The sequence below is a fragment of the Cibotium barometz genome, chromosome 12 (assembly GCF_041138505.1).
Source record: "Cibotium barometz isolate CiBa-2024 chromosome 12, ASM4113850v1, whole genome shotgun sequence".
Lineage (NCBI taxonomy): Eukaryota > Viridiplantae > Streptophyta > Polypodiopsida > Cyatheales > Cibotiaceae > Cibotium > Cibotium barometz.
This window is the reverse complement of record NC_141057.1, coordinates 2,316,514-2,388,602: the sequence shown is the minus strand read 5'-3', so window position 1 is coordinate 2,388,602 and position 72,089 is coordinate 2,316,514. Positions and strand designations below refer to the sequence as shown.

The window sequence follows — 72,089 nt, the reverse complement described above, 5'->3', positions numbered from 1 at the left end:
ACTTTAGTCAAGGTCGCGGGCACTTATAGTAGCCTTGGACACATAGAGAGAGAGAGTGTCAAGGACTATGGAGTTTAGGGACTTGAGGCACTGGTCACGGGCTATCAAGTAAGAGGGAAACTTGATACAGGGTCCAGGTGTGTTAGGATTATTCACTTGAGGGGAGGTGTTGAAATATACAAGTGAAAAGGGTGTGTGTGGGAACAAGCTCTTGGATAGAGGCTGTAAAAGAGGAGATGTAATTGTGAAAGAACCTGTGAAAAGGTTAGAGGAATCTACTGGGAGAGAATAATGGGTAGCATGAGGGAATTTAGGAGTGTGGAGATATTCTGGGAGATATTCAGGGAAAAGAGAAGAGGTGGAGAGAATCAAGCAAAAGGTGGAGATATTCTGGGAGTGAATCATGGAGAAATCAATGGGATTTGATGCTTGATGTAAACACTATAAATTGAGGCATAGCCCTAATGAGAATTTGCTGGTTTTTGAGTATCCATGCCTACATTAATCTATGTGCTAATTATTCACTAATTACGTCTTAATCACTTGCTAATCACTTTGTTAATTATGTTGATTCTAGTGTTTGATCCACCATAGCTCATCATTATGCTCAAATTTCAACAAAAGCTAGGCTGGAGAGGGAAAGAAAAGAAAAGGAACAGCAGAGAGGCAACCTAGAAGCAGAGAGAAAGGAAAAAGCAGAGGAAAAGGAGAAAGCAGAGAAAAAGGAGGGAGCAAAAAAGCCCGGTCACTACACAAACGCCCTCTGAGGAGGCCTAAAGATTTTTGGCGGGTGTGACTCATTGTAAAATTAAACCCTATGTAATGTTATTTGATGCTGGAAGTTAATGATGAGATAATCTTTTCAACAGTTGCCTCCTACTATTCCATTTTTATGTGTTACAGAATTATGTATTGGGTTTTTTGTTAGGTAGCACACACTATAAAGTAGCAAGTATACAGTTAGCATATACTGTGGTAGTTAGCATACACTATATGCTAGTTAGCATAATCCTATATGCTAGTTAGCACACTATATAGCAGCTAGTTAGTATACAGTTAGCATATACTGTGCTTGTTAGCATACACTATATGCTAGTTAGTATACAGTTAGCATATACTGTGCTTGTTAGCATACACTATATGCTAGTTAGCATATACTGTATATGCTAGTCAGCATATACTGTTTGCTAGTTAGCATACAGTATATGTTAACTAGCATATACTGTATGCTAGTTAGCATACGCTTTATGCTAGTTAGCACACACTATGTAGAAGCTTGTTAGTAAACAATTATCATATACTGTGGTAGTTAGCATACAGTATATGCTAGTTAGCATATACTGTATGCTAGTAAGCACACGCTATATAGTAGCTAGTGAGTATACAGTTAGCATATACTGTGCTAGTTAGCATACCCTATATGCTAGTTAGCATACACTATATGCTAGTTGGCATACGCATATACTATATGCTAGTTAGCATACGCCATATACTGTATACTAGTTAGCATACGCTATATGCTAGTAAGCACACAATATAAATTAGGTAGTTAGTATATAGTTAACATGTACTGTGCGAGTTAGCATACAGTATATGCTAGTTAGCCTATACTATATACTAGTTAACATACTATATATGCTAGTTAGCATACACTGTATGGATGCTAGTTAGCATACGCTTTATGCTAGCTAGCACACACTTTGTAGAAGCTTGTTAGTCAGCATATACTGTATATGCTAGTCAGCATATTAGCATATAGTATGTGCTAACTAGCATAATGCTAACTAGCATATACTGTATGCTAGTTAGCATATGCTTTATGCTAGTTAGCACACACTATGTAGAAGCTTGTTAGTAAACAATTATCATATACTGCAGTAGTTAGCATACACTATAGGCTAGCATATACTATATGCTAGTAAGCACATGCTATATAGTAGCTAGTGTGCATACAATTAGCATATATTGTGCTAGTTAGCATACACTATATGCTAGTTAGCATACACTATATGCTAGTTGGCATATACTGTATGCTAGTTAGCATACGCTATATGCTAGTAAGCACACAATATAAATTAGGTAGTTAGTATACAATTAACATATACTGTGCGAGTTAGCATACAGTATATGCTAGTTAGCCTATACTATATACTAGTTAGCATACTTTATATGCTAGTTAGGATACACTATATGCTAGTTAGCATACGCTTTATGCTAGCTAGCACACACTTTGTAGAAGCTTGTTAGTACACAATTAGCATATACTGTGGTAGTAGTAAGCATACACAAGATACAAAATAGAATAAAAGACCATGATGCTCATGTCAAAAACCGAATGGCATGCTGTTATAGATTGCTTCATAATCTTCGGGGGTGATTGTGTACATTTGCCTTCTCTTTTGCATGTGTTTCATGGGTATCTTGATACAACGTACAAGATTTGAAAGTATGTGAACAACAGGTTGATTGTAGTCTAGTTTGAAGGTGTATGTATCCACTTGCTTGTAATACAGTCCTTGCACGACATAAGAGCCTTTGTCAATTACATTGTTCCACTCATCAATGTAACCCTGTTTTACCTTTTCTTTTACTGCAATGCACTTTACCAAGTAAAAGTCTACATTCTCATCATTGGTTGTAGCATCCGAATTCACTGCAAAAGTGTCACCAACACACAAAGCACTACTTAATGCATCATGGTGGCCTTCATACACGAATTTTTCATATCCAATGATCTGTCCTTCAAGGGCATCATCAGTCGGAGTGTCTTCTTCATCCTCAACTTCATCAGACAATGGCATCAGAATGTGATAATCCCAAGGTTGCACATGAGATTTGTTAGTGCAGCGATTCCAACTATGGTTCATGCATGCATCACAAAAGCATGCCAATGGTCTTGTGGCAATGGCAGTTGCATCCTGTCGGTTGTGACCGCGAAAAGCATGCAAGGTGCGAGACTTCTCAACCGTGGCACAATTCCATTTAACCTCCCTGTTTACATCACCTACTTTGATCTCCCTAGAGCTGCTCCCTTTGATAGGTTGGCTTGGCAATAGGCAACCACATCTACAGCACACTTTAAAGTGGCCCCATTAGGCTTCAGCTGTTCATGTGTCAACGATCTTTTAACAACTGCGCCTGCACCATCATGCTCTCCCTTGCCATGTCCTGATCCAAAGAAGAACCAGCTCATCTCCATTCCTGTCAGTCCAACATACCTTGCAACAAAATAGAAAGGCCTAACAGCCTTAAACTGTGAGGCAGCACCATCTGACCAGACCCAGTGAGGTTTTGGAGTGACACCTTCTCTCTGTAACCAGCCACAATGCAGCATAAAACAATGTTGGACAAACAATGTGTCATGCACTTTGTCATCATCTGATATGAAGAAGTGAATTTTCTTGACTACTTCCCCTTCCCTGCGGTAGTATGTTATGTGCACAAAAATAGTTACTTGACTTGAGTGCCAATGCATGGATTGAATCTCATTTTTCTCCTTGAATGCATAGTTTTTTGCAAAGTCTACAATCGACACAACCACATCGTCAAGAAATCTAAGAATACAATCACTGTTGTGCTTGCCATCGAGCGATATAGTTATGTTTGATAAAAACCTTCAGCTTGGTCTGTAAGAGTTGAAGAAACTCCGAGCACTGCATTTCTTTAGTCACAAGATCTTTTCTCTTTTTTTTTGTCTCCGTGCTTATCTGTTGCCTCCACATATGCAAACAATTTTACAAAGATATTCTTACCTGGGCTTTGTGTCTCTAAGCAGCATGTTTCTAGCTTTTTCACACCACATTTCTTACATTCGCCCATCGAACACTCACTATTGTGGTAACCAGCATCTATCTGCTTCGGGCAGAGAACTGACTCCCATAGATGTGTGACACCTTTGAAAGTTTGACATAAAGCCATGCAACCCCTGCTAGTTTCATCACCTCTGACGCAAACGCTGCATGTACATCTGCATTGGGCTCCATGGAGCCCGAATGATTGAGACCGCATATGGTTAAGTGTGTCTTTTAAAAAGGACATCTCCACATGATATTTACAGTAGCATGTGTATCTATCTTTCAGCTGCCGTACAAAAAATGGCTTCATCATCTCAAACATTCTCATACCTATTTTGCAATCTGGATGCTTTTCTTTGAATCTGTAGAAGAGCTCAACCTACAATTATGAGAGTTAGAAGGCGGTTATTATGCTAGTTATGCTCATTAGTATACAGGCCATGCACGAAAGCATACTGTATGTAACCAGCACTTACAGTATGCTAACTGGCACTTACAGTATGCTTCCATGCATGTGCAGTATGTTAACTAGCACTCACAGTATGCTAACTAGCACTTGCAGAATGCTAACTAGCATTGACAGTATGTTAACTAACACATTCAATAGGCTAATTGGTACATTCAGTTAGCTAATTGGTACATTCAGTGTGCTAACTAGCACAAACAGTGCTAACTAGCACAAACAGTATGCTAACAAGCACATTCATTATACTAACTAGCACATTCAGTATGCTAAAAGTAGCACTTACAGTATGCTAACCAGCACTTAAAGTATGCTAATTAGCACTCACAGTATGCTAATAAGCACATACAGAGTGCTAACTATCACTAATCATATACTAACTAGCACTTACAGTATGCTAAGATGCACCTACATTATGCTAACTAGCACCTTGAGTATGCTAACTAGCACTTAGAATATGCTACCTAGCACTTAGAGTATGCTAACTAGCACTTACAGTATGCTAATTAGCACATAGAGTATGCTAACTAGCATACACAGTCTGCTAACTAACTAGCATTTACAGTGTGCCTCCAGGTATGGCTTGTATACTAACTAGCATGTAGAGTGTGCTAATTAGCACATAGAGTATGCTAACTAGCATACACAGTCTGCTAACTAGCATTTATAGTGTGCCTCCAGGTATGGCTTGTATACTAATTAGCATTACTAATATGATAAATAACGCACTCTGTAAGGTGATCAACATATTGAAGATTTGAACTAGCATATACAGTATAGCATGTTCTAGCATGTAGAGTGTGCTAATTAGCACATAGAGTATGCTAACTCGCATACACAGTCTGCTAACTAGCATTTACAGTGTATGGCTTGTATACTAATTAACATTACTAATATGATAAATAACACACTCTGTAAGGTGATCAACATATTGAAGATTTGAACTAGCATATACAGTATAGCATGTTCTAGCTAGAATAAACCATAAACAACCACAGTGTAAATAACAACCAGTATGCTAACTATAAAGTTTCACATGCTTTTTAGTGTACTCGAATAATGGTGCTTTGGTTAGATCAATTACCTGAGGTTCATAAAGGAGGTGTACAGGGTGCTTTATGTAATTTTTCTCCCCATCCTCTTTCGACAAACATCTTTTTTGTTAGGGGATACACGTGTCTCATCCCTCCAAAATGTGTAAACCAGCTCTTTCATTTCATCTGTGATTGTGCTACGACGGGCATGTTTTTGACATGCAGCCAATGAAAACATTCCACCGTCAACATTCGATGTCACCCACAATTTAGCCTTGTACACAAGGATCGACGCGGAACTTTAAGGAGTCTCGAGACTTTTGACATTTGCATGTTCTCCTTTGAATTCAACATCATGGACAATGCTGTATGCTTCAAATACAACTCCTCATTATAGCTTGGCTACTTTACAAGCGCCAAGGTGTTACGAACATTGCACATGATTGCACTTTGAATAGTAGACTCCTCTGGACACACTGCTTGCACGACAGGATGATGAGATACTAGATTCCAAATTTCTTGCTTGTCTTCTGTACTAATTCCTTCAGTCCTCCTCTTGAACAGTGCCACAATCTCAGACAAGATTGTCTTCTTCTTTTCCTCCTCAAAGGCAAGCTCTCGAACCTGAACCTGCTTAAGTTTTTTCTTCTCTCGTTGTTTCCTCTTTCTTTGTCTCTCATAATCCCTAATGGCAGTACAAGTTGGGTCCTCCAAGTTTGGATTCATTGTCTGTAAAGGATCCCTTCTGCTACCTTCATCTGCTGCCCTTGAACGCGCAAGTAAACCTACCAAATCAGATTGCAAGGTATGGTTCGCCATAACTCTATGAGATGGGGAGGAAGTGGGCTACACGGAGAGAATGCGAGGCAAAGGGAGAGGGTGAGACTGTTTGAGCAGCATCACAGAGAGAGAGAGAGAGAGAGAGAGAGAGAGAGAGAGAGAGAGAGAGAGAGAGAGCTTGGCTTACACAGATCATGGAGAACCTCGAGAGAGCGAGAGAGAGAGAGAGACACAGAGACAGAAAGATAGAGAGAGCGCTCATCCACTACACCATGACTTCAGTAACTGAAAAGATGCTACATTTGAATTTGGCACCGAGTAAATTTAACATTAATTATGGAAAGTTTATTTCAAAATGGACATATTCTTGGCTCTCGAATGTATGCTAACAAGCACTACTAACTAGCATTGTCCGAGACAACATTTTTTGTGCACGTTAACATGCTTCTACCCACTAGGGTTCTCTATAGTGTGAACCCAACTAAATGAGCTGGCGCTATAACTATGCCAGTCTCTAGAATGGCTGTCACGTAGCTTGTCATCCCACTGGCCGCATATCACCCATGATCTCACCAACCATGCCAGTGGTGTAAGTGTGGGGCCTATCCCCTAGGCAGGTCACAGTGTCCCACCGCCTCACTAGATGAGCTCGATATCTCAACACTCCCCATCGAGCTCAACTCCATCTCATGTACACCAAGCAAAGCCCTGAATCTGCGGAGCTTCTTTGTACCCAATGCTTTGGTGAAGATATCAGCGACCTGATCCTGTGTGCTGACATAAACAAGGTCAACGTCTCTTGCCAAAACCTTCTCTCTGACAAAATGGTAGTGGACCTCTATATGCTTCGTGGTGCAGGCATGAAAAACTGGGTTCCTGGCCAACTGTATACTGCTAATGCTGTCATCTATCACTGATAGACCCAAATCTGCAACAAGTAGCTTTCTCAACCAAGCTACCTCACATGTTCCCATAGCAGCACCTCTGTTCTCACCTCTGTACTCAGCCTCTGTAGTACTCGATAGAGCAGCATGGTTGCTTCTTGCTGCTCCAAGTCATAGGAGCACTCCCCAAAGAAAACATGAAGCCACTAGTAGATCTTCTATCTGAGATACTACCAGCCCAATCAGCATTTGTGTACCCATGTACACATATCTCTGTCCCAGTTTCATAAAATAGTCAACAATGCAAAGTAGACCTCACATACCTCCGTATGCGTCTCAATGCATCCAAATGCAGTTTCGGAGGAACCTGCATAAACTGACTCACCAACCCAACAGCATAGCTCAAATCTGGCCTGGTGATCGTCATGTAGATCCTGCTTCCTCAAATTTATTTATCTATGAGAAATATTTAAATGGTAAAAGAGGAATTCCTATGACAATTGGAATTCAATCATTTAGATGGGAAAAGAGAAATTCCTAGCATATTGAATTAATGGGTATTTTAATTTAGATGAATTTATTTTATGAGAAATATTTGATGATAAAAAAGGAATTCCCATGACATTGGAATGCAAATAGTTAAATGCAAAAAGAGGAATTTCCATGGTATTTGAGATCCATGAAATCAAATGGGAAGAAGAGGAATTTTTAGTATGATTCAATTTATGATTATTCATCAAAGATGGAAATATGGGTAGAATTGATTTTTGTAAATCCCATGAATCCTTTTATTTAAAAGAGGAATATTGAATATAATTCAATTGAGGAATTGAGAAGGAATATGAAAATAGTCGTCGAGAAAAAGAATCTTTATCTAAGCCAAGCAATTGGCAAAATTTTAGAAAAAGTCCCATTATCGGTATCAAAGTAGAAAAAGCTACTAAATGGGAATAGGATGTGGAATGGATGTGATAAGATGTAAACAGGATGCAATAGGATGTGAATGGATATGATAAGATGTAAATGAGATGTGATAAGATGTAAATGAGATGTGATAAGATGTAAATGGGATGTGATAGGATGTGGTGTAATGAAAATGAATGTGGATGAGATGCGAAGTAAATGGATGTGGATGTGAATGATGAGATGAGAATGAGAAGAGAGGATATGTGAAAGGGTGAGATGGGAAGTAAATGTATATGTATATGTATGTGATGAAAATGGATGTGAATGAGTATGATGGATGTGGATGTGTATGTGAAGACTGGATGTGGATGTGTATGTAAAAGAATGGATGTGGATGTATGTGAAAGAATGGATGTGGATGTGTATATGTGATGAAAATGGATGTGAATGTGTATGTGAAAAATGGATGTGGATGTATGTGAAAGAATGGATGTGGATGTGTATGTGAAAGAATGGATGTGAATGTGGATGTGTATGTGAAGAATGGATGTGGATGTGTATGTGAAAGAATGGATGTGGATGTGTATGTGAAAGAATGGATGTGGATCTATGTGAAAGGATGGATGTGAATGTGTATGTGAAAGAATGGATGTGGATGTGTATGTGAAAGAATGTGATGTGATGTAAAGAGATATGATGTGACATGAATATATGTGGATGTGAAGTGATAGATATGAATGTATGGACAGATGTGGGTAGTCGTACATGTGAACGATTGGATGGATGTGGATGAATGAGATGAGATGTGTATGAATGAGACATGATGTGGATGTGATGTAATGTGGATGGGATGAATGAGATATAATGTGGATAGACGTGATGTGATGTAATGTGGATAGAATGTATGTGATGGTATGGTGATGAGAATGAATGTAATGGATATGAATGAATGTGATGTGATGGATGTGAATGGATGGAGGTGATGTGATGTGAAATGGATAGATGTGAGTGAATGAGATGTGATGTAATGTGATATATGAATCGAGATGTGAATGAATGAGATGTGATGTCATGTGAATCGGGATGTGAATGAATGATATGGGATGTGAATGGATGAGATGTCATGTGATGTGAATCGGGATGTGAATGAATGAGATGTGATGTGAAATGGATATGATGAGATGTGATGTAAATTGGGATAGATGTGAATGGATGATATGTGATGTGAATGAATGTGATGTGATGTGAAACGAGATAGATGTGAATGAATGAGATGTGATGTGCATGGATGAGATGTGATGGGATGTGAATGGATGAGATGTGATGGGATGAGATGTGATGGGATGTGAATCGGGATAGATGTGAATGAATGAGATGTGAGGTGAAATGGATGTGATGTGATGTGATTTTCATGGGGATAGATATGAATGGATGAGATGTGAATAAATGTGATGAGATGAGATGTGGATATGGGTAGATGCGAGTGGATGAGATCTGACGAGGATAAATGAGGAAAGATGTGGTGAGATGGAAAATGATGTGATTGGATGAGAATGGGAATACATATGATGTGGATGTGGATTTATGTGAAACAATGTGAAAAGATGAGAGTTCGTTATAGAAACTGTATTTATGACCTGTTTTTAAATGATTGTTTTATGTCAAGAATGCTGGGGAAGCATTTTGACCGTCTTGTGAATGAGGTCGTGGAGACCTAACTGATAAAATTGCAATAGCTGACGGAGAGTCAATAGAGGACGTCTCGCGTAGCAAGGTCGGCCGAGGTTTGACCAGCCTCGATTCGATTTAAATGCTGAGCTTCCGGTACGGTGGATGAGGGACCAAGGAAGCGGCCTATGAGTGAAGTTCTAGGTGATCTCCGAAGGATCCTAGAGGGTGCTGACCATATAGTACTCGGGTCACCAAAGATACCCACACATGCGTCGAGGAAGATATTGGAACAAGGAGTAAGAGTTGTTTTCTGAATTCGGGCTTGGATCTGGTTGATTGACCTTGCTGGTCCTCAACGGATGAGTCCATGGCTCTTTTATATGGATCTCTTGGTTGAGCTTGCTGATCTTCAATGGAGATTCCATTTTGATTTTTATAAGTGAATGTATTGCCGGGTACTATGAGCCAGGAACTATCAAAAAGGCCCCTGAGTGGATAGGTATTAAGCGTTCTGGTTACCAATGATGCCATAGGTACACAGATGAAGGAATGATTGGAAATTAGGATTCAACCGGATATTTTGGAGGATTATGATCAGTGATACTATGGTTTCATTATAAGATTGTTTTAAAGTCAGCTGAATCTCTGAAACATGCAATTTTATATTGGGTGTGTAAGTGGTGTGACTAGTTTTAAGTTTGCATGAATATCCGGCTAGGGGGCCTGGAAACTCTTTTCCCTAGTACCCGGGACAAAACCTAACCGAATTCCTAATTGGATCCCATCACTACAGTGGTTGGGTGATTGGCTAACCCATGAGACTGGATGGGGTTAGGCTGGACTGATGGATTCCTAAAATGAGACTCAATTCTGTTATGGTACGATAGATGAAGTAAATCTTAGATAAAAATTGTTCTATGTAAAAGAATCAACGACTGTGCCTCTCAAAATGAGGAAAAAAACATTAGTCTCTATGATCCAAGTGCAAGTTTCTTCCTTGATCTGACCGAGTGTCTTTACAGGTTCAGTCAGATCAGTTTGTTTAGTGATGACCTTGACTACGTTAGAGTAAAAATATCCTGGAGAAATCGCCCATGCTTTCCGTGCGAGGGAAGTTTTTCCGGGTTCGGTTTTGGAAGAACCGAGGGATTAGTCTCTTGTCCGGATATCCGTGGGTGAGGCCTCGAGTGAGGGACCCTGCCCCGCACAAGAAGTGCTACTTCCGCTGCTAGCACCCCAGAATTCGTTGTGTAGAGGGAACAGGGATCTTTCAACTGAAAAGATCCCTAGGATTTTTGTTGGATTTGAAATTGCAAATAAAATCACCACAACTCAAGAACAACTTTATCCAACACGAGAACACAATCTCATGGATTGGGATTTGTTAGGTCAACCAACACTAATGGCACATCCTGAAAGGATTACCTTTACACAAGACTTGAACATGCCATGTTTGGGGTACTTTGAACATATAGTGTATATTGAAACTAACCCCCTCACTTGTAAGTTTTCTGTGGTTGAGTATGTGTTGGAAGCAAATTTGATCTTGGGGCATAAATGGACTGTTGCTACCCAAGCACCACTGTGCTTTGCTAGCGATAGAGTCATCATGATGGTCAACGACAAGATTTGATCTTGGGACATAAATGGACTGTTGCTACCCAAGCACCATTGTGCTTTGCTAGCGATAGAGTCATCTGATGGTCAATGACAAGAAGTTGACAATACCATACTGCAAGGAAGAGGATCCAACTTTAATGGATATCTATGATGCTAAATGCAAAAGGATACAAGCCTCTTCCACAAAAGCCCCTCTACACAATGACCTGCCATCTGCGCATCAACAACCAACTCCGATAAAGCCTCTACTCCTTCAACCCCATCCTTACCTACGAAGTTCGATGCCAAAACCTCGCAATCAGCAGAGCTATTCCTGAAGAATTTCCCAGAGCCCAACTATCTATCCCTAACAGGGAACTCAAAGGAAAGACCCCGGAATCTATGCATTTTCATCAACAAACCTTAACAAAGGAGACAACTACATGCTCAAAGGCCTCGTCATCGACAACCACTCAACAAGAGACTCTAACCTCATCATCAACAATGCCAATGAGTCTCAAACCTGCAGCCTCAGTGCCAACCAAAGTCAAGGAGGGCCCCAAACCTTCCACATCACCCCAAAAGAAAACTCCACCCCACGAAAACCATAATCAAGATATCTTAATAGGATCAAAATGTGAGTGGAAAAGCAGCTACTTGTAGCTCAAGGCTGCTATAAAGGTGCCAATCAAATTTGGGTGCCTCGACAATCAATACCGCTTCCTCAACAAAGCACTCAAAAGCCAAGGAAGAACAAGAGTACTCCACAACACCGTCCACAAAAGCCTATGCGAGTTCCTCCAAGAACTCCACCACAACAAGTGTGGGTACCAAAAACATTGCTGCAAGCACAAGGGTACTACCAAAGAAATACCAAAGCTTGGGTCCCCAAGCGCATCACAAAGTCCCCTAAGCTTGTACAAAGAAGGAAGCCTCAACACCAAGCACATCACCAACCAAATTACAGTGTTCATCAAAGATGTGTGCATGCACTTCAACAACAAGGATACTATGATGGTAATTCCATCATATGGTTTCCAAATCGAACAATGTGAAGAAAACCTCACCACGACTTCAACCCCAACAACTTCACCTATAGTTCGACAAGAATGAAGGCCCAAGAAATAGCAAGCAAATCCCTCAACCACTCTCGTGCATCTAGCACCAACACAAGAGCTTGTCTATTCAAGCAAACAATCAGCAGTCTTCCCTACTGCCTTGACATCATTTCAGCAACAAATTCAAGATCAAACACGGAGACTTAAGAGCACATCAAGAACAAAATAACAATGCTCTCCATCCTAAGCAAGTGCAAACACAGTTGTAAAGTCACGGCCCATGTCAGTCCCTGCACTTTCACGTCTGCTATTTCACGTCATGACTTTCACATCTGCTATTTTACGTCAAGACTTTCACGTCTGCTATTTTATGTCATGAATTTCACGTCTGCTATTTCACGTCTTGGATCTTCACGTCATGACTTTCACGTCTGCAACTTCATGTCATGACTTTCACGTCTGTAGTTTCACGTCTTGGATCTTCACATCATGACTTTCACGTCTGCAGCTTCACATCTGTAGTTTCACATCTACAGTTTCACATCTGCTCTTTCACGTCTGTAGCTTCACATCTGTAGTTTCACATCTATAGTTTCACATCTACAGTTTCACGTGTGCTCTTTCACGTCATGACATTCATGTCTCGTCTTTCACGCCTTATTGTTTCACGTCTTAGCAGTTCACATTTTTTTTTAAATGAGGCCAAAATTTGTAAAATCAAGGAGTTCCATCTCACGGCTTAAGAACTTGCACTTTCACGATTTAAGTCTCATCTGGATTAAGCCATATCACACAATAGCCACTATATATTTGTTATCTTATTGCTTACTATTCTTTTGGCTAAATTAATGTAGCAGCTACTCCATGAGTACGAATCCATACTCATGCATTGGAGAACATTTGCACCAATGCCTCACTATCAACAACTTCCAGGTACATCTCTGGATGGGGGGGACCATGGTGGGCGAAAGCTTTGTCAATGGTACAACCCATCACCTGGAATTTTTCTTCCAATTACAAACCTCTTTAAACGACACCACCATCTTCACAAATCAATGATCTTCAATCCTTAGTGAAGATATCTATATTATCCTTGCAAGTCGACGTAATTCTTTCAATCCTCACCAACAAGTGGCTACTTCAACACAGAGCAGTTCAATAAGAGTCTATATGACTCAATTCTTATACTTCATGTAAATCTACTTCTAAGAGCACTTAAATATACATTAAAACATAGAAAGCACATGGGCAGAAGAAAACATTATCAGGTCCTACTCAACAACATTTGACAAGAATCCTGCCACACAAAGGGACATCATCACAAGAAGCCAATTACTTCATCACAAGAAGCCAAATACTTCAAATGATGAATGTCGCTTCTTCAATGAATCAAATGAGGAACTGAGAATCACCATCTCATTCTGATAATAAAGTCTATGATCCTCCGGATCCTTCTCTCTCTTCTCTCCCATTATTAACACCTCTTAGTGTCCCCACTAAGAGGAAATCACATGTAACCTTGCCGAAGATTTCCAAAAACAAAGTGAACCAAGAGAGAAAAAAAAGTAGCTCACACAAATATAAAAATGCAATCATTCGCAAAAACCCCCCACCCCGTTATTACGAATTCCCAATACAGCACTAACCTCTTCATTCATTAATTAGCTTTTCTTATTCCTTCCGAGGAGGAACACAGACCATTGAACGTCATTCAACATCAAAGCCATCGACAAAGCTTGTTCATTCTCTCCACACAAAGTCTTCAACATCAAAGCCATCAACAAAGCTTGTTCATTCTCCCCACACAAATTCTTCAACACGATCACGAGAACACGATCGTCATCAGGAAGGGGAGAATGTTAATCCAATTCTAGGATTAACAAGAGCTAATGCCATTATCTTACATCAAGGAGTCACGATAGATACACCAAAGGGTCATGCATTCAAGATATCAAGCAATAGTGTCCAAAGCTACAACTTGGACGGGTGCCTGTAATGGTGTGATGGAGTATTTATGGCGATTCCCGCTTCAAGAGCGTGTGGTAGCAAGCTAGGATGAAGTCCTAAGTGATGTACTTCATGGCCATATTATGAGAGTAGTCATTGTAGTAGCATTAGGCCTCTTATGAGCCTAAAGTGATCGGCCGGCCACAGTTTAAGTGAGTGCGGACACTTATGGCCATGTATATAAGTGAATTTCTCTCATAATACAACAGACTCTCTCATTGTGCAATTGAGTCTTGATCTTGGTAATCTCTCTCCCTAATACATGCTAGTGACTATGTGTGAGTGAAGTGAGGTGAGAGGAGGAACGAGGACCAGTAGTGCAACGCGACGGTGTGACAACGCTCATGGGAGACGCGGTAGAATTACTTCTCAAGGAGTTGTAGAGTTTCAAGACCTCGAGGGTTACAAGCTCGGCCATTGGAAAGATCCTTAATAGTTGCGGCTCACCAGGGAAGCTCTTTTTAGATGTGTTTCAAGGAGGGTTAGGGTGAGCCTTAACAAAACTCCCAACAATCTTCAATAGCCAATACATTTTTGTTAATCTTATAGCTTACTATTCTTTTGGCTAAGCTAATGTAGCAGCTGCTCCATGAGTACATATCCATACTCATGCAATGGAGAACATTTGCCCACCAGAGCCTCACAATCGACAACTTTCCAAGTACATCTCTAGATGGGGGGCCATGGTGGGTGAAAGCCTGGTCAATGGTACAACCCATCGTCTGGAATTTTTCTTCAAATTTTAAACCTCTCCAAATGAAAAATCAAATCTTCACAATACATTGATCTCAAGCAACACCAAGCAAGCCACTTAACCCATCTCGTGTATTCAACACACGTACATAAGAGCTTGCGTGTTCCGTCAACTCAATGGCAACCAGCTATACCTACCGCCCTCGACAACAAGTGAGCCACAAATTCAAAAATCAATTCCCATGTCTGCAAATGAAAACTTATGAGCGCATCAAGGACAAACTCACAATGCTCTTTTCACCCCTTTGGATAAAAAGCATGAGTGCAGACGCTACACGGCAAACATAAGAACCTATTCTCTCAAAAAGGAGAGTAAACACAAGAACCTATTGCTCGCAAGGTGGTAACAAAAAAAAAAAGACAATAATACAAGGGAATCACACATATGGCCTACCTAAAAATGATAGAATATCACAATAAACTCCCAACAATCTTCAATAGCCAATACATTTTTATTAATCTTATAGCTTACTATTCTTTTGACTAAGCTAATGTAGCAGCTGCTCCATGAGTACATATCCATACTCATGCAATGGAGAACATTTGCACCAGAGCCTCACAATTGACAACTTTCCAAGTACATCCCTAGATGGGGGGGGCACAATGGACGAAAGCCTGGTCAATGGTACAACCCATCGCCTGAAAGTTTGCTTCAAATTGCAAACCTCTCCAAATGAAAACTTAAATCTTCACAACACATTGATCTCTATTCCTTAGTGAAGATGTCTAAATTAACCTCGCAAGCTGATGTGATCCTTCTAGGCCTCTCTAGATATGAGAGATAAGGGGAGATGGAACTAATTAGAAAGAACTTTAAACTGCAAGGCTATATTATCACAGCAAAGATGTCTAGTGTTGTCCCACTACATTTTGGGCAAGACTCTAGAATGGGTGAAAAATATGCAATGACAAACGTCGCCTTCTTATAGTGTGGCACTAGCACATGTAGCTTAACAACTTTACTAGAATTGCTTGTTTTGTTACACTGGGACACATGTTATTTCTTATAATAATGTTTCAAAACATGAAAAACTAGATTTCCTTACATGTCTCTTGCTATTTAATTCTAGATTGTGGAACTTGTTGAAGTTCTCCATAGGACATACGGAACACTCAATGTTGGGGTAGGGCATGGTAATGTTTGGGCTTGATTCACCAGCAAACATTCCCCTTCCCTCACGAACCTATTTGTTCATGGGGAGGGTAATGTGTTTGCAACAAGTTTAGGCCAACAAATGCAAAATTGGGTTGTTTTTTGCTGGACGATGAAGCTATCTATGACATTTTTCACCGTTCCCTGGACATTACCTCTCCAACAACAAAACCCCTAGCCATTCACCATCAGCAAGACCAAAACCTACCCACATTAGCCAATCGGGTTCAGCAACACCACCGCATGCCATCCATTGTCGGCACAATCGACTGCCTCACCAACCTGCCCCCTTTTACAAAGCAGCAGTCAGCAATGCTACAAGCCCAGTAAAGAGGCTCATCAACCTCAAGATGGCACAACCAACCACAAGCCACCACCCAACACACCAACGTTGGCCCACAGCAACACTATGGCCGATACAAAGCAATCGGCATGCGTACACTTTCATTCATTTGGCCACTATCGCCAATCCGACAAACCATGTATGTTGACTTCACCATGCTTCAAGTAAGCAAACTGTAGAGCCACCAACACTTCAAAAAGAGAGTCAAAAATCACCCAAATTCATTTAGCTATGTCCAGTATGTTGAGATATCGAGGTTATCTAGTGAGGCAGTGGACACTGACGACCCGCCTGGTGGATAGGCCCCACACTTACACCACTGGCATGGTTGGTGAGATCATGGGTGATATGCGGCCAGTGGGATGACAGGCTGTGTGACAGCCATTCTAGAGACTGGCATAGTTATAGCGCCAGCTCATTTAGTTGGGTCCACACTATAGAGAACCCTTGTATGTATTTGGTTAAGTACCTTTCACATGGTGTGTACTCTTATCTTGTATATGGAGTGTTGAGTGAAGTAAAAAGAAGATTTTCAGCCTCTCACCTTGTGTGTTCTCTATTAGGGTTCGTGAGTGTGTGTGTGCTTGCAAGAGCTCAAGCTCTCTTCCCCCTGCATCTTTTCATGGTATCAGAGCCTGGTTCGTGCTAAGGGCTGAGCTGCAAGCAAGAGAACTACAGGAAGCGGTACGAGGGTAAGAGCTCCAACTACTCTTCCCTATTTGTGTTGGTGACTACACCCTTGTCGGGAGCTCTACGGGAGGCACCGGCACACGATCTCTGATTGAGGAGATTTCTTCACGGGATTAAAGCTATAGGGCAACTATACTGTCCTATCGGACTATATTTTTTGGGCCGAAAACGCGTTTCGGACGCGTCTGGACCTCCGTTTTTCAGAAAGCAGGCGAGATTTCGAGCACTGCGAGTAAGTCATCGATTCTCTGCAAAAATCTGTTTTAAGAACTGCAAGAAGACAGATTGGCTGTGCAGACACTGTGGGTGCTGCAAAGAGGTCAACAGTTGCCATTGGGTCTATGTATGCACATTGAGGTCACTGAATGTGACATTTGAGAGTACTACAGTACCGCTGCAGAAACGTAGCAATTTGTGCAGGACAAACCAGAGTGCTGTTTCTGGTAAAATTGTGTGTCTGGTAAGATTTCAAATGATGGCATAACACAGATTGTGGCTGAGAAGCTTGATAAGAATAACTTCCATGCTTGGAGGTTCAGGTTGACGAATTTCCTGATGGGAAAGGGCTATTGGGACTACATAGAAGGTGAGCATGAAGAGGCACCAGAGATACCGGACATGAATTCGACTGTTGCACATGTGAAAGAGTTTAAAGAGTGGAACCAAGGAGCCAGGAAAGTTATGTATTGGCTCTCCATTAGTATACAGGACACCATGATTGGGCACATTCAGGATGCCAAGTCCCCCAAGGAGACGTGGGACACCTTGGTAAAACTCTATGAAACAAATACCAAGGCACGTAAGATATAGTTGAAGAATGAACTTCATACTATGGAGAAAAAGAGCATGTCTGTGAATGACTATGCATTGAAGATAAAGGGTATTGTGGAATCCCTTGCATCTATTGGTGTGTCAGTAGATGATGATGATAAGGTGGAAGTCTGTCTACATGGTCTCGGGCCACAATACAAGGCGTTCAAGATATCTATTCAGACTCGGAAAAACATTCCCAACTTTACAGATTTGGTGTCTATGCTGATTATAGAAGAGATTTGGTGTCTATGCTGATTATAGAAGAGAAAAGCTTGGATGAAGACCAACACTCTTCACAAAACAAAAACAATTCAGAGCAACAGGCCTTCTACACAAGTTCAGGTAGAGGACGAGGTAGAGGAGGCCATGGACGCGGTCAAGGAGGTGGCCGAACAGGTAATCAGAACTATGGCCAGCAGGCAGTAGCAACAACAGTCCCAGAATACACAACAACAACATCAACAACACACAGGTGGAAGAGGCAAATTCAGAGGCAGGGGGAGTCAAAGAGGACGTGGAAATTGGCAAAGGCAATATAATGATTCACGTGAATGCTTTTATTATGGTAAGCCTAGACATGTGCAGGCAGAATGTTATAAGAAGCAAACTGACATGCAAAATGGGAAAGTGCAGCAGAACAACTATGCATCCTCAAGCAGAAACAATGAGGATAATGAAAGGTTGTTTGTTATGCAGCATGTCGTGAATGCCATGTCTGAAAATGTTGAAGCAGCACAAAAAGATGATGTATGGTATGTGGATTCAGGTGCTTCGAACAACATGGCAAGTCATGGGGAGTGGTTCAAGGAGATGAAAAACCTTGAACGACCAGGTTTTGTGGAAACAGGGGATGACACTGCTCATCCAATTGCCCATGTTGGAGATGTGCCATTGTCTATGCAGGATGGCAAAGTGAAGTACCTTGCAGATGTACTTCACGTTTCGAACATAACAAAGAATCTGGTTTCAGTTAGCCAGATGATTGAGCAGGGCTTGCAGGTTCGGTTTAACCCTAATGGTTGTTATGTTGAAGACTTTAAAGACAATTGCAGGTTGGTTGCAAAAGGCAATAGAGTGGGCAGAATGTTTACGTTGAATGTAGACATGCCTGAAATGAGTGCTGCGATATTTGCAAATGGTTCAGGAATTGTTGCAGACACAGACATATGGCATAAAAGAATTAGACATGTGAATGTGCAGAGAATGAAGTCTATGCAGACTAAAGGAATTGTGACAGGGCTGGCAAAATTTAAAGTGGAAGGAATGCAGAGAATATGTGAAGCATGCCAATTTGGAAAACAAACAAAGCATGTATTTCCACGTAGCAGATATGTGAGTAGAAATGCACTAGATGTGCATTCAGATGTATGGGGTCCTACGAAGGCCATGTCTATGGGAGGCTATAGGTATTATGTGACATTCATTGATGACCACACAAGGAAAGTGTGGGTATATTTCATGAAGGAGAAGAGTGAGGTGTTCACTCACTTTCAGAATTTCAGAGTTTTGGTTGAAAAGCAAACAGAAAAATATGTGAAGTGCCTAAGGTCAGATGGAGGGGGAGAGTACTTCTCCAATGAGTTCTCTAAATTTTTCAAGAAGAATGGTATTCGGAGACAGTTTACATGCAGATACACTCCGTAGCAAAATGGAGTTGCTGAGCGAAAAAACAGACACATTACTGAGATTGCGCGAGCATTAATGGAAGAGAAGAATATGCCGCATAGCTATTGGGCTGAGGCTGTTTCTACAGCAGTATACATCATGAACACGACTCCAACTGTAGCCATACACGATGTAACTCCAGAGGAGAGGTTTATTGGCAGAAAACCTGATTTGTCTCATCTAAAAGTCTTTGGATGCATTGCATATGCGCATGTGCCAAATGAGCTGAGAACTAAGCTGGATCCAAAAGCTGAAAAATGTGTGTTTATTGGATATTCCCTTGAGCAAAAGGAATACAGGTGTTATAACCCTGCTACACGTGAGTTGAGGGGGTAAGCAGGGATGTTGTCTTTGATGAGATGAGCAGCTGGTATGTTGCTGAAAAAGAAGTTGTTGGGGCTGATGTGAGTGGAAGTGTGGTTGCACAGAATGCAGGTCAGCAATCACAGTCTTTGAGTGGACCAGGAGAGTCCTCATCTAGTGGGTCTGTTGATAGACCATGGAGTGGCAGGCTGCATCATAATACCAGTCCTGCAAATATGATTAGTACATCACGTAAAGGAAAAGAGAAAGTGGTTGAGCCCCTTGGTATGCCTGACATATCTGCAGGGCATTCTCATGTTGATGGAGAGTCTAGTGGCTCAGATATGAGCCTTGATGAGGAGCTTAGGATCCCAGTTATGAGAACACCTGGTGTTAAGAAGGCTATGGAAGCCATGAATGAAAAGCTGCGAAGATCTGGGAGAGTGAAAAACCCTGTGCAGAGGTTTACCTATGATGGTTATGTGGCACATCACTATGCATATATGGCAAAGGTTGTGCAAGTTGTAGAGCCCACATGCATTGATGAGGCTGTTGGAAGTGTGTGTTGGGAGAAAGCTATGGATGAAGAGATGAATGTACTATATGGAAATGAGACTTGGGATTTAGTGCAATTGCCTGAAGGCAAGAAAGCCATTGGATGCAAGTGGGTGTACAAAGTAAAACATAACAGTGATGGAAGCATAAACAGGTACAAGGCTAGATTGGTAGCCAAAGGATATGCGCAGACATATGGCATTGATTATGAGGAAACTTTCAGCCCAGTTGTTGCCAAGATGGCAACAGTGAGAGTTATGATAGCAGTGGCTGCGTCAAAGCAATGGTCTTTACATCAGATGGATGTAAAAAATGCATTCTTGCATGGGGATTTGCAAGAAGAGGTGTATATATTGCAGCCACCTGGTTATGAGGATGTGGGTCACCCCGAGCATGTTTGTAGGTTGAAGAAAGCCTTGTATGGCTTAAAGCAAGCACCAAGAGCATGGTCTGACAAGATTTCTGAATATCTTGTCACTATTGGCTTTCATGTAGCCAATGCAGATTTCTCGTTGTATGTGAGACACGGTGATAGAGGGGTTGTGCTTGTTGTCATCTATGTAGATGACTTGATCATTACGGGGGACCATGATGCAGAGATCTTTGATGTAAAGATCTTGCTTAGACAGAAGTTTGAGATGAAGGATCTGGGGGAGCTCAGATATTTCTTGGGCATTGAGGTGATTAGGTCATCACATGGTATTGGATTACTGCAGAGACAGTATGGCTTGGACATGTTGTCCAAATATGGTATGACAGGCTGTAAGCCTATCTCAGTGCCATTGGATCAGAATGGCAAGTTGAGTGCAGATTCAGAAGAGATTTTGGAGGATCCTACTATGTATAGGTGCATAGTAGGAAGCTTGATATACATGACGATCACCAGACCAGATTTGAGCTATGCTGTTGGGTTGGTGAGTCAGTTTATGCAGGTTCCACGAAAAGCGCATTTGGATGCATTGAGACGCATACTGAGGTATGTGAGGTCTACTTTGCATTGTGGACTGTTTTATGAAACTGGGAGAGAGATATGTGTACATGGGTACACAGATGGTGATTGGGTTGGTAGTATCTCAGATAGAAGATCTACCAGTGGCTTCATGTTTTCTTTGGGGAGTGCTGTTGTGACTTGGAGCAGCAAGAAGCAGCCTACGGTTGCTCTATCCAGTACAGAGGCCGAGTACAGAGGAGCTGCTATGGCAGCTCCTCTGTAGCCTACGGTTGCTCTATCCAGTACAGAGACCGAGTACAGAGGCCGAGTACAGAGGAGCTGCTATGGCAGCATGTGAGGTAGCTTGGCCGAGTACAGAGGAGCTGCTATGGCAGCTCCTCTGTAGCCTACGATTGCTCTATCCAGTACAGAGGCCGAGTACAGAGGAGCTGCTATGGTAGCTCCTCTATAGCCTACGGTTGCTCTATCCAGTACAGAGGCCGAGTAGCTGCTATGGCAGCATGTGAGGTAGCTTGGTTGAGAAAGCTACTTGCAGATTTGGGTCTATCAGTGGATAGACAAGTTGTCATTTTCTGTGACAACATTAGCAGTATACAGTTGGCCAGGAACCCAGTTTTTCATGCTCGCACAAAGCATATAGAGGTCCACTACCATTTCGTCACAGAGAAGGTCTTGGCAAGCGACCTTGACCTTGTTTATGTCAGCACAGAGGATCAGGTAGCTGACATCTTCACCAAAGCATTGGGTACTGAGAAGCTCCGCAGATTCAGCGCTTCGCTTGGTGTACATGAGATGGAGTTGAGCTCGAGGGGGAGTGTTGAGATATCGAGCTCCTCTAGTGAGGCAGTGGACACTGACGACCCGCCTGGGGGATAGGCCCCACACTTACACCACTGGCATGGTTGGTGAGATCATGGGTGATATGCGGCCAATGGGATGACAGGCTGTGTGACAGCCATTCTAGAGACTGGCATAGTTATAGCGCCAGCTCATTTAGTTGGGTCCACACTATAGAGAACCCTTGTATGTATTTGGTTGAGTACCTTTCATATGGTGTGTACTCTTATCTTGTATATGGAGTGTTGAGTGTTGAGTGAAGTAAAAAGAAGATTTTCAGCCTCTCACCTTGTGTGTTCTCTATTAGGGTTTGTGAGTGTGTGTGTGCTTGCAAGAGCTCAAGCTCTCTTCCCCCCTGCATCTTTTCACAGCAAGCCACCCATCATGTGCGGCAACGTGTCCTCAAATCTTCCATCCTCATGGATACCTCAACCTCAATCATACACACCCTATCGATGGCCAGCCTCGCTACATATCAACTCTACCAATTTCCGTTCTCAAACCATGTGTGAGAATCGAAGAAAGTAGAGTGTTGGAGTTTTCATTAGAAGAAGCTTCTACACAGGCCCACCTTTTGCCCAATGCCCATGCATGTCACTTGCAATATCCACAAGCTCTACATGCAATAGACACATAGGGAATCTTGTTTCACAAACCTATGCTAAGCCTCATCTCGCCAACAGCCATCCAGGTACATCTTTGGAATGGGGAACCATGATGGATGCAAGCCTGACTCATGGTGTGACCCATCGTTTAGAGAACCTTCCATGGCCTCATCTCCGACCACACCACCCATTTAACCCACCCTACCTCTATCACAAGTGCTCAACACCACTGAAACCCTCAAGCCACAAAGGTTGCCCAACTCCCTTGCAGTTGTGGACACAACCAAGCAAACTATGTTCTTGGCCGATGAAGATGCCAAGTGAGCTTATCACGTGCACGCTCGGGCCAGCACCAACATCATAATCCCAAATTAAATCCATCAGTTATAGGACAACATTTAGGTCATCCACAGTATCATCTTCATCAACATCATTAGAATCAATACCATCATTAGTATTAGCATCATCATCATGGAGAGGTTTGGATGACCAGTCGGCAGCTAGCAAGGGTTGTATTACAGTAGTCAGCAGCCTTCAAGGGAGTCCAGGCAGTAGGTAGGGCAGCATCAAGCAGTTGGCCAGTCAGTGTGGGTATTAGGGTTGGATCCTGTTCCATGCAGTATGGTATTATCAACTTTGTGTCATTGACCATCATGATGACCCTATCGCTAGCAAAGTACAGTGGTGCTTGGGCAGCAATAGTCCATTTATGCCCCAAGATTAAATCTTCTTCCAACACATACTCAACCACAAAAGACTTGCAAGTAAGGAGGTTAGTTTTAATATACATTGTGTGTTCAAAGTACCCCAAACATGGCATGTTCAAGTCTTGTGTAAGTGGAATTCTTTCAGGATGAGCCATGAGTATTGGTTGACTTAACAAATCCCATAACTCGAGGGTCATGAGATTCTTCTCTCATGTTGGATAAAGTTGTGCTTGAATTGTGGTGATTTTATTGGAAATTTCCAATCCAACCATAATTCTTGTGATATTCTTAGTAAGATAGGTTGGAAGTTCCAGCTCCCTCTTCCTCCCATCTCTTCCTCCCATAAGAGTAATTACACAATGCCTGCAAGAGTGTTCAAGGGAGGTGACTGTTTGCATGGATTCATCGAGTGAATACAACGAGTCATGTATGCAAGTTCCACCAAAGACAACATCATACTCAAGGGGATTTGGGGGGTAACATGGAATCTAAATTCTACATCTCCACTGATTGTTTAAGTAGCATAGCTAAAGTAACCTGGAACTTCAATGTTTTGTCCATTGGCTCCTCTTACAAGACCATTGTCTTTAGGGATAAGTTTAGGTTACCCCAATGACACCCAAGTGTCTATTGTCATGATGTTATGACTAGATAGAGAGCTAATCAACACGCATTTACACTTAACATCATTACCTGTAGGAAAATCTAACTATACCATGATATAACCTTCAAAAGGAACCATGGATGTTTCAGTTTTTGTTTCAACTTCAAATCCCATTTCGGTTTCATATTCCCATTCACTTCCATCCTCATTTTGGCTCTTAGCTTTTTCAAGAGTCCCCAATGTGTACAATGGTACACTCGGTCCTCTGACAATTATGATTATCTATTTGGAAACTTGCAAATTACAGTCCTGTCCTATGTAGCTCTTAATGTCTTGGTATAACTCATGTTTAGCCTTTAAAGAAGCAAGTGTTGATGCTATGCTGAAGAGCACTCCTCCAAATCAGGATTTGAGAGGCTGCTTTAATTTTGTAAGGGATTCATTGAATTCCATACGTGCTTCTTTATTTACATAATTTGTGCAATCTATCCCTAACGACTCTTCTATAGAGAGTATGTCCTCCTCTTGAAAGGGAAAGCAGTACTCCTCTGGTTCTTGTATGAGCTTGCTTTTTACATTCCACATACGCCATGTGATCATGATTTTCAATTTGGGGTGGTCGAGCAGGTTCTAGTTTCTTGATTAGTCTGTGAGGTGCACCTAGTGCTGAATAAGAACTTGTTTCATCCTCACTTAGCGACGTACTAGAACTTGTTTCATCTTCTGAATTTCTTTGGATCGTCAGGTTTTCATTATGTTTGCCCATGTGACAAGAACGAACTTTCTTTCGGGCTTTTGTATCCTGTCGCACATATGGGTCTTATGGTTTGTGTGGTAGCCCTCGAGGTGGATGCTTTTGCATCATGTGTAGTTTTTAGCTCTTTTGGGTTTAGGTCCTCCACAGGCTCCTTTTCCCTATCCTTTATTTCAACCTTGGTGTCAACAGATTGTTGCCCCTTGTTTTTCTTGGGTTTAGAAGGTTTTGTTTTCTCTTTTGGTTTTTGCTTTAAAGCATGTTCCTCTAACCATTTTGAGGTATTATCTTTTGCACTCTTTTTTACCGTTTCTCATACCTTGACTTGTAAGCGTGTAAGCACATTCAAGGGTACCATAGACAATTGCCCGTTTTGTACACTTAAGATGTTAAGAATTCCATTTTGTGAGATAGGTTGCAATGAAGCAACTCATCTTCGGCAATCTTGGAATATGTGATCGATGCCACATCGTTCACATAGGGGTTGCAATTTGTCAGTGATCGTGGGCATGGAAGTATTCCAAACTGTGCAGTCTGCCACCTTGTGGAGTCCATGACAATACAAACACTGAAGTGTTTGCTTAACTACTTCCTAAGTAGTTTCTACCCTTTCGACTATTTCTGTTTGGTGCACGGGAGATGGAGGTTTTGAGTTAATTGTTGATGAATTCGGACATAGGGTTAAGTCATGACCAAAGGTTTTACAATATATGCAGTACAAAAAAACAATTGCCTTGTATGCACAATTGGGATTGGGATGGTCATAGTGATTGCACTGAACACAAGGCATTTCACTCATCACTTGAAGAGGCATTAAGGATGTTTGGTTTTAAAGGATCTCATTCTCTCTTATAGATGTCGATTGTAAGCTATTAAGCAAGGCTGTATAGAATTCAGGGAATGGCAATTCCGCGATCAATTTTTCGTTAGCCATTGCTTCACTTGGTTTAGATGAGAAACATCACATATCATGATCATCTTTCATCATGTTGTCATCTAACCATATTTCTTCTTTACAACATCGATCAAATGTTTCCAGGTCGGATACAATGACCAAGTTGTGTAAGTTGTTATTCTTTAAGTCCATCATGAAACATCTCTTCAGTTGAGCATCATTTATTTTCTCCCATGGCTCACATCGTGAGTCCAAGAGTTTTATCTAAAGCATAAAATCCTGAATGGTTTTGTTCTGTTTCCACTCAATTGAATAGAGTTCTTTCGCTGCACTCCACTAATCACCTTGTCTTGAAAAGCCATGGGGATAAAGGATGTTTTCAAGGTTTTGAAGTTTGTCTTGATCGCCAGCATCAATGTGATGAACCATGGACTAGCCTTTTCTACTAAGCGCAGGTTCAACGCATTTACCTTGGTGGGACAGTTTGGATTTCCAAAGGCTTCACATCTCTTTTCAAACATTTGAATGAATTGAACAGGATACAGATCAAGGTGGAGAGGTGGTGTCCTCCATCCTGGAGACACTTCTCTGTGTGCATATCTTAGTTGCAGTACTCCTTTCCCCGTCTTACAGATACCTTCATTTCTTGCTCTCCTCTCCCACTCTCCTTCTCTTCCCTTCTCCCCCATGCTCTCACTCACTAAGGCATTGAGGTAGAGATTAAGTTTTGTGACTAATGGAGTTCAGAGTATGCTTACTCTTGAGCTCGGACAGAGTGGCAACACATGGAGGATAGGATCCATGCCCACTTGGCATGCCCTCATCCCAAGATTGACTGTGACTACTCCCCATCAAAACCCGTGCCCAAGCCTCTCCAAGTGGAGGGTAGTTCCGATAGTTCCACCTCCCACAGAGATTGATATGCGGATTGTCTCATGGAACATTTAGGGTTTGGGCGGCCTCAGTGCTTTCATAGGCAAGGCGTCCTAAGAAGAGAGCTCTATAGAGTTGTAGTTGGGGGACCCATCGACATTCTTTTCCTCTAGGAGCACCATCTCTCTGAGGGGTGTGCCCGTCGCGCTACAAGAAGATTTTATCAGGCAGGAGTCACATTTTTTGGTCTCCCTCTTTTGACCCCTTCAAGACGGAGTGTAGCTGGCTCAAGTGTCATAGTCACTGGGAAAGCTTAGTGGGTTACCATTAGGATTGGAGAGGATTGTGTGGGCTTCCTCAATGTTTATGCCCCAAATGTCATTGCCAGTATAGCCACCTTTCTGGAGTACGGTCCGTCAGTCCCTCCCTCAGGCTAACTTTTGGTGCATGGGTGGAGACTTTAACATGATCGAGTCAAGAGAGGACAGACTCGGAGGAGGCACGGCTACAGTCTCAAGCTCTAAGTACTGTGCTTGGGAGGAGTTGATCCTGGCAATCAAGGGACAGGACCCTTGGCACTTGCCAAAGTTTGGGCAGCACAGCCCCAGGAGTCTGTGCTTCTTGCTTGCAATCTAACATGAGCAACACAAACCCAAATCTCTCTCGACTTGATAGATTCTAAGTGGATGAGTGGGCACGTGGGGGCATGATTGGTATCTACCTTCTTTGATCATGCTCCAGTTATTTTGTCCCTAGAGGTAGGACAAGAACTTGAGCAGCACTAGGATTCCGGACAACCTCATACAAGACCTTGAGAGCACATATGGGAGGGACTGGATTTCTTATCTAAGGTTCCGCCACACGAACCTTGAATGTGGGCCTTGTTGGCGCAATCAGCAATTTTTTTGGAGGAGGCAGTACAAAGAAAATTGGAGGGATTCTGTGAGCAGGAGATGAGCATTGGGAGGGGTCTTGCCTCTCTCCACCAATGTCTCCAAGAGAGTTCCCCCGATAGCCCGTGGATTGAGAGTCAGCTTGCTGCCGCCCATACAAAGATCCCATACAAAGATTAGATCCATAGAGGACGGTAGGGCGGAGTAAATATACCATACCAGAGCTTCCTTCTAAATAGAGTCACTAGGGATTTCTTTGAGATTGTAGGCCCTCATAGACGGAGAGATGGTATTTGTAGGTTGCAAGGCCAAGATGGAGCTATCGTTTCTAACCCCCCCCCCATGTGAGAACCATTGCCACAGATTTTTTCAAATCCTGCCTCACGGGTGCCCCATTATCCTCACGTGGTGGATGCTCGAGAAAGGGTCTAGTGGCACACATGACGGAGGTGGTCCCCCCCACACTCTCTAGACCTTCTTATTGACTTCCTTCACAATAGAGGAGCTGGCAAAGGCCTTGATGACTCTTCCTAGGGGAATATGCCCAGGGGCAAACAGGCTTCCAGTTTCCTTCTTTCTTTGCCATTAGGATCTCATGGAAGGCGGCCTTCAAGCAGCCTTCAATGAGATTATGACTACATGCGCCATGCCAAAGAGGCTCTCAAAGGGTCTGATTCACTTCCTAAGGAGGGTGGTGACAAATCATAAATTTGGTAGTGGAGACCCATCACCCTCCTTGGGACCACCCACAAGATTTTGGCCAAGGCCATCATTTGGAGACTTCAACCTTTCCTCCCCGACTTGATCCATGACACTCAGACAGGTTTTGTTCAGGATCACAGCATTTTGGTTAACATCTTCACTTTCTGGGAGGTGACAGCTTCAGCTAGGATGCTGCAACAAAGGACCTCATTGTGCTCCTAGATTTTGAGAAAGTTTATGAGAGTTAACTAAGGCTGTCTGGACGACACGATGTACCGGATGGGGTTCCCAGTGGAGTGGATCCACGGTGTTTCAGGCCTCTACTCAACCTCTCATAGTCAAGTTCTCATTTAGGGAGCCCAAGGTGACAAATTCCCCCTTACTCACTCAGTCTGGCAGGGCTGTCCACAGGAACCATACCAGAGTTTGCAGATGACATAGTAGCATACTTATCCAGAGATGTGGGGAATCTCTAGAGATTCGCAAAGGCCATAGAGATCTTCTGCAGAACACCAAATGGATCTTCACAAAGATGCGGGCTTGTGGCTTTAGCCTAGCTTTTGAGTATAGATTTGCTGCCAACCTACTCCAGTCACCTCAAGTCGGCCCTCCAGCAATGCGTTTTTATGGTAGCCTCCTTGGAGGAGCGTCTTTGGCATCCCCTGATCCGGTACCCCCTGATCCATTTACCGAATGGCCACATGTTGGAGACCCGGCCTCATGTATCATAGGGAGCATTAAGTATAGGACCTGCCATATCCCTTGAAGATTTTCTCACATTCGAATAGCTTCCCCCTGAGGCTCAGGAGAGAGGCCGGGGGCTGGGATCCAGGGTACAGACAGACTCAACCTTGACATCAACTATGCTATTCCTCAAGAGTATCTCACCCCTATCCCACAGACCCGAACGCTCCACAGTGGCTAGGGGTTTTTACTAGGCATGATATTCTCTTGGCAATTCATGGCACGGATGAGAGTTGTTCTTTACTCACTTTTTTTATTAGACCCCATCTAGAGAGATCAAAGCCCCCTTTGGATGACTTCAGTGGATGTACCTTACAGAGGGTGAGGGTGAGGGTGATTGGATTTCAGGCACATGAGTGGCACATTGACCCCCTCGGCCAAGGTGGCCAGGGATGGGGACTCTGGCATTTATGGATTTGGGAGAGCTGGCTCCTCATGCGCTTCCAATGCAAGGGAGTGGACTTCGCATGATCGTGTTGACAAAGAGGAGAGATCGGGTACCCCGTTCTTTGCATGCACTGCACGGCTAGGTCGTAGAATCCAGATGCCTAAGGTTGAGATTTTCAGCCTCAAAAGATCGCCCTCTTTCTTTGGCTGCTACTAGCACACAGGAGTTTGTCCATTGGCAGTCAACCAACATCTTGTCCAAGGTGTGGCCACTCTTAGGAGTCTCAATGACATTGTCTTTGGGATTTCCCAAAGGCTCAAGAGGATTCTCCGCATTTTCATGATGGACAAAACCTTGACCCATATCCTTTCATGGAGCACTGTCGCTTGGGAAACAGAGGTTGAGGTTCTCATGGCTTATGAGTAGAAAGGTGGGGGCTAGCCATTCAGGTCTCTTACCTTCGCATTCCGGCATTACCAGTCCCATCCCCTTCTAATGAGATCAGTGGACTCTAGGATTGTGCCATAGATGGGAGATTTGTAGCAGCATTGTAGCCTAGCACATCTGGAGAGCTTGATGCAACTGCAGCTCACCACCACCCTGCTGCCAAGCCAAATGTTAGAGCCCACCAGATGTCAGCCAGCGCACTTTATCACACAAATCCGGTGCTTACTTAACACCCAGTCGGCGCACTTTATCACTGAGGAATCATAGTACCAACGGATACTGAAATGGATACTACAAGCAAGCAATATAAAAGGATGTAACCTGAACTTTACAAGACTGGCTGCTAATTGTATCATGTGTTCTCCTTGGAATAAAGCAAGATTGTATTTTTTTTCTCTCTATATGCGTCGTTTTGTGGTGTCTCTGTATATTCCTTTCTATTCATGTATTATGTCTAGTGCAGTTACCTATTAAGTCTCTAGTGTCTTCTTATTATTATTTTAGCCGATCAAAATTGCTTGCAAGAGTCGATCAGTCTTATGCACTCAAATCCTTCAAGTAGTTATCCGTAGCCTATGGGCTATGTCTGTGTTGTGTCTAATCCATGTCCGCCTGGTGTATGTTGCATGCATAACTAGAGACTCTCAACTAGTTATCGGGGACAGCGGTCAGTCCCCCGACAACAACAGCCATCGAAGGCACCCACACTCCACATACGGAGTCCATCGAGAGAATTTGGTTTGACCTCATTCATACCCTCCAAAGTCAATGGGGGAAGCTACAGGGTGGCTCTCTGACCGTAGACAGAAGCGATGGGAAGCCTTCTTGAGGCTCTGCCCCGGCCTGGCCCTGTGTGGTTATTCTCGCTTCTTGTATATGAGATAGCCTTCTCCTCATAAAGCGGCCAGTCAGAGGAAAAGTGCATCTTTCTCCACCTTTTAATTCGTTGATCCCTGCCCCGTACATGGAGGCGAGTTTGTATCTAGATCTTTGTGGCCCTTCGAGGCTGGTTTTTTGCTAACTAGTAGAAGGATCTTTTTTCAAAGAAAAAAAAGGTGATGTTGTACCAAGAGTATTGTTGATGTACTAAGTACTCACATCCCTTGCTTCCAATGACTCTCCCATGGCATGTTGGAAAACCTACTCAAAACACCAACTGTGAAGCTGATATCACGTCTAGTGTTAGTGAGAAAAATTAACCTCCCCACCAGCTTCATGTCGTTATTAATGTCTACTAATGGTGAAGAATCTTTTGCATAAAGCTTCACGTTCACCTCCATAGGTGTTAACAGGTTTACATCGGTCACCCCATATGCTATGAGCATCACACCCACATGAAAAGTTAGAGATTGCAGCTCAAAGACAAGACGCAACAACATATGCTTCGACAAGGCTAAGGTAAGCTCTTGACTTGAACAAACTGCCACCCCACTACTTGGCCAATAGTTCAAGAGAATGGGAAGATATTTTTATCTAAAGCACCTTGTATCTTAACAATAGAAGCGGGATTTAAGGGGCAGCTCTTGTGGACCCAAGCATGTGGTGTGGGTGTCTAATCTAATCAAGCTTGTGTGGATGAGGCGATTGATCCCTCTGTGGGAGAGGGATAGGAGAGGGGAATCAAGACTATAATGAAAAGGTGGCAGGTCATTAATGTTCAAGGAATGTGAGGCAAACCAGCTCCTAACCCGAGCATACCATATATATATACCTAGATGAATCCAGGAACATGCCAAAATTCACCTTTTAGGAACGTGCATGTTATATACTCATGTTAGTCAACCCACAAGACTATATAGCTATCAACTCCATTATGCATAGTATGGACTAGATACTATGACATCTCCACTAACCATAGTCACAGGGGACGTGGGGGACGAACCCCTGGGACGGGGAAACGTCGTCCAATAACATGCGGGAACGAAAACGGACAGGGGACGGCCAAGGGACGTGTGAGCCCGCGCTGTAACAAGGGGATGGCAATTCCGGGATGGCGAGACGGTGATTCGTGTGGGACGAGACGTGGCGGGACGGTCAAGTGACCATTGCGTAGCGTTGACCTGTCTGTCGTTGTGCCCTGTAGCTGTTGGGCGCCTAGCCATTGAGCAGCCCTCCCCACTTGGCCCATGGCTATAAGAAGAGCCCCCATTGGCACATGCTATAGGAACTTCAACTTTCAAGTCTTCAAGTCTTCAAGACTCACCTCGGTCCTCCTTGGCACTTGCTCTAGCCTCTTAGCTCTTGCCTCTTGGCACTTGCAACACTCCTCAAGGCTCAACTCAAGGCTCAAGCAAGGCTCAAGGCTCAAGGCTCCTCAACTTTCAAGGCTCAAGTGGGAAGCTCATTGGATCCACACTCCTCAACTTTCAAGGCTCAAGACTCAAGTGGGCATTGGGCAACCCGGCAAGGCTCTAGCTCTCCTCAATCCTCAAGGCTCAAGTGGCATTGGGTAAGTTGTAATTTCAAGTTGTCACTTGTAGCTCCTACACTCACCTCTTGCTCTAGCCTCTCCATTGGCAAGCCTCTCCTAGAGCGTGTACCCCAACATCACCGTGTCATTTTGCATGGCACATTGCTTAAATAATCTCTTGATGGATATTGGGGACTTGCCATGGATCCGGCCTATCTTCCAAGTGGGCAACCAAATAGTGGCATTTGTCACAAACCATCAGTTTCTACGCCATGAATTCTCCAAAAAATCTAGCTGTCAGCTCCTCAAATACTCAGATACAAGGTTTGCCTACAACTTCTTGATGCTCCACGGATTGAAAGAGTGTAGTGGTGCATTGAGACAGTTGTTCATAGTGACGAGTTCACTTCTTCACCATTGGCTTCCACTGAGATAGGAGCTCTATGCAAGGAAAAAGCAGAGCGCCCTGATTTTTGGGGAAAAGTGAAGTGCATTGATGCTATGGTTCAACCTATTGTCCACTTGATGAGGCTTGTGGATGGTATGAAGCCATGCATCAGCAAGGTATATGAGGCTATGGACAGCATGATAGAGAAGCTGAGGGATTTGGAGCCAGATGAGGACAGGTACGAGGAGATCCGTGCCCTATGTGTGCGTAGGTGGAACTCCTACTCCTACTCCTCTCCTTTGCATGCAAGAGCCTATGTGGACCCTAAGTTTCAGGGTAAAGGGCAAGAAAGTGACGCAAAGGTGAGCAAGCTATGGAGACTTGTCTTGACTCGACTTGTGCCTGACCCAAATGTTAGGCGAAAGATCCGTGACCATTTGTCCAGGTATAGGAGCTTTCAGGGCTCTTATGGAGACATGGATGCACAAGATGATCGCTTCAAAGTTGGGGCTGCTTTGTGGTGGGAAGATTTTGGTTCGGATGGACCTGAGCTTCAGCATCTAGCCGTCTGCATTCTCAGCCAAGCAGTGAGTTCCTCTTGCCTAGAGCAACTTTGGAGCTCATACAGTCACATTGCATCAAAGAAGAGGAACCGTCTTGGGGTGGAACGAGCAAATGATTTAGTCTTTGTGAGTGCAAACTTGCGAATGCTTTGCAAGAGTGCAAGTGCAAAGGTTGATGCACTTACCGAGTGGGAGATATCTCAGGATGATGAGTTGGAGAAGCAAGTGGAGGACATCTCTATGGAGCCTGCAGGCATTGCAAAGACCCATGATCATGAGGCCAACACTTCACATGCCCCTTGAGGCTTTTTGACATATGTACTACTCTAGTGAGTCTCTTTTTTGTATGTCACTTGCGTGGTTAGGACCTAGGCCTTTGCCCTTGTCTTTTGCTTTAGCCTTTGGCAACTGGGTCTTGGGTGCCCGATCTCCTTTTTTGTAACACCCATTTTTTTGCTAGTATGACTTAATATTGATGCTTTGGAAGTGTAAAGTGGCTTTGTTTTAGTATTGTTAAGTTTCTTGAATGAGTGCTTACTTAAAATTGCATATTTTGTATGCCGTCCCATGCCGTCCCCCGTTCCCCATCCCGATTCCCAAGAATCCCCATTCCCCGTCCCATGTTACTATGCCACTAACGTCATCAGTGCCCAATAGTGGGTGTAGAACTCTGTATCAAGATATGCTCTCTCTCTCTCTCTCTCTCTCTCTCTCTCTCTCTCTCTCACACACACACACATAAGAGCATATATTCACACAAAGCCCTTCATACTAAGTTTCTGTCAAACCTCCGGAGTTGCATGGCAAACTCAGCCATAATAAACCCTAGCGCCAAGAGAAGTAGCAAATGGAAAGAATTAGTACAACGAATAAATAGTTGATAGGGCAAATGCACCGCTAAAGATAGAAAGAATAAGCACAATATCAACTGGCCACAACTCGAACAAAAACTTCACAAAGTGAAATCTGCATGTCCGCTAATATGGCTAAATTATATACCTAGATGAATCCAAGAACATGCCCAAATTCACCTTTTACGAACGTGCATACCATGACCATGTCACACCCTTTGCTTCCAACCTCTATGATGACTAAGACTAATTTGGAAAGGCGACCATTTCCTAGTGTAAATTTTTGAATAGGTATATCACTGATTGGAAGAGCATCTACTACCGGAGGAGCAGCCCCAAACTCTGCCCTGGCAATCTTGTGTGGTATGATGCCTTGCTCCAGATCATCCCGGAGAGCATCAAAATCTGTATCCTCTCCAAGCTTTGCCAATCTTTCTGCCATACTGGATTTCCTCCTACTGTCCACTCAGCTCTGCTTCAAGCTCTATAATTTGGTCATTTTTGCCTTGGATTTCCTTGCGTAGGCCTTCTCTAGCTGTTTTTCATGCTGATTTAGAACCCTATCCAGTACCTCCTTTTGCTCAGACAGAGCCTTCTTACCATTCTCCTCCACTATTTTAATGTAAGCCTCCAATTCTTGAAGATTCGTCTTGGCAGGTGTGTGGGGATGAGGGGGTGTGTGTGTGTTGGGGGGAGAGAGAGAGAGAGAGAGAGAGAGAGAGAGAGAGATTCTGAAAGGGTAGAAACCCTAAAAAATGCAGAAGCCCTAATATGCAAAAACCCTAAATTGCTCCAAATCAGCCCGGAAGTATGGAAAATACTAAATTTTGAAGTTGAGGAATTTTCTTGTCCAAAACTCCCATATGCTACAAAGCCACCATGACAACTATTAATCAAAAATAAATACTTTGAAACAATGAAGCAGCTCATGTCAAGTGCACACAAATGCATCTAATAGCCTTCACAACACCGTGTCCACTTACCTTCCATCAAATTGCAAGCTCAAAATTTGGCAAGGGTGAATGGATCTTGCAGTCATGAATAAAGCACACCTTCCTTTTCATTGAAAACAAAATGCATACATAGCGATCCAATTCATATGGTAGGTACAGATTTATGAATGCATGCCAATCAATCTAGATAGTATTGGACCTACAAAACAGAGCTGTGCAGTACACAGCTCTTCAGTAGGAGTGCCTTAATGACCTTAGCTAGGAATCCAATAGAGGTGGCAAATCTCCCATGCTTTGGGGTCAAGCCAAGTCTTTGTAATTTATATAGTAGTGCTAATTGCAGAATGATAGGTGCACCTTTTTTCTCCTTTTTTACCCAGGTGGTAGATCCTTCTAGTAGTAAATTTTTTTCTCCACCCGTAGGCGCATTATGTGTACCCACCCGAAGCAGAGTCCCGTCTGGAGCTGATTTTCCTGTAGGTGCTCAAGCCACGTAGGGTGCCATCGGGGGAAGCACCAGCTGGGACTTGAACCCAAGACCTCTCCGTCTTGAGTAAGCACCTAACTGCTGGGCTACAATTCCCTTGGCAATGATAGGTGCACCTTACACTTCATTACACATGCAACAAGCTACTCAAGTCTCAAATAGAGGTGCACAGAACATTTCAACAATTTATGAGATATTAGCTCCTCCTTTCATACAACCTGTTGCAGCAACTTGAGAACCCGACGACACTAGTGCAAAAACCTAATATAACTCTCTTGAAACACGTAATTATTTTCAGACGTGCCTTACATTCATTTGTCTACAGTGAATGCACGTACTTTCTGAAGGTACAATCGAAAGTCTCAATGTCAAACAAACTAGGTCTTGATTGGCAATGGTGACAACCTTAAATGTAGTTCAATGCCATAGATTATGTACAGTGTAGTACAAACTGAATGTACACACAAAAGCCTGACCATACACCCACTTGTACAGTTGTCTTTGTCTTGAGTTGTACTCCATTGGAGAACTCTTCAAGTCCTTTGTGCTGAAGGCCGTGGAAGCCTTTTCCCGATTTCCTGACCCCATCAATGAACAGAGAAGCTTAAAACCATATGGTTGTAGAACAGCAATGCTAGTTATCTCGACATTTTAAAAAGAAAAAAATCAATACAACACACATGCTACAATATTCAATTCAAAATATGTAGCATGCACCGTTACAACACATATATTGCAATATTTGATTATATGCAATAATCACCCACAAGGCTATCAAATTAATCATGCATAGGAATGGAAAACTCGACACACTACCGAATTTTTCATTTCAGCTTCAACAGCACAAAATACCCATTCTCATCCTGTATGAGATATGTCCCAGCCAACCATCCACACACAGTTTTTTTAGACTAATATTACATAAGGTGTCAGGGTTCAATTCCAATTTCTGCTATTCAAACGAGCTGGAGCTCTTGCAGCCGTGACCACCCCCTCCAAAAAAAAAAGCCTTGCCCACACCCCCATCGCCATGTGTTGTTCGTGCCCTCACCTCCCACTTCACCTCTTTGCACGCAGCCCACCTGTACGCCACCCCTCGCCCCTTCTTCGCCACCATAACCCTATGGCAGCCGCTCCCTCATAGCCCGTCCGAGGCCGCCCCAACCTGTGTATTTTCAGATGCAGACCTCCAACCCTTAGCTTCATTTGTTCACTCATTGGAAGCCACCACGTTAGTATGCAGCTAACCAGTGCGCGAGCAACTCCAAGACCTCCTGCAGGCAGTCTTTATTGGAGACCAAGGAGAGATCACTGACATGGCTCACTTATGATTATTGTGAGGGATTCTCCTGATGGAGACATTTACAAAGGTGAAAGACCTCGTGACTAAGAGTAGCTCCAACTGGACAAGCAGTCTGGTGATATGAGACGTCAAGGCGTGCAACCCTCGCAAGTGGTTCTGGACCAGGACCTATGTGTTACATCCTCATCAACCTAGGGTTAGGTTAACCCGGGGCTAGGGAGGTGTGCTAACCCAAGATTAGGATTAGGGTTAGCCCAAGATTAGGGTTAAGGCTTAGCAAGGCATGGGAACTTGGAGGGTTCACACATAGGCTAAGGGGGTACCAAGATGTAAGGTATGGATGGGCCGGGGGTCAATGAATAATAGCAAGGGGCTAGTTATAGCTAGAGCTTATAAATAAAGCAAGGGCCAATAATAGCATGGTTATATATATACCTAGATGAATCCAGGAACATGCCCAAATTCACCTTTTAGGAACGTGCATGTTATATACGCATGGTAGTCAACCCACAAGACTATATAACTATCAACTCCATTATGCATAGTATGAACTAGATACTATGACATCCCCACTAATGTCATCAGTGCCCAATAGTAGGTGTAGAACTCTGTATCAAGATATGCTCTCACACACACACTCCACACACACACACACACACACACACACACACATAAGAGCATATATTCACACAAAGCCCTTCGTACTGAGTTTTTGTCAAACCTCCGGAGATGCAAGGGCCAATAATAGCATGGTTATTGCTAATAAGTGACCTTCCGCAGCAGTGGACAAGAGACCTGCCAAGGGCGTGCAAGACCTTATGGCCATGGAGCCAACGGGTGGCTCGGCCTGGTGGTATGGGGCGACAAGTTGGGGTCATCTCGGCTTTGGTCACGACAATCAGACCTCAGGATAAGGGATGGTTCAAGGCACTGAACCTATGGCTGGGTGGTGAGTCAAACGCCACAATCTATCATGGTCATGCGATGTGTAACATCGGGACTACAAAACCTCGTTTAGGGTTTCTCTGGCATGCAATCAAACCCTGGTCCTTAGGGGGTTCTACATCAGATGATCCTTCGTTAGGTCTATGGAGACCTTACACTGGTTAGCAGGAGAGTCGCTAGCCAAATTCTATCAGGGTCATCAACTTCAAGAACACCAGCTTTTCTAACCTTGATAGGGATTCCATGTATGTAGACCTAACAAACTCTGTGTCTAGACCCCATACTCAACGTGAGCAACCTGTCCAGCTATGTGGCTAGACCCTTCTTTGGTCTTGGTCCCCTAGAGAATCTGCAACCCGTCTTGGGTGTTTAAGGAATTTCCTTAACTATTTAAACATAAATTCAGACGAGGTGACAATTTAATGAACCATTCCAACATCCACATCAAAAACAAAATAAAACCATAATAAGATACTGGACACCACAGAACAGGCGGAATCCCCCTTCCGTGAAACTCATATTACAAAAGAGTATGTATCTATCTACAAGCATAGGGTGACCCACAGGACCACCAAATTTCTAGACATGAAACATAAAAACAAAGATGCTCTTCGTGGAGGACTTGGGAATGATGCTAGAACTACTTGGGACTGCTGCTGAACTTTGCTAGCAGATATTGGACAAAAATGCTTTAATGCTGCGCATTTCTCCATGCTGCCCCATGTGCTATGGCCGACTGATTGTTGCTGCCCGACCTGAATTGAGTGACTTTGATGCTGGCCGACTGGGTGTTAATATAAACCTAACGCTGTCGGCTGATACTATGAAGCATCTCATTGTGTCGGCTGATGCTATGAAGCATCTAATGCTGTCTGCTGGTTCTCACCATGACACAAGGCTGTAAACAACCCCACACAAGCTGCCGACTGAATCTTGTGGCCATGAGCTGGCCCATAAGCCTGTCTACTATGCAACTACATGCACTAATACAAATCTAATGCTATGGCTTGACTTCTACATGCATTAACAGATGAATTCTCCAAGTGGGTAAGATGACTGACACATGCAGACTCTCTATGGCTGTGGAGACTGACCTACGTAGCTCGTGCCTAACATGTCATGCTTATCAAAGACAACATCTCTGCTGACAACCACCTCATTCCGCTCGGAGTCATATAACCTGTAGCCTTTGGAAAGAGAGTTACATAAGCTTCTGGACTTTGAGTCAAGCTTCCCATATATAGTGTGGGCCTTGCCCCCCCACTTGTGTTGTACCGGATTTCGTGTATACAGCAGAGTTTATACAACGCTTCTCCCTCCAGCTCTTCTGCATTTCTATTCTGCTCTGTTTTTGTCTCATTTCTGCTGCTCATTCTGACATGGTATCAGAGCCCCAGGTGGCTTGAAGCTTTGGAGACGGTGAGAGCATTCGGGACTCCTGCGTTTGGTGCTGATTGGAGTATTTCTTGGGCTGTACGGGACGTGGAGAAGAAGGTAGAAGGCGGCATCATTGCTGGACAGCCACCTTGCATTTCCATGCAGCCTCTTCTTCATTTTTTTCCCACCCACCCTCCCTTCACAAGACCACGTGAACCCCCGAGATGGTACAGAAACCTGCGAAGATCCCCACCCTCCCGACCATAGTTTCCAGAAACGGCGTTTCTGGAGCACCGAAACGTGGAAACGTTTCGGAAACGTTTCCAGAAACGGAAACGGCGTTTCCAGCTTTTATTTTTTCCAGGGTTTAAAAACCCGCGTGCTCTCTTCGCCGGCATTTTTCGCCTTCTTTCCGCCGCCTGTTTGGAGCTGCTCTAGCCATCTACCTTGCCCTCTACTCCTCTACCTCCACATCAGCCCTCTACCTCTCTACTTGGGGCCTCCACCTTTGCCATCTAAGCTCTACCAAGCAAGAAGGAGTCACACCTTGCTCGCAGCCTGCAGGACCAGAAAAACAGCCTCCACTTCTCGAATCTCTCCGAGTCTTCCGACCTCGAACCGCACAAGTAAGTTAAGTAACATGGCTCGGACTCCGGATCCTTTTTGGCAGCATGTGGAGCAAGTGGGGGCTTATGCAGGATCTGGTGGCTCCAGGAAATGGAGATGTAAATATTGTGGGTTGGTCAAAACGGGGAGTGTCACCCGTGTGAAGGACCATCTTGCTCATGTTCCAAACAAAGATGTAGGGCCATGCCCCTCTGTTCCTCTAGATGTTCGGAAAAGCCTTGAAATGTGGAGGCAAAAGCGTTTTGCCATTCCCGAAGAGGAAGTATCTACAGCAATGGGTGGTCAAGAGCATGAAGCTGGTTCAAGTCAAGCAGCAGCAGCAAAGAGGGCCAGAGGCAGAGACACAGGATCAGATTTCTCCTCTACCTCAGTGTCGGGTGTGCATGCAAGGAGGACTCCTTTGCCAGGTGATGTATCACATTCACAAGACACCCCTCCAATAAATACTGTACAAAGGGCTAGCATCCAAGCAGGATTTCAAAAGCAAGCAATTGCAGAGGCAACTAGGGAGCTCACCCGGATGTTCATACGGTGTGCCATTCCCTTTCATGTGGCCAAGACAAATCAATGGAGGAAGACCATGAGGGCCATCAGCCGCATTGGATGCGAGTGGGATGGCCCTACATCTGAGGCTCTGCGGACACGAGAGCTAAAGCGGGAAAAATCATGCATAGAAGTGCAGCTAGAGCCCTTGAAGGAAACATGGAAAAAGTATGGCTGCACTATATTGTGTGATGGGTGGTCAGATGTACGCAGGAGAAATGTATACAATGTTTTGGTGTCATGCTGCAAAGGCACTATGTTTTTGAAAGCCATTGATGCCTCCCTCCCAGGTCTCACAGTTACAGGTGCATTTATTTGGACACATATAAGGGAGGCTATAGTGCAAGTTGGGCCTGAGAATGTTGTGCAGGTGGTGACAGATAATGGAAGTAATTGTAAGTCTATGGGCTCTATGCTAGAGGATGAATTTCCAGCCATTGTGTGGACCCCTTGTGCATCACATAGCCTCGACTTATTGATTGAGGACATAGGTCAAATACAATGGGTTGAAGCCATCTTTTGCACCGCACGAAGCATGGTGAAGTTTGTGAAGAAGAGGCCAAAAGTCTTGAGCATGTATCGGGCCTACAGCACTCTTGAGCTATTGCAGCCTGCAGCCACCAGATTTGCATACATGTTCATTGTGCTTGAGAGACTCCTGCGAGTCCGCAGAGAGTTGGTACGCACTGTCTACTCAAATGAATGGCTAGAGTGGGATGAGAGAGAGAGCCCCAAGGCAAGAGCTTTTGTGCGTGATGTCATGAGAGAGGAGTGGTGGGTAGAGGTTGAGGGGTTGATCAAAACTCTCAACCCCATCTACACAGTGTTACGCATTACAGACATGGAGGGCAGTACTCTAGGCCTTTTATACGAGTACATGGACAAGATTGGGGAGGCTCTCAACAAGCAAGACTACTTGAGAGCAGAGCAGTAAGTCTCCTCAGTCATGGCTACCCTTGCTTTACTTCTTATCTTTATTTTACTCTTGAGTCTTTACATTGGTCTCGACTCTTGACTCTTGTTTTTTGTCCTTTTTTATCTTATGGTTTGATCTCTAAAGGGTTGATGAAATCAAGGCTGTGTGGAATCGGCGATGGGATTGGTTTCACAGGCCGATTCATGCAGTAGCACATGTATTGCATCCTTTGTGGCGAGATGAGGAGCAATACGAGAACGAGGAGCTAGAAGAAGGCTTCATGACATACATGAGGAACTTGACATCTGGTAATGTGCACATGCTGAAATGTATAGAGGATGATCTCTTGGCCTTTCGCAACCAGACAGGGAGCTTTGGTCGAGAGACTGCAAAGCTTCGAGAGACTCAGCTACAGCCTGTCTCATGGTGGGAGAAGTATGGAAATTGTGCTCCCACGCTGGTAATTCACTACCCTTAACTACAGTTTACATAGTACACTGTACAATGTGCATCTTTCTTGTTTCCACTTAGTTCTAATTTCTAATTGTATGTGCATTTCAATAACAGAAACGCATCGCCATTCGAGTGCTCTCACACGATTGCAGTTCGGGTCCATGTGAGAGGAATTGGAGCACTTGGGCCCTCTTCCATACAAAGAAGAGGAATAGGCTGAGTACCGCTCAGCTAGAGCGGTTGGTGTTTTGTCATTGCAACCTCCAGCTCCTTGAGAGGAATGCCCGACATCCGGAGCCTTCACAGGTGAATGTGGATAAGATCGACATCATGAGGGAGAGGTTCATCCCAGAGATCCCACGGAATGAGCATGATATGTACACCTTGCTTTATGAGGAGCTGACAGTGCCGAGCCACAACACCCGCTGCACCACCCATTCTCAGAGGCAGAGGGGGGGATCCATCGCTTCCACTTCAGCAGAGGCAGAGGACCATGATCCTACCATTTCTTCATCTGAGCCTGACTCTCATGAGTCGGAGGATGACTCCTCCATGGATGATCTTGATGAGTGATTTTTGGAGCACTTAGCTCTAGGATTTTGTCATGCCAGCAGTTGCTGCCAGCCTGCCAGCCACATGGATATTTTTTGATCATGTTTTGTATTTACTATAGTCTATACATATGGATTATGGATTATGGATGATGGATGATGGATGATGGATCTTGTTTTGTATTGAGTCTTTTGAGGCTTGAGCCTACAGTTGTCATTTCTGAATTTTGATCTATCATTTGAGTCTTTGACATTGAAGTTTTGAAAGATGTATTTTTCAAGCTTTTGTAATGTTTTTATTAATTATATATGTATGTATTAAACCCTAAAACCGAAACTCCGTTTCCCCGTTTCTTCCCGAAGGCCGAAACTCCGAAACTCCGTTTCCCGCCGTGCTCCGCACCCCCGTTTCCGAAACTCGTGGAAACTATGCTCCCGACGTTCCCGGTGGACCGACAGTTGGATGGGAACAGCTATGCATTTGGAAGGTAATGATGGAGTCTGTCTTGGAGTCTTATGATTAGGCTGATTTCATCGTGGTTGGAGTTCTAAGGGTAGAGTTGGAGGAGGAGGAACTTTCACTATCCACTAAGAAAGAGCGGAAGGCCCAGGCACAGTTGTGGGATCGTGTCAATGCTCGTATTCATTCATTCATCTTCCTCAATTGCGAGCTTCGAAGGATGGGTTGGTTGAGGGTTTACCGACCATCAAGGCTCCATCTTCTGTTTGTTCCTCTTGTTTACAAGGGAAGCAACACCAAGGCGTTGTACATGCTCGTGATGGTGGATGACTTCTCCAGATATACTTGGGTCTTCTTTCTGAAGTCCAAGGATGAGGCTTTTCAGCACTTTTGTGATTGGAGAGTTGAGGTGGAAAAAGAGACCGGTTTCACGGTCAAGACTCTCAGGACCGACACAGGGGGTGAGTTTACATCCCAGGAGTTTCAGCAATATTGCAGGACCCATGGCATTCAGAGAGAGCTTACTATAGCATATACTCCATCACAGAATGGAGTTGCAAAGAGGAAGAATAGGGAGATGGCCCGTGCTATGCTTGAGCATTCTTCATTACCTCCACGTTTTTGGGCTGAGGCGGCTTCCACTACTGTCTACATTCAGAACAGATCTCCTACTGCTACTCTTCCAAATAAAACTCCATATGAGGCTTTCCATGGTGAGAAGCCCTCTGTTGTTCATTTCTGTGTATTTGGTTGTTCGGCGTATGTACATGTGCCTAAGGAGCATCGCTCCAAGTTGGACTCAAAGTCTCAACGCATGACTTTTCTCGGATACAGCACTGTGTCCAAGCAATATTGTTGGTGTTGGACTCACACACTCACACACACAAACCTGCACATTAGGGTTAGGTGCAGGGTAGAGAAGCTCACACACAGAAATGAGAGAGAGAGAGAGGGAGAGCCAAAAGTGTGGTATCCACAAAATGCAAGTCAACCCTTGCATGTGTGCCACATCCATATAATATAGAAGTACAAAATATCATATGTTATGAGTGTCCTTTCACACTTGATGTCCAAGGGGAAAAACCACATGGAAAAAAGTGCCCTTGGTTAAGCCCTGTTCACACATAGCACTACCATAAGTGAGCATATGTCTACAAATCTCCCCTGTAGTGGAAGTGTGAACCTGTACAAGGTAGCAAATCACTCTCTGTATGAGAGTAAGTCCAAAGCTTTGCGGAAAGCTTCAAACTTTTCTCGAGGTAAAGCCTTTGTGAATAGATCTCACCATTATCCTGTGTAGGGCAATAAGATAAACTGATCTCCCCTGCATGTAGCCTCTCTCTGACATAGTGATAATGAATCTCTATGTGCTTGGTACGTGCATGAAATACTGGATTTCGTGCCACGGCCATAGCACTCTGGCTATCAGTGAGAATGGTGGTGGGTGTCTGCTGACACTCACGAAGATCAGCCAATAGTCTCCTCAACCATACACAATCTACTGTAGCTGTAAAGATTGCCCTGTACTCAGCCTCACAAGTAGATGTAGCAACAGTGGGTTGCTTTTTACTCAACCAAGATATGCATGAACTGCCAAGAAAAAAACAATTCCCACTGGTGGATTGCCTGGTATCATAATCACCAGCCCAATCTGAATCACTGTATGCATAAAGCTACAAGCTGCCCCCCCTGGGATAGAACAAACCAAGATCAAGGGTACCCTTAAGATAACGAAAAATGCGTTTGACTGCTTGCCAATGCTTTGTGCCTGGGCTGTGCATGAATTTGCTCAACAAAGACACCCCAAAAGATATGTCTGGCCTCGTGTTACACAAGTAAATGAGGCATCCTACTGCCTGGCTGTAAATGCCGGCCTCAAAAGGCTCTCCAATATCATGCATAGTAAGCCGTACACCTGGTTCTACCGGAGTAGAAATGGGCTTACATTCATCCATGTGAAACCTTTTTAGCAAACTTTTTATGTACTTAGTTTGCTACATAACAATGCCATCATCTGTATGCATAAACTGTATGCCGAGATAGTAGTGTAAAGGCCCCAAATCTGACATATCAAATTCAGCTTTCAAATCTGAAATTTGTGCTTTGCTTGTACCTGTAATGAGCATGTCATCTACATACAAGATGACTATGAGAATATCGGCATCGGTTTTCTTCACATACAATGTGCTTTCAGCTGGACTATTCTCATAACCTTGGCTAGTTAGATGAGCATGTATCTTATCATACCAAGCTCTTGGAGCTTGCTTTAACCCATACAATGCTTTGTGCAACCTGCATACTTTATGTTCCTCACTAGGAACTACAAAACCAATGGGCTGATTTACATATACTTCCTCCTGTAAATCCCCATTTAAGAATGCAATTTTGATGTCCAATTGATGCACTTTCCATCCTTTACGGGCAGCCAATGCAATCACTGATCTTATTGTGGTCATTCTCGAAGTAGGAGCAAAAGTCTCTTCATAATCTATTCCCTTTTTCTGGGAGTAGCCTTTAGCCACAAGTCTTGCTTTGTACCTGTCAATAGTACCATCAGACTTTCTTTTGACTTTGTACACCCACTTTGTTCCAATTACATGCTTGCCTTTAGGCAATTCCACAAGATCCCATGTATTGTTCTTCATTATAGAAGAAATCTCAGCTTGCATAGCTTGCAACCAATGCTCATTCTCATGTGCTTCTTCATAAGAAGAAGGCTCTTCTGAATCAAAGAGACCACCCATTGCGAATGCAGACTCCCCACGATGTACATTCAAAGCATGGCTGGAACTAGCCCTTGTTCTACCTGTGAGTGGAGCTGCAAGTTTGCTTTCTTGCAAAGTTTTCAGCAACCATCTTGGCACTGACTTGGCTGTGTCTATGGCTGTTTGCTCTTCCCTGACAAGATCTTCCACTTCTTCCATAGAAGGGGGCTCAATGGCTGGCTGGTCCACATGTTCTACATGTGGATTTTCTTGTATAGGGGCTGGCTGATCTGAATCCCCCCTAATTGCAATGGGTAAAAGTCCATCAAACATGTCCTGTAAGCCTGTATCATTGCTTTTATACAAGCTGTACATGGGCTGTTCTGAATTTTCAGCAAATACCACATCTCTACTGACAAAAATCCTTCGTGTCGTTGGATTATAAAGACGGTATCCTTTGCTTTCATTGCTGTAGCCCACAAAAATGCATTTAATTGCTTTGTCATCTAGCTTTGTTCGGAGTTGTTCTAGCACATGTGCATATGCCAAACACCCAAATGTACGCATATAATCCACTGTTGGCTTTCGGCTATACCAAGCCTCAAATGGTGTTATGGTTTTCAAAGCTTTTGTTGGACACCTGTTCAACACATGAGCTGCACACATTATAGCTTCCATCCAAAATTTGTGAGGCAACTTTTGTGCTTTCACCATGCATCTTGCCATCTCCATGAGAGATCTATTTTTCCTTTCAGCTACACCATTTTGCTGCGGTGTATAAGGCACAGTACATTGGTGTTTGATGCCCTTTTGAAGCATATAATCATTGAATGCATTTGACATGTATTCTCCACCTCTATCTGAGCGGAGTGTTTGGACTTTACATCCACACATATTTTCAGCCATTGCTACAAAGTGTCGAAAGCATGTAAACACATCTGCTTTCGCTTTCAAAGGGTAAGCCCAAGCAAACCTGGAGTAGTCATCGATGAATGTGACAAAGTAAAGATGCCCCCTATGGATGGTGTCCGCATCACTATGTATGAGCTGTAATTTACTTTCAGCTCTACAGCTCCATCTTTGGGGAAAACCAAGCTCCATCTTTGGGGAATGGTTTTCGTTGCATCTTTCCCAAAATACACCCCTCACATACATGTCTTGGAAGTTGGTCGAGACTCAAGAGGCGGCATATTATCAACCATATAATGCTTCTGCAAAAGCATCAAACTCTGAAAATTTACATGAACAAAACGAGCATGCCATAGCTCTGCATCATGCATAGCAGGAGTGTGGGCAGCCACTGTATTTGCATCATAAGTGCGCTTGTCATAGCTGTCCAGCTTATACAAGCCTTTGTATCGTGTTTCAGAAGTGACTATTTCATAACCCTTTGATGGGTCTTTTACCAAACACTTCCCATCTTCAAATTCAACCTTTAAACCTTGGTCGTTTATGGCTGAGACGGAGAGCAGATTTTTCTTTATCCCTGGAACATACAATACATTTTTCATAAAAATATTGACACCATTGGCTGCAATAAGTATGACATTACCAATTCCCTTTACTGGATATGTGGTATGATCTGCACATGATACAGTGCGGCCATTTGAAGCATAAACCAAGTGCTGTAATACATCTTTGCATGAAGTGATGTGGCTCGAAGCACCACTATCAAAATACCATGATGCATTCTGTCTGTCAGATGCAATGCAAGACATATCAGTGTCTGAAGCACTTGGTGTGTCACTAGTGCATGTGACCAAAAAAGTGTACTCTTCTTGGATTACATTAGCTAATTGCTGTGCTTTGTCATCAGAAGAGTCTGCTACTGCATTGCCTGCTTCTTTCCTTTTCTCTTTTGCAATCTGCTTCCTACATTCACTGATGTAGTGTCCAGGCTTATGGCAGTAGTGACATTTGCCCTTCTTTTTGGGCTTGTTTGCATCCCCTTTCTCAGACTTTTCATCACTAGAAGAGGGCTGTCCATGACCAGCCTTGCTAGACTGTTGTCCCCCATGCCTAAAGCTCTTTGCTTTACCCTTATCCTTGGCTGTAAATGCCTTTTCTCCACCACGGTTGCTCGATAAGTTTGCTCTTGTTTGCTCTTCCTGCAAGAGTAAACCCACGAGCTCTTCAAAAGTGACGGGATCACCACCTCCTCTCATTGAGAGGTTGAGAGAGGTGTGAAAGCCCAAGTAGGAAGGCGGTAAAGAATGAAGAGTGTTGGTGACCATCTATCTGTCTGGGATAACCTCATCAATGTTGAGCAATTGTTCCTGCAAATCTTTCACTTTGGTGAGATGATCTACCATAGAGTCACCCTCATCCATAGAAAGAAGATCCAATTGCCTCTTCAAGTAGGCAACTCTTGCCTCGTTGCATACCTGATACATTGCTTCCAATGTGTCCCATGCAAGCTTCGATGTCTTGCAAGAACGAATGTGCGGAATAATAGTCCTTTTCACTGAAAGGGCTATCAATGACATGTCTAGAGTCCCGGCTGGCTGTATGGTAAGTGGGCGTGTGTCATCACCACACACGATGCCCCAAAGCCCTTTGGCTACCAGCAAATTACGGATCATGAAACTCCAAAGGGAGTAGTTAGATCCATCCAGCTTGTTCTCCTGGTTGAGCACACCAAATACATCTGTAGCATTCTGTGCCATGTCAACAAAATATATCTGCAAGCAAACCAAGCACCAATGTGCACTACAAGGCAACCAAATGTCCTGTGCAAATGTATGCCTGCAAACCAAAGCAAGTGTAAACCTGCACCAAATTGTCCAATTACACACAATGTGTATACATACACGACAAATCGCAGCTGTAATGCCCAATGACATGCTCCAATCAGAAAATCCCCAATTTTTATGCACTCCAATCGCTTCAATGTGCATCTAATCGGCCAATTTCTACAAAAGCCCCAAATTTATGCAAGTGAAAGAGGTTCAATTTGCTGATTTTGACCTCAATTTCGAAAACCCCCAAATTGCAGGCAAAGCAAAATGCTCAATTTTTTCAATTTGTCCTGAAATTGATAAATCCCCCAAATTGGACTTGCAATTTTTCTTCAATCTGACTTGCACAGAAGTTGGTGTGCGCTGGATCTTCAAATGAAAGTTCCGAGCTGATGGCAACTTGGACAAGCACAAGGCGAGGTTGGTTGCCAAGGGTTATGCTCAGCGCCCTGGATGTGTGGGAGAAGTAGAATTAGGGTTAGGTTAATTCATGTGGGAGACATACACAGAGAAGCAAGGGAGAGAGAGAGAGAGAGAGTTGTGGGGATAAGTCAACTCATGAGGCATGAGTGTGTGACTCCCCTATCACACATGTATATTGCACTAGTACACATAGTGCACTTAGTACATTAAAAGTACTAAGTGTACTATGTACTATAACTTATGGGCTTGTACACACTATAAGGGTGGGCATAGTGCCTTTACCCCAACAACCTCCCACTTAAAGGCAAAGTGCCCTTAAGTAAAGGAAAAGAAAAATCAGCATGTACATGATAATATACAAGGCCATATCAAGGCTGAAACTGGCCTCATCCAATGCCCATCAAGTGTCTGCAATGAGCAAACCGCTCCGGAGGCAAACTCTTTGTCAACAGATCAGCCGGGTTGTCATCTGTATGAATCTTAACAAGCTGAATTTGCTTGTTCTCTATCACCTCTCTGATGAAGTGATACTTCACATCCACATGCTTCGTCTTTGCATGAAAAACAGGGTTCTTTGCCAACTGAATGGCACTCTGACTGTCACAATGCAACAATGGAATATCCCCTGTATAGCCCAAATCAACCACTAACCGAGATAGCCATAATGCCTCCTTGCAAGCCTCTGTGGCTGCAATATACTCGGCCTCTGTAGTAGATAAGGCAGTGCACTTCTGCATCCTGGATATCCATGACACAGCACCTCCTGTGAATGTAAACACATAACCGGTAGTAGACTTCCGGTTATCTGGATGACCGGCATAATCCGAATCCGTGTAACCATGCACTAATGCATCCTGTTTGCCAAAGCAAATGCACATATCCTGTGTGCCCTTCAGGTATCTCATGACACCTTTCACTGCTTCCCAATGCTTCTTGCCAGGGTTGGCCATGTATCTAGAAACCACTCCCACTGCAAATGCAATGTCCGGCCTAGTAGCAACCATGGCATACATGAGACTGCCACAAGCTGAAGCATACGGAACCTTGGCCATATCAGCCCTGTCTCTATCCGACTGTGGGCTGTCCATAGCACTGAGTTTTACATATGGAGGCAAAGGAGTACTAGTCTTCTTCCCCCCGTCCATATTGAACCTCTGCAAAACTTTGCCAATGTATTCCTTCTGAGACAAATACAACACATGCTGATTTCTGTCCCGAAGTATCCGCATACCCAAAATGTGATTTGCATCACCCAAATCCTTCATGTCAAAGGTTTGATGCAGCCTCTGCTTCAAGGCATCCATCTCTTCACGAGATTTCCCGGCAATCAACATATCATCAACATACAAGATGAGAATCAATAGACTGCCATCCAAAGCTTTCTTGGTGTACAAGCAGTGATCTATGTCACTTCTCCTGAATTTCTGAGATTTCATGAATGTATCAAATTTATGATACCATTCCCTTGGTGCCTGTTTGAGCCCATAAAGACTCTTTTTCAGCTTGCATACAAGCTTCTCCTTTCCACTCACTGCATAACCCTCTGGCTGCTGCATATATATCTCCTCATGGAGATCACCGTGAAGAAAAGCAGCCTTCACATCCATCTGAATCAAGTCCAGATCATCATGCGCAACCAAAGCCAACACAGCTCTAAGTGTGGTCATTTTGACCACTGGAGAGAAGATCTCATCAAAGTCCACACCATATTCCTGCTTGAAGCCCTTAGCCACTAACCTGGCTTTGTATCTTGGCTTTGCATCTGGTGCAACTTTAAGCCTGTAAACCCACTTGCATGGCAAAACCTTCTTGCCTGCAGGCAAAGACACCAACTTCCATGTTCCATTTTTGTGCAGAGAATCCATCTCTGACTTCATGGCACGCTCCCAAAGAGCTTTGTCTGCCCTCTGTAAAGCCTCCTTATAACATGAGGGCTCCCCACAGTCAGTAAGCATCAAATAGTCAACCCCTGGAACAAACCTGTCAGGGGCTCTGGAGGGTCTTGTGGACCTCCGTACCCAATGACCATCATTTGCAGGTTGCTGTCCAGCCTGCATATCACCCATTGGTGGCTCCTGTTCCATGCCATAAGGCTGAAAAATCATGCCCGGTATCTCCTCTAACTGTGGTATATCCATAGGGATATCTTCTGCCATCTCTGGCTGTCCATTTGGACCATTTTCAGCACCATTTAAGGGCTGGTTTTCCTGCTGTAATGGCTGATTTACAGCCCTTTGTTGTTGTCCATGATGTCCATCATCATCAAAGATGACTCTGCCAGGCTCCTGTTGCCTTGCAGGCTCCTTATACATGCATGTTTTATCAAAAATGACATCATTGCTGCGTATGATCTTTCTATTCACGGGATCCCAAAGTCTATACCCCATTTCACCTCTGTCACCATATCCTAGGAATATGCATTTGTGAGACTTAGGATCAAGTTTGGTGCGCATTTCCCTGCGTATGTGCACGTACGCAACGCAACCAAACACTCTCAAGTGCTTGTATGACGGAGGCTTCCCTGTCCATACTTCCTCTGGCACTTTCCCACCAAGCCTCGTGTTAGGTGACCTATTTATAAGGTGAACGGCTGTCATAACAGCTTCAGCCCAAAAACCATGAGGTAATGCAGCATGTGACAACATAGAACGGACCTTCTCCTGAATGGTCCTGTTCATCCTCTCTGCTGTCCCGTTTTGTGGAGGATCATAAGGAGTAGAGAGCTCCCTCTTGATGCCTTTAGCATCACAAAAGTCCTGAAACTGTTTGGACATATACTCTCCACCATTGTCGGAACGCAAAGCCTTCAGTGTTTTGCCAGTTTGATTCTCAACATGAGCAACAAACTTCTGAAATGAGAATGTATCACTCTTCAAACGAAGAGGATAAACCCACACCTTGCGTGTGGCATCATCAATAAAAGACACAAAGTATTTTGCCCCTCCCAAAGAAAGCTGAGGCATCTCACATACATCTGTATGCACAAGCTCTAACTGAGCATCTTTCTGTCCAAGAGCTTTCTTGCGGGGGCACTGTAGTTGCCTACCATATATACAATGCTCACAAAACTGAAAACTTGAAAACTTTAGAGAAGGCAAGTAACCCAAACGAGACAATTGCTCCATTCCTTTGACACTCATGTGTCCCAACCGGCTATGCCACATAGAAATTTCCGGCAGCTCGGTTGCATTTACATTAGCATGGTGACAAACACCTGCATGCATAAAGTAAAGAGTGTCCACCTTAGAGCCTCTGGCAACAACCAGTGAGCGCTTACTAATTTTCCACTTTCCACTACCAAATGTGGTAACATAATCAGCATCATCAAGCTGTCCAGTAGAAAGCAGATTCTTCTTGATCTCAAGCACATGCCTGACATCATGGAGCATAAGCTGTGAGCCATCTGAAAACACAAGCCTCACATCACCTCTGCCAAGAATCTTGCATGCATGGTTATCACCCAAATAAACCACTCCTTCATTGCCAGCAGTATACCTGACAAACAAGTCTCTGCAACCTGTGACATGAAAGGAGGCACCTGAATCAATGATCCATGAGTGCATACCATGACCACCTGTAAGAAGTGAATGGGCATCAAGTGAAGAAGTAAATAGGACCTCATCCTCACTGCCACCTGCATGTGACACATTGATTTCTTCAATCTTGACTCCACTTTTGCCCTTTGGCTTTACATCTTTGGCTTCATCTTTCTCTTTGTCTTTGCCTTTTCCCTTTTCTTTTTGATCATTTTTCCATTTGTAGCATTGCTTTTTAATGTGTCCCTTCTTGCCACAATAATGGCATTCCAAATCCTTTTTGGAGCGAGACTTGCTCCTTCCCCGTTCTTGGCTTTTTCCCCTTTGTTGGGATCTCCCACGTGCATTCATTGCATTGGACTTTCCAACAGAGTTGTTTTTCCTGTTCATCTCTTCTTGAAGAAGAGCACCCTCAACATCTGCATATGACAGCATAGCATGCGAATTGCTAGTGGCTGTCCTGAATGTGTCCCAACTCTCTGGCAAAGTGCATAACAGAAAAGTGGCTTTGAACTCATCGTCCATTGCCAACTTTTGATTAATGACCTGGCTGACAATACCATTAAACTCATTTAGATGGGCTGTCATAGACGCCCCTTCCTTCATCTGAAGACCTATGAGTTTCTTCAACCAATACACTTTGCTTGAGGCACTTTGTTGGGCATACAAGTCCTGCAATCTCTGCCACATTCCCCAAGCTGTCTTCTCTTCACGAATGCTGAAAAGTAATGAGTCTGACACAGACAACATAATAGTAGATCTTGCCAGCTCATCCATATCTTCCCACTCTTCAGCAGTAAGAGAAGCGGGCATTACACCCCTTTCTTTGATAGGCTTGTGCTGCTTTTTCTGGAGCAACACATTGTAGCACTGGGTTTGCCAAATATCATAATTATGCGAGCCTTCAAGCTTCTTGATATGAAGCAATGAAGAGCTCTCACCTGTGGTTGCCATAGCAAAATGCAACCTGTCAATGCCTGACTCCCTGCAAAATGTGCAAACACTGCACCAAAAAAGCACACAAAGTGCTCACTGTTGTTCTCCCAAGCTTTATCTCCCACTGCGGAAGCACAAATGCAACTTTTCTCCCACTTTATGTGATGAAATCACCAAAATCTGGTTGCTGCAGATTTTGGACAGCACCTTAAATGTGCTCTGTTGCCCTTCCAAAGTACTGTACAGCAGTACCAAGTGCTCACCAATGATGTACCAAACCTGTACCGGCAAGTACAGCAGCTGAAATTGAACCTTTTGGTCACTCAAAACAGTGTACAGCCATGCCAAAACTTGCACAAAGCTGTGCCAAATCTGTACCTGCAGGTATAGTAGCAATAAATGCTCTCCTAGCTGTCCAAATGAGTGAAAATCAGACTTTTACAGTCCTGTACACTGCATACAACAGTCCCGAACAGAAATTGGGCAAAAGCCCCTTGACTGCAAGCTGATTTTTGAGGATTCAAGGCATAAATGTCTTGCCTGCTGCTTTGCCAAGCTCAACAAGCATACGAACTTGAAAAGCCCCTTGATTTAAGATCAATTTCTGATCATACATGGTACATTGACGCACATGAAGGCATCCAGAGTGTTCACGATGCTTCCCCCTGGCCACATATACATCAAATACATGAAAGCCCCTTGATTTACAGGCACATTGAGTGCTTGTAAGGCATCAACACATTATCCACAGCATCAAATGCGATTGCCTGCATGCAAATCAACCAAATCGGCAAAAAAGCCCCTTGATTTGCACTGCAATTTGTTGCAATTTTGCCCAAATGTGCGATTTTTCACATCATACAGCATGTATGAGTGCTTAATTGCACAATTACATCAAAATCCCCAAATTTCGACATCCAATTTCTTGCAAATTGATCCTGATTGTGACCAATGTCCTGCAAATTGATCCTGATTGTGACCAATGTCACCCAATTTTGCCAATTTCGCTCAAAATTGAGCAATTCGGCACCTGTATCCGCTCAATTGTTCATTGTACTTGCTCAATTGCAAATCCCCAAAAAAAATTGAGGAAAATACCTTGTAATTTCTGATTTTTCTTCAATTTGCAGGCTGAATTTTGATTGCAGATGCTGTTGCAGGAGAGGGGGGCAATTCTTGCTGATGTTGCTGCAGAAAGAGTGCTGCTATTGATGCTGATGCTGATGCTTCTGCAGCTGGAGAGCTTGCGCGAATGGAGAGGGACTGGGCAGGAACAATTGAAAAGGATGAGGAAATTGAACATTTGAGGGACTACGCCATGAATTGGGGAAGCGCACTACACAAGGGACGCCGTGGAGCTTGTGAAGTGCAGAAGATGAGGAGGACCAGGCTACTGTGAGCTTCTTCAAGAAAGCGAGCTTGGCCTTCCCCAATCACAAGGCGTTGAATCATTCGCAGCCAGGCGTCTACGTGCGAATGGGTCTATGAGTCAAGCGCACAGGCGGGCATGACGACTCGAGCAGTTGTGGTGACGCCCAGCCAGCCGACGCTTCTTCGCTCGCCTAGTAGCCTTCGCCGTCGACTTCGCCTTGTTAATAACGATCAGTTGTGTATGCTACGCGTAGCTCTGATTGTCAACCCCTAGTCGACCAAAGCTGCCGCCTGGGTTCCCTTCGTAGCCAGCTATCTTATGCTGTCAACTGACGCCTTGTCTGCCTGTTACGCCCAGCACAGTTTTTGGAGCTGAAGCCTTCAATCACACCTTATTTGAGGCTTGGGTTGAAAAAGGCATTGCCAGCCCTCTCCCTGCATCGGTCAAGCTCTTCTACAAGCTCTGATACCAGAGGTGTGGGAGAAGTAGAATTAGGGTTAGGTTAATTCATGTGGGAGACATACACAGAGAAGCAAGGGAGAGAGAGAGAGAGAGAGTTGTGGGGATAAGTCAACTCATGAGGCATGAGTGTGTGACTCCCCTATCACACATGTATATTGCACTAGTACACAGTGCACTTAGTACATTAAAAGTACTAAGTGTACTATGTACTACAACTTATGGGCTTGTACACACTATAAGGGTGGGCATAGTGCCTTTACCCCAACACTGGATTCGACTTCGATGAGACCTTCGCTCCAACGGCCCGGATGACTACCATTCGCACCGTTCTTGCTCTTGCAGGACATCATAGATGGCCCGTATTCCAGATGGACGTCAAGTCGGCTTTCCTCAATGGAGAGCTTACACAGGAGGTTTATGTTGATCAGCCACCGGGATTTGTTGTTCCAGGCAAACAGTATCAGGTGTACCGGCTGAAGAAAGCTTTATATGCTCTGAAGCACGCTCCACGGGCTTGGTACCAACGGATTAATGAGTTCTTTCAAAAGCTCAGCCTGCGCCTGATTGTTATCATTGTGGTCTATGTTGATGACCACATCTTTACAGGTTCTTATTCTGTGAGGATCCATTCAGTCATGGATGCTTTGGAGACGGAGTTTGAGATGACGGATCTTGGTCTTCTGCATTATTTTCTTGACTTTGAGATTTAGCAAACCACGAAGGACATTTTCTTCTCTCAGTAAAAGTACACATGGGAGATTCTTGACAGATTTCAGATGACTAGATGCAAACCAGTATCTTCTCCTATGGATTCTAGTGAGAAGCTTTCTCTTCTTGATGCTTCTCCAGGGATTGATTTGGGACAGTATCGGGTTCTCCTCGGTTGTTTGGTTTGGTTGACCTACTCCCGATTGGACGTGTGTTTCGCAGTCAGCTTATTGAGTTCTTTCTCATCCAAACCCTGTCAGCAGGTGTGCTCTCAAAGTTCTTCGGTACTTGTGTGGCACTCTGAACTTTGGCATCTTCTATGGCCAAGGATGCACTCTTCTTGAATGGTCTAATTTAGATTGGGCTGGAGACCCAAATACTCGGCGTTCGACCACTAGTTGTGTTTTTTCACATGTTTGTTAACTATGCTCTTATGTCCTCTATCATTCATGGTCCTTCTGATCCCTCTTCTGTGGACGAGGCTCTTTCACATGAGCCTTGGCGTCATGCTATGCAGGCAGAGCTAGATGCTAATGAACGGAATGGCACTTGGATTTTGGTGCCTAGGCCACTGCAGCGTAAGGTGATTGGTGTGTGCTCGATCTTCAAATCGAAGTTCCGAGCTGATGGCAACTTGGACAAGCACAAGGCGAGGTTGGTTGCCAAGGGTTATGCTCAGCGCCCTGGAGTCGACTTCGATGAGACCTTCGCTCCAACGGCCCGGATGACTACCATTCGCACCGTTCTTGCTCTTGCAGGACATCATAGATGGCCCGTATTCCAGATGGACGTCAAGTCGGCTTTCCTGAATGGAGAGCTTACACAGAAGGTTTATGTTGATCAGCCACCGGGATTTGTTGTTCCAGGCAAACAGTATCAGGTGTACCGGCTGAAGAAAGCTTTATATGCTCTGAAGCACGCTCCACGGGCTTGGTACCAACGGATTGATGAGTTCTTTCAAAAGCTCGGCCTACGCCGGGCTTGATTGTTATCATTGTGGTCTATGTTGATGACCACATCTTTACAGGTTCTTATTCTGTGAGGATCCATTCAGTCATGGATGCTTTGGAGACGAAGTTTGAGATGACGAATCTTGGCCTTCTGCATTATTTTCTTGACTTTGAGATTTGGCAAACCCCGAAGGGCATTTTCTTCTCTCAGCAGAAGTACACATAGGAGATTCTTGATAGATTTCAGATGACTAGATGCAAACCAGTATCTTCTCCTATGGATTCTAGTGAGAAGCTTTCTCTTCTTGATGCTTCTCCAGGGATTGATCAAGGATAGTATCGGGTTCTCCTCGGTTGTTTGGTTTGGTTGACCTACTCCCGATTGGACGTGTGTTTCGCAGTTAGCTTATTGAGTTCTTTCTCATCCAAACCCCATCAACAGCATTGGCGGTGTGCTCTCAAAGTTCTTCGGTACTTGCGTGGCACTCTGAACTTTGGCATCTTCTATGGCCAAGGATGCACTCTTCTTGAATGGTCTAATTCAGATTGGGCTGGAGATCCAAATACTCGGTGTTCGACCACTAGTTGTGTTTTTTCACTTGGGTCTGTTATAGTGTGTCAGTCAGGTTCCTATGGCTCATGAATGGCATATTACAATACTTAATCTCATAATACTAAGTTGCGGTGATTATTGTTGGTTGTCCTCCTACAAGATCTACTCTTCTTTGGTGAGAGTTGCAGCGCCATCGCCAAGAACCCTGTGTTTCATGCTCGTATGAAACACATTGAGATACAGTATCACTATGTTCGTGAACGGGTTCTTGCTGGAGATTTGCGTTTGGAGTATTGTCCTTCAGCAAAAAATGTTGCAAATTTGTTCACCAAGCCGGTTTCTCAAGCTTCCTTGGCTCCTCATCTTCGGCTTCTCGGAGTATGTTCAGCATCTGGAGCTGAGAGGGGGTGTTAGCATATTCATCCCCACTTTCTGCCCATATTTGGTATCCTTTTGGTCCCTTTTCATGGCCCTTGATTGTGGGCTAGCCAACCCTTTTTTATATATTTTTCTGGGATTTTTCCCAGCCTAGATGTATTTTTCCCAGTCGGCCAGCTACATCATGTCCAATCGGCCAGTTTATCATGTCTAGTCGGCCAACCCCTCTTACCTATAAATAGGTGGACTGGCCTCTCACTTTTCCATCTTGCCTAGTCTTTCCTTTGCTCCCTCACTTATGAGACACTTTCTGTCTCTTGCTTGGGACTGTATCACTTCAGTATATTCCGCATAGTTGCTCCATATCTCTCTCTCTTGCACTCTCTGCTCAGCACACTCTAGTGCTTATTTGCTTCCGCTCTGTGCACTCATGCAGTGGCATATATTTAAGGCTATGGCCAATTTCAGAGTTTAATTGCATTAATGGTCAAGTGTTTTGTGAAACCCCCGCGGCCCCTGAAAGTTACATCGGGAATGGATAAAGGCTGTATCAACCCTATCTTCTTCCCCTGAGGAGCTTTCACTTTATGACAAACGTCACAGTGTTGCACATGAGTGAACACATCTCGCCTCATTCTTGGCCAATAATATTTCCTTTCTAGCTTCTCCAAAGTCAAATTCATACCCCTGTAACCACCAGTGATGGCGTCATGGGTGTCATGGAGAAGAGGGGCCCTGAACGACTTCATGACACAAAGGTGGCCTTTGTAGAAAAGCCAACCATCTCATATCAAAAAGTGGCATGGTCTTGTGACATCCAATGCTTGTTCCCACTATGTACCGAATTCCTCGGCATCCGCGTACATGTGCTTCATGTCATCTAGTCCTGTAACAACAAGGTCTAGTCTAGTGTTCTGAATCAAACCCTTCTTGCTCAAAGCATCGGCCAATGGGTTGGCCTTTCCTAGAAGATACTCTATCATATCACCAAATTGCTAGAAGATTTGGCTCCAGCGGTGTTGACGGTCACTCCACTGTGCACTTGGCATTGTCTGAATCCAACGTGATGCCTGATGGTCAATGCGAACCTCAAACTCTCGGCCATAGAGGAAATGCTTCCAGTGTTTTAGGGCCTAAATTACTACTAGGAGTTCCCAATCATAGACCGAGTAATTCTTTTCTCCGAGGAGAAACTTATGGAACATGTAAGCTACAAGATGGCCATTTCTATTGTAACACAACTCCAATTGTCATGTTACTCGCATCGGTGATTATTTGGAACGGCTGGTCCCATGAGGCAAGTGCTAGACAAGGAGCTTTTGACAAAGCCACCTTCCTCTATAGAGGAAATACTCACCATCCAGCACTTAGTAGGAAGTGTTATAGACCATGACCTGGTTTTGCCGAGGTCAAAATCTCAACAATGCATTGAGATGTCTCTATAATCCCTCGGCAGAATCGGAAATCAAGAGTATGTCATCTGCATATATAACAAGATGCGCACCACCATCTGTTCCAAATTTGATGTGATCTCACCTATATACAGCCCAAAAAGTGTAGGACGAAAATTTTATTTACGTCTACCAAAGACCCAATGGGTGTTGGATATGATAATTTAGCTATGAAGATTGATCAAAACATATTCAAGGTGGATCAAAGCTTGTACAAAACATCATGGATATGAGGAACAAAAACTAGTATATGCAGAAAATTACTTTGAGATTAACACAAGAAGACACCAATTATGATTAGGCATGAACCAAACTTACATAATCACTTGATCACGACTTGTACTTTATTTAGAGACTCCTCTACCCTATTTTTAGTTGCATGAGTTGTATGAACCATATGCACCAACCATTTGTAGGCTTTACACCAACCACTGACCACTAGCCTAACAACCACACATTAAATTGGACTAAGGAGTTGGGATTACATTTATCCAACAACGGGTCTATGAGACCAAAAGGTAGTACATGTGACCCAAGAGTAGACTGAATATCAACAAAACATGAAAGGAAAAAAGATAAGAGAGAGTGCATGTATGCATGTTTGTTTGTGTAATGAAAAGAGTAGCATAATTGAATGCTCATCTCCAATCTGGACTTTTCGGACTCATGCCATTCGCATTTTATACCCAGCACACTTTTACGCCCTTAACCACTTTGATCTGAAGGAAATTTTTGGAACTTTTGATGACCCAAAGGAGGATCCAAGAGCCTACGAGGTGAAGACTTTCTCACATATAGAGCAACACCCATGTTCAAGGATCTACAAATAGTTAGGTCTCAGACGCATGATAGTCTCTTGTATTAAAATTCAGTAGAACCCTAGATCTACTCTGGTTTTTTTTCTTGTCAAGGCTAATCCTTAACAGAATAAAAGCCCGCCCTTACTTGCAAACTTGGAGTTACTCACTGCATATGATTATTGATACTTGCACAAGATAAATAGAGTTTTTACAAAAACTGCATGAATATAAGAACAGCACCGAACCATCAACACTGCCAAAAAATATCCCCTTACCTCAAACAACTGGTTGATGTTGTCTGCAGTCTTTGCCGATGTCTCTATAAAGAACATACCATTGCTCTCAGCATATTCTTGAGCAGTCTGTCAAAGGTTCAATTCCATAAGACTTACATAAAAATGCTTGTAAAGCAAGGACATCTGCAACAGCACTCCAGCAAGAGTCAAAAGAAATGCATACTTCAACAGTCACTTTTCTCGAAGCATGCAGGTCTGATTTATTCCCCACTAGAGCCATCACAATATTTGGACTTCCAAATTTTTGGAGCTCCTGAATTTTCAAAAACATTGTCAGTAGTGTAACAGATTTCCTTTTTTTAAAGCACATGAAACAGTCCTTACTTTAACCCAGTATTGAGCTTTCTGAAAAGTTTCTGTGCTTGTAATATCATACACTACAACCGCCGCAGATGCTCCCCGATAGTAGAGGGGTGCTAGAGATGCATATCTGCAAAATATTAAGAAATTATACCATGTCTGAATGTATATAAGAAGATAATTTAAGACAATACAATAGAAGTGATTCATTCAGACAAAAAAAGTTCATTTATAAAGCAATTCCAACTCTCTCTTGGACAGGAACCTTATGCAGTAGCTTAAGTGGAAGTCAAGCTTTCTCTAAAGACAAACCTTTCTTGACCTGCAGTGTCCCATATCTCAAACTTGACCGTGGTGGAATCTTGCAGTGCAATTGTTTGGGACAAAAATGATGCTCCCACTGTCACCTAGAAAAATATGCAACCAGAATATACACTTGCCATGCTTTAAGGGCTTTATGGAGTCCAGGGAAAAAGAGAACAATGAGAATAAGCAGCTCCAAAGAAATTAGAGGTTTGGGAGAAACCTTGGAGGATGGGTCGAACTGTCCACGGACGAATCTTAGAACAATACAGCTTTTTCCAACACCTGAGTCTCCAAGGAGCACCAACTGCGAAGTGAATGATCTAAGTCAAATCATAAAATTCCACACAAGGAACACTCTATCCTTGCTTTGGAAAAAGTGTGTCTAATTCTTCAAAACAAGGAATAATCTAAGATACCTTGATCTTTCCATATGGAAGAAAAGAGATGCTAATAAGACTACACAGTCTATACCGATTACAAACAGGCAAACAGCAACACAGAGAATGCATTGAAATTGACATTGAATTGTAGACATATGTTTCAGTCCCAAATGGCAACTAATGCATTGAAATTGACATACCAATTAAAAACGCAAACAGCAACAGACAGAATGCATTGAAATTGACATTGAATTGTAGACATCTTTCAGTCCCAAATGAGTTTGCCACATCACCAAGCAGTTGACTAACAGTAGCTTGATCTAGCTTTGGGAGTTTGTTAGTCTTTTCTCTATAAAAAACTGCAATAAATCACCTTTGTGATCAGCTCTTCAGTCTTTTCACTAAACCCATTGTAGCGAGCATTGAAGTCCTTTATTTACAAGCTTAAGCCTATCAATTAAGCCTTTGAAATTTCCACAAAAGAAGAGATGTGTTTAATGTTCTAAGATCTAAGAGCACGAAAAACATACAAAAATGAAGAGCAGAAAACAATAACTTTGTTACAGAAACAACACAGTCAGTGTCCAAGGTCCACGGGAGACCAGTACCCTAGACCTTTAACAACTTATCTACCAGCAAAAGATCTTGTTATCTGAAAGTCTCCTGTCACCGTAACTCTCAAATCAATATCTACATTTTGGAATCCAATCAATTGAGGAGTGCTTCCTCTGCTCCAATATACCATATACGTCTATTTGATCTGAATAGAATGGAGTGCTTCCTCTGCTCCAATATACCATATACGTCTATTTGATCTGAATAGAATGGAGACTAACCTTTACGCGCATATTTTTTGAGTCAATGGATCCTCTGTCATCCAAGCTGCCATTTCTCTTGGCTGCATTTTCCCAGATCAAGTAAAATCAGTACACTACATATCTACTACAAGTTTTTGGCTCTATACTATAAGAATATCCTAGTTATGACATGTGGTACAGAGAGCAAAAGTATGTAATGTAAGACAGTCTTGAAGCACTTTTTCTCTAAGGAAGAGCCCGATACAAGTAATTCTTCCCTCCCATAAACATTTGTTATGTGAAAAGGACACAGCTGCACAAAATCTCAATAAGCTACATGATCAGAACTACTGCTTGCTGCTACTCCTATGTCCAAGAACATTCCTCCAATTTAACTCACATTCGTACTTTGAATTTTGTGGCTTAGTGTAGTTGCAAGAAAATCACATCAACAAGCTTATGAGGGTAGACAAATGAAGCCACATTGAGGCCGGAAAACGTCATGCTTCTAGATAGTTGACGCCAAATGAAAAGCTTCCAGACTTGGCTGAAGAAATGCCAGATACTCCTTGTTCTTCATCCACCTACGTTGTGTGGGTAGATCTTGAACTTCGGGAGAAACCTCCACTGAAATGTCCCGCCTTTCAGCTTTCATTCTTTATAAAAAAAACTATCTACCCAAGTCCGAATATCTCCTCCAACTCTTCCACTACTAATGGATCCTAGCAACATGTTCTTTCGTCTCTTCTCCCTAACCAAGCCACGCAGAATATCTCTTGCCAGGCAGGCCTAGGCAGCCAGCCTCGTGGAGAAAATCAAGCCAGTGATAGAGATCCCAAGGTAGACATTGAGGCAACAAGATCAACCACCTCGCCTCTATACATGTGCAGCCGGATGGGAAGTATTGAAAAGCATAATCTTGGTCTTACCAAAATTCACTGTGGAGTCCCTGGCATCACAAAATCCTGAAGTGCATCAAGATGTCTCTGCTGAATCTGATATGAGAACTGTCATCTGGATATAAGAGGACAGGCACTATTGTCTGAGCTAACCGAGAACCTGTGCCCCCCAATCTGTCAATGAAGCTACAGATCTCATCAGTGTATAATCCAGGTAATATAGGGGATAGTGGGCAGCCCTGTTTGACCCCTATGGGCCTATGGAACTCCCTGGATAGTCCTCATGGTGCCCGAACCAAGCCAATCACTGAGTCTGGGACCCTCGCCAGCTCATTCACGGCTTTGTTCTATCACATCAGATCCTGTGCTGAGCTGAGACCACTTGCCTCTCATCATCATATTACTTCATAGCTACTTCGTAGCAGACTTTGGCACATTGCCCATGGGTGAGATTCACTGCGTCCCCGAGGGTGCTTCTGAACAAACCCACTCAGGATACACATTACAAATCCATGTATTATTTTCCATGTTTTGTTTACACTGTATTGTATGGAGACATATTAGATTCTAATACATCCCCATACAAAGCTCATTTAGATGTGCTAAAGCTCATCTAAATGTTGAAACATTAGTCTAATCTCATTTAGATGTCCTAAATCTCAGCTAAAGTTTATGACACCAAAATTTGAATACATGGGGTGTCTCACTGTCTGGCATGATGTATTCAAATTTTGGTGTCATCAGCCTTTTTGGTAATTAAACACCTACAGTTCCCTACATGGGGTGTCTCACTGTCTGGCATGATGTATTCAAATTTTGATCATTAATAAACCTTCCTTTCTCTCTTTCTTTCTTCAGCAAAAAATGGTCCACAACCAAAGTAAGACCTAGATCAGCAAAAAAATGGTCCACGACCATAAATCTGGCTTCCTTTAGAGCACAAGAAAATCAAAGAAAGTTTCTCGTTTAGATGAGCTTTAGCACATTTTCAAAGATATCAAGACTCCAATATCGTGAACAACGATGGTTTGACCCTGTCCTTCTTTGTGCTGAGCATCAATGGTGGGGAATAGCCTTGGTCAGACTGCTTTAGAACACAAGCAAGGTGAAAGATCTCCATTGCCCACAAGCCATTATTGGACAATTTTGCCCATCCAATAGCATATGTTTGATACTCACTGCATGCATGTATGTATGTGTAAACACCTTTATGCTGCAATTGCAAAACCCGGTATTAATTTCCGATGAGCTTATCCAATGTATGTATGCGTTGTGCGCAGACATACATAATAATCGTCTCCGCCAAGCCCACTGCGTGTATGTATGTATGTGTGCCGTGCTGTCCAGCTCACCCATTGCATGTATGTTCAAAAAGACGGAGTCAAGCATACTTTGTACAGAAAATCGAGTTCCTTCATAAACACACTGAATTGGGATCTACAACCGTAGCAAATACATCCTTCGTCATAACAAAATTCTAAGCTCCAGGAGATGTAGATTCGAATCTAGCGGCAGCATTAGATTCGGCAATCCAAGAAAAACGAAGATGAGAGAGAGTACCTGGAGAAGAAGTGGAGCAACCCATAGCGACCCTGTGACACTATCGCCGCCCCCTGCCCCAAGTCAATAAGATCCGCCTTTGATAAATAATCGTGTCGGATAGAGAGAATGACTTAAGGTTTTAACCAATATCTTGTTTATTTAAATTATTATTATCCTACTATTTTCCCAATCTATATATGGGCCCAAAATTTTGTTTGCACATTAATTAATTAGTTTGTTTGTGGTTTGAATCAATTAATTAGTTTGTTTGTAGTTTGAATCTAATGTTTTGAAAATGAAACTTATTGGGAAGGAAAGCCTTTAAAAAAATAAAATTCTTAAATTTTAAATTTGAGGAAGATTCGCAATCTCGGTTTCTCTAGATGCGTCGATGAAGGCTTTATAAGCAAGTTGGGTGCCATTTCAAGGTGAGGCGAAGCCCAAGAGAGAGATGCGAATATAACATGTAACCTGAAATCGTCTAAAGGAGAAAGAGACTACAATTGCAGAGAGAGAAAAAAAGCAAAAATCTGTGTTCGCCCGTTTCGCTAAGAGAGAAGGGACGATTTAAATCGTGTAAAGGGGAGAGAGAGAGAGAGAGAGAGAGAGAGAGAGAATGATTGAAATCACCTAGTTCGCCCCTTTTTTTTTGGTGCACTCCTTTCCATCTGTTTTTTCATGCGCTCCTTTCCGTTTGTTTTGGCTGCGGCAACAGTGCTCTAAGGCAAACAACCCAAAGGTTTTAACCTTAGGCGCACAATAAATAATTAGTGCACATTAAGGGCGTTATAACTAATTAATGTTGGCATAGCCCTATTATGGTAGTAATATCTCATACTCTGTAATACACGGGTAGCACTACACAACGTGTAATCTCCATCTAAAATCGATTTTCTCAAAAATTTTAGCGTCTTTAGGTTCCCATTACATTTCGACCAAAAGCATAAGCCATAAGCCCCCTCCATTTCGGCCAAAAGCAAAACCCCAAAAAAACAAATTTATATATATAAGTTAATTTTGTCAAGGAAGCAATCATGTAGCATGGCAGCAAGCAAGCAACATAGCAATAATTGTGTAGCAACATAATAATCTCATCAAGGCCTTGGGGAGCAATGAGGTATGTTTTTTTATTCATTTGTTTTGTTTATTAAACCTCGATATATATTGGCAGTTAGTTTGGTTTTTTGCTATGAGGACTTGGTTCAAGGATTTTCTTCGTTATTTATGTTGCTCAATGATTCATGGAGGGTAATGGGGAAGACATGCTTGGGACATGCTGCTAGCTAGAATTTGATAGGGGATAAGGATTGTGTAAATTGACATTCAACAATGGAGGGCAACCTCATGGGACATTCTACATTGGTTGTTGGGGGTCTCCCAAAGGCCAACATTAGCTATCATGGTTTGATGAGGGGCCAGAGCTTGTTAGTGTTCATTGGTGCCTAATGGCGTAGCTTGGATTCATAAGGAGGATGTCTATATGTGCCCATCTAAAGGCCTTGAATCCTCTTCTATGTGGCCACAGTAGGTGTCTTGTAGCTTCCCTAGGCTACTGTGAGTCCTCATGGATATTTGGAGTCTCCCACAATCTATAGGATGTTGCCACCACTCTCTCAAAGCTCCTCTAGTTGCTTATGTTCATGTGTGTGGGGAAAACCCTTTTCTAGCACTTGTAATTGGTTGGGGCTCGAGTGAGCCATCATAAGTCATCAGGAGCTTTGAGAGTGCTTCATGGGTAAAGTTCCTGTGCTAACAACGGCCTTTTACAAAAGCTTCTCCAAATGGTTGTTCTCAAGAAAGGGGTTTTCTTTGATGGATTAAATCTTTGAGAATTGTCAATGTTTTCCATGCCCATGGGAATGCCCATTATAGCCATTCGCAACCTCATGTGCCTTCTTAGGCATGGAAGTGTATGGTGATCCTCTTCTTTGTGAGGACATGCATGGGACTTGGGCTGTTTTGAGCTTATGATTTGAGGGTCTACTAACTGAGCAAGGACTATCTTCCTCACAGTTCGCGAACATGCTCACATTCAATATTGAGTATAATCCCATTGTTCAAAAGTACATGTTAACTCTTTTCCATACACCCAAAATCCCCGCCTTCTAGCCTAAGATGTATTCACATTATGTTTAAGCCATGGACCATTGATATATCAAAGCTAGTCATAGCCATAAGCCTTGTACATATGGGTAAAGATACGAATTGGTCACCCACTTAAGTTGGGCGATCGAGCAAAGCCGTTTTGTATGTATACAACTTTTGATAATGTAAATGGGGGAATTCATCATTTTCAAGTGCAAAGTTTTCTCCTTCTCTTGAGCTCTTGCCTTCTTGCTTGCTTGATTATAGGGTGCATGCTTATGTAAGTGGATGAAGTGTGTTTAATGTGCACGATTGCTTGCTTGAGTGAGAGTCTGATTAAGGAAGAAGGTGCATGCTTGTTTGTGTGGATAAAGTGTGTTCAATGTGCATGCTTGCTTGCTTGAGTGAGAGTGTGATTGAGCATGATTGGAGAAGAAGATGGTTTAAGCTTTCTAGCTTAACCCTTGCCTTTTGGCATGCACCCTACAATCAAGCTAGAAAGAAGGCACATGCTTGTGTGTGTAGATGAATGTGCATGCTTGCTTGCTTAAGTGAGAGTGTGATTTTAAACATAACGTGGTTCAAGCTTTCTATCTCAGCCCTGGCCTTTTGGAAGGATTACTTAGTTGATTAGAGAGTAGAGGAAGGGTGGGCTTAAACAAGAGGGATTGACACACCTCTTGGCGTCTTCAGCCTCTCTAGTAGGGACTTTCATAACCCAAGACAAGTGGCCTAACCATTAGCTATCTAGATAAAGGAAGTTGAAAGGTCGAAAGGCTTGTCGAATAGAGTTGTTAAGAGTTTGACCTTCAACTTAAAGAAAAGAGTGCTTACTTGTAATCACTTAAGGGGTAGTGCGTTGATGATCTACATAATGCCTATGTGTGGTGTGCCATAGTGATGAGATGGTACTCATCCTAAAGTATAGTGGCCCCTTATCAAGACAGGCATAACCACTAGTGGTAAGTCTTGTAAAGAGGGTAGTGTCCGATAAGTGACATGATTTCCTAGATGGTAGATATGAGGTTGGGAACCCTATTCACCATTTTAACCAAAATTGTTACGTTTACGACTACCATAAATAGAATGTCCGAGATGACATTGTCCCACTTTAATTAGTGAGATATAAAAGGAGTTATTGGCTAGACCAAAGGACGTCCACATTTAAGAGGGCCTAATTGCAATAGCGGATTGCTAAAAGTATCTTGTTGTTACTAGGTGCTATGGGACATTTAGTAAATAATGAGAGGATGAGGTAATGAAAAAGTGGTCGACCAGTAACTGGTTGAGAAGTTTCTCATCCAATGATATTTCAAGCTAGTTGACACTTGAAATATAAAGATTTGGCCAAAGGAAGTAAAGTATATAGTTACACAACGAGAAAGATGTAGAACTCGAGAGTTCTAAGGGAGTATCCACAACTGTTAAAACCCTAAGATCTCTCTAGATAATTGTTATGCATAAACATGCATAAATCAGGCATAAACCCAACCACCCAACCACCCCCGAGCCCAAGCGATGCACACATGAATTATAAATGAAATACATCATACCTCTACCTTGATGTCGCATACCATCAAGAGGTATAACTCCAATCCAATAGCATGTAGCTATAGTGTGAAATGGTAGATGAGTAGATATGGACCTCTACACAAGAGACCATAGCATAAGCCTCCAAGCCCCCAAGCCTCCTTTGAGTGTGCCCCATGCCCCTATTATATAGGAGGGCCCTCAAGTGACTCTTGACTTTCCATTTCCCATGTGTGACCCTTGGATGCCTGACCCTAACCTTAATCCTTAAGGTTAGTCCTAACCCATGCTCCACTAGAGTTTGTTCCCATGCTCCCATGCTCACAAGCCTAATGTGGGTTAGCCTCCTAGTATATGAACACATAATGTGCATATAACATAGCACATATAATGTACATATAACATACTTCCCCTCTCTCAAAACATTGCACTCTTGTAATGAAAAGAAGGAGAACTGCGCTGAACAATCTCAACCGACTCCCAAGTCGAATCCTCTATTTCCACCTAATTTTAACCTCAGGGATAAGTCAACTACAAAGTTTCCTTTCCCTGAATTCAAGTACCTTGTCAAGTTCATGTGGAATATAGGATATATAATCGACTTCAACGAGTTCTTGAGGAGTAATTGTGTTATCCTCACCTCCCAGTTTTCCTTTCAATCTATTGATATGAAAGACTGGATGAACTCTAACATGTGGAGGTAGTTTTAAGTTCAAACGCAACTGTGCCAATCCGATGTATAACTCGAAAATGGACCACAATATCCAGGAGATAAATTCAAGCATTTTTCTATTGATAAAGTCTGAAAATCTTTAGGAACATTAAAATAAACCAATGCTCCTGGTTCAAAAGACCGAGATGAGCGTCTCTTATTAGCATAAAACCATGCCCTATCTTGAGCACTCCTGATAGAATCCCGAGCTTCGGTCAGCATTTCCTACATATCACGCAAGAAATCCCTCGATGCATCAAGCTCGATGTCCTTAAGACCGACATCAATAGGTGCCCTGGGTTAATACCCATACATAAGTATGCATGGACTAAAACCAATAGCTGTATATTTAAAACTGTTATAGGCAAATTCCATCATTGGAAGATATTTCTCCCAATATGATGATTTTCTAGAGATATATGTATGAAGCATATACTCTACAATCTGATTCATATACTCTACAATCTGATTCATACACTCTGTTTGCCCATCAGACTACAGATAATCAGAGCAATTCACATTCCAAGTAACTTCCTCACCATTCGGAATAAAGTAGGAAAACATGGCATTATAACAGCAAAAACCAGGGATTCATCGGTGCCCCGACATACCCACATCTGCATATGGAATAATCGACGTCGCGAGTTACCCATATCAACATAGAGAGTCATCAGCGTCTCGATGAGTCACATATGTCTATCCGTAAACAATCAGGTTGACTATATAAATCACCTAAAGTACGGAACTTAGAGAAAGAAATGCCAACAAAGAAAGAATCTAAATTTTCTTATCTGAACACAACAAGATAAACTTGTTTGAACTCTAAAGAAAGAGATTTCAACAAGTGAAAATGCCAATGAGATTACCCTCATCATGCAGGCTATAGATAAAAGAAGTTTATCTAGAAGAATGCCCACACTATAACTTCTAGTGAATTTAGAAAATGAGATTGTCTTTGAATGTTGACAACATGCTAAGTGATGTAAGCAAAGCAACAATCTTGAGCCCAAATTATCCCATAAGATAATATATGTGAGGGATTACTAGCGTCCCATACCACCATGATACCACCCATACATACCTTAACAATTTGAAACTCCCTAGTATGCCATCTAGGAAATATGAATAAATTCCTGTATAAAAGGAATAAGATGGCCTTATCTCCAGACTTTCACATACTAAACTTGTCTCTATATACTTGAGACTACATCAAGGAATAACTCCTTTTGAGTACATCATTAGAAAAGAAATTGAATTATTGGCACCTTTCTAATGATAACTACCCAAAACACAATAAAGTTAGGATAGAAAAATAACTCACCTAGATATATAAGCAACTAGGTATCCGAGTTGGAATATATACAAGAGTATAAGGAATATACTCCAAAATTACGTGCAAACAACGAAGGCAAATGCTACCTTCAAAGCACATGTAATTATTCAAAAGATCAAAAGATCCTTATAAAACCATGGATAAAAGCATAGAATCGAATCCATAAAGACCATAGTTGATCATAAAAATCAATGCATACCATCTAATGGACATTAATCATGCCAAAAGAAGCATTAAAATTGGTGGCCAACTCATCAATCCGGAGTATATGAACATTGTGTCGTTCAAGCAAAACTCCAAAGTAAGCAAGTGAAACACATATGTGTAGCACTCAATAAAAAACCCCTAGACACAAGTGATCTAGGCAAAACCTGATGAGTCCATATAAAACTTGGAAAACATCCAATAAAAATCCACCAAAACAAACCGATCAACTAACCCATGATAGAATTTGTCTTAGGCCTAAGAAATTAAGCACAAACCACACTTAAATAAGTGTAAAATAAATTATCATGAAAAATCATCAATGGTGAAACACACTTTGAACGCAAATTATAGCCATCAAAAGAAATTAAGGAACATGTCCAAAAAGAATGGCTAAACAATGGTAAAAAATCATGAATACATCGTTTAGAATTAATCCAAACATAAATATCCATTAATACGAGGTATAATCGTATTAATAATATGCGAATAACCCGCATCTATCTAATGTCAGCACGAGAAAACGTACTTCAACATTAAATAACCCTCGAAAATATTAAATTCTCGAGAAAAAGAATTATCATGATTTTTTTCCAATTTTCCCTAATTTTATAGGACCTCAAAATATGATAATTTTGAATTCCACCAAACCTATCTTATGGCATTCCAAACCTATATTTTTTCAGAAAAATTTTAGCAATTTAATTTGCCAAAATACCATTGATATTTTAAAAATACCAATTTTTTAGGATTTCTAAAAATAATTTCTAGAATATTCCTAATTTCTCCTGAGAATCCCATCATTCACGAAATTTTCAATTTCGCCCGACAGTTCTCAAATCTAATGAAAATTTTTAATTTTAATGGATTTTTTAAATTTTTGGATCAAAAAATATATTTTAAAGGAATTTGAATGGTCACGGGCGCCCGAATGGACACACCACATGCCAAACACCAACCCCACATTTTTCTGAAATTTAAAATAAACTTTGTCTAATTTTGCACTAATTTTAAAGAAATTTTTAAAATTTTTAATCAACCCCGAACGCATTAGAATACGAACTGTCAAAAAATTTCCAAATTCCAACAATTTTCCCGGAATACGGAAAGCCAAAAGTTTTGGGAAAATGAAAAGACAAAAAAATCGGAATGTGAAAGGTCAAAAGTTTCCGGAATACGGAAGGTCAAAAGATTTTCTGGAATTCAGAAAGCCAAAAGGTTTCGGGAAAACGGAAAGCCAGAGGTTTTCCGGAAGATGAAAAGCCAAAAAAGTTTCAAGAAGAAATTTTCAGAAATTTTTTCCTCAAATTCTAAAATTTCTCACTATTTTCAGGCTTTTTTCAAGCTTTTTTTGAAATATTATCAAAAGCTTTTTTTTAAATAATAAAAAACTCATTTTTAAAAAAATTAAAAAAAGCTTTTATTATCTTATAAAGAAATTTGATTTTTTTAGGGGGGGGGCGATTTTTCACCGGCTGGCTTGCAGCGCAGCCCCCTCGTCTGCGCGCAGATGAGTGTGAGAGGGAGGGAGTAAGAAAACTCCCTCCTCTCCTTCTTCTCTCCGCTTTCCTCTCCTTCTTCTTCCTTCCATTCTCTTTCCTCCCCTCTCTGTTAACAGAGAGGTTAACATTAATTTTTGATTAAGGTTTTTAATTAAACCCTTAATCATAATTAACATTAATAATGATTAATGTTCAATTTTAAAAAAATCCCTTTTAAGAGAATTTCTCACGGAAAAAAGAAGGAAAAATCAGAATTGAGAAGCGAAGAGGACCCCACGCACACGCGAGAGCATTTCATACATCAACATGCTGTCCCCTACTGCATTTCAGCAGCACATACCCGCGGAAAAAACCCGCAAAAATGTATAAAAAATACATTTTTAATCATAAAAATATTCAAAAAATTAGAAAAAAATTCCTAAAATTTTTAGAAATTTAGGAAATCCATTCTACCAACAATATCCACAATAAAATATGTGGAATTTGGTAAAA

General features: G+C 42.7%; 3 protein-coding genes across 3 annotated transcripts; 1 reads left to right on the top strand and 2 right to left on the bottom strand.

The window, feature by feature from the left end:
* Positions 1-2,324: 2,324 nt before the first annotated feature.
* LOC147632944 (uncharacterized) lies at positions 2,325-2,882 on the bottom strand. The gene has a single exon (XM_086805760.1). It carries the CDS (start codon positions 2,865-2,867, stop codon positions 2,325-2,327), a length of 543 nt encoding a protein of 180 aa, XP_086661886.1. The 5' UTR covers positions 2,868-2,882.
* Positions 2,883-35,776: 32,894 nt separating this feature from the next.
* On the bottom strand, positions 35,777-64,386 carry ARA6 (Ras-related small GTP-binding family protein). The gene is made up of 8 exons (XM_086805942.1): positions 64,250-64,386; positions 61,830-61,891; positions 60,834-60,917; positions 60,620-60,714; positions 60,332-60,437; positions 60,171-60,260; positions 59,987-60,073; positions 35,777-36,102 (listed from the first exon to the last, which is right to left on the bottom strand). The coding sequence occupies exons 1-8, from the start codon at positions 64,272-64,274 to the stop codon at positions 36,058-36,060; spliced, it is 594 nt and encodes a 197-aa protein (XP_086662068.1). The 5' UTR covers positions 64,275-64,386; the 3' UTR covers positions 35,777-36,057.
* LOC147632943 (uncharacterized) lies at positions 39,437-42,370 on the top strand. The gene is made up of 3 exons (XM_086805940.1): positions 39,437-41,249; positions 41,380-41,695; positions 41,803-42,370. Exons 1-3 carry the CDS (start codon positions 39,790-39,792, stop codon positions 42,259-42,261), a joined length of 2,235 nt encoding a protein of 744 aa, XP_086662066.1. The 5' UTR covers positions 39,437-39,789; the 3' UTR covers positions 42,262-42,370.
* Positions 64,387-72,089: the final 7,703 nt, after the last annotated feature.

Bases quoted from the DNA above. Each gene is read 5' to 3' on its own strand.
- ARA6 (XM_086805942.1), bottom strand. From the start codon at position 64,274: ATGGGTTGCTCCACTTCTTCTCCAG. The intron at 60,074-60,170 runs GTATGCATTTCT...AACCTTTGACAG, and splicing joins CGAGAAAAGTGACTGTTGAA to ACTGCTCAAGAATATGCTGA. The intron at 36,103-59,986 runs GTAAGGGGATAT...TGATGGGGTCAG, and splicing joins ACATCAACCAGTTGTTTGAG to GAAATCGGGAAAAGGCTTCC.
- LOC147632943 (XM_086805940.1), top strand. From the start codon at position 39,790: ATGGCTCGGACTCCGGATCCTTTTTGGCAGCATGTGGAGCAAGTGGGG. The intron at 41,250-41,379 runs GTAAGTCTCCTC...TGATCTCTAAAG, and splicing joins GACTACTTGAGAGCAGAGCA to GGTTGATGAAATCAAGGCTG. The intron at 41,696-41,802 runs GTAATTCACTAC...TTTCAATAACAG, and splicing joins GAAATTGTGCTCCCACGCTG to AAACGCATCGCCATTCGAGT.
- LOC147632944 (XM_086805760.1), bottom strand. From the start codon at position 2,867: ATGAACCATAGTTGGAATCGCTGCACTAACAAATCTCATGTGCAACCT.